Genomic DNA, 60,554 nt, shown 5'->3' on the forward strand with positions numbered 1-60,554 from the left:
AAAAGGGGAAATTGCAACTTACCCTTGAAGACCAATTCTTTTGTTGCTTCTTGGGCCAAATTGGTTGCCTCTTAGCTGCTGGAATTCCTCCCCTTGCTGCTGGATTGGAGTGGTGGTGGTAGAGCATGGTGGTGATGAAGAAAATAAGGTATAGGACTTAAGGATTTTTAGGAAAATGAGAGGGATGGAGGAGGATTTGTGTCTTGAGGCTTGAAGAACAAATTTTCCAACCCTCATAACAAACAATGGCAGCTGGTTATAAGGACCAAAAGGAGGGTGTAAAGGTGGGGGAAAAGGAGGCAAGCTTTCCCCCACAAAATATCCCCCGGATTGGGATATTTTCTGGGCGAAATGGCTACACAGCTGTAAAGTTTCCGGCACAAGGAAAATGGCCGGCTGGTTTTTGGGCTTGAAAGTGGCCGGCCGGCCACCCCCCCTAGCCGGCCAGCTAGGGGTCAAAAGGGTCAACTTGAAATAGTGGCCGGCCACCACATATTGGTGGCCTCCCAGGTCTCCTCTTCACAACCCTGTGGTTCGAATTTGGAAATTCTAAAACAGGAGAGAGAACAAGCCAATTTTAGGAGGGGTTCAAAAGGGTCAAGGAGCATTAGTGGCCGGCCATGAACTTTTAGGGTCCTCCCATGTGTGTACATCACAAATATGTGGTTTGGGTTTGAAGAAAATGGCTCCAAGGTGTTCAACATTGGCTCGGAATGAGGGGTTCAAAAGGGTCAAGGAGCATTAGTGGCCGGCCATGAACTTTTAGGGTCCTCCCATGTGTGTACATCACAAATATGTGGTTTGGGTTTGAAGAAAATGGCTCCAAGGTGTTCAACATTGGCCCGGAAGTGCGAAAAACGGGCGTAGGAGGGCGCCGGAGGAGTAAAAAACTGGTTGCTGCAACAATTGCTGGCCTCCCACCCTTCTACGGCCTTCCTAGTGATAAAACAGAGGTACCTGCCAAAAATGAACGAAAACCAATGCAAAACGAATGTTCGGGGGCCAAAACACGCAGTTCGGGGTCCCGGAAACTGGCTGTTAGGCACCGGGAGTGATGTTCGACCACGAAGTGGGTCTCTCCGACCCCAGTGTCCCTCAAAAGGGAGTAAATAAGATGCATGCCAAAATTTAGAGCAAACGGAGATGGTTAAGCGGTCCCGAACCGAGGCACACGGCCTGACGGCTCCGAAAACCGGGAACCGAGCTCCGAAATGGGCAAAATGGCCTATGGCCACAAAATGTAGCCCACGGTCACTGAGAGATGGTCTACAGGACCTCTCTCTTCCCTCAGGAAAAGAAACAGAGAAAACTGAGTCTGGTTCGCAAACCGAGGCAAGGCACAGAAGAGGGTTCGGAAGTCCGGAAGCAGGGCTCGCAGCCGCGACTCTGAGACTTCTGAACAAGCACAACATGCAATATCACCGAGTGCTCAACTGGTGATGTCTGAGTCTCAAGGTCGGTCAAAAATGGGGTGTCTACACCACCTTCACTAGCTTGTCCAGGTATGCCCCTAAGCTTGTTGCGACTGAGGAGCGTCGTTGTTTAGAGTTTGAGAGGAAATTGAGAACTGGGCTCATATTTAGAGTGGCCGAATCCATGATTAGAGATTATGGATGTCTTATGGAGGTGACAGCCCATCTTGAGACCATTATGCAGGCCGATGAAGAGAGAATGCGGGGCTCTAGGAAGAGTCAGGATAATCAGGGGGACAGTAAGAGGCAAAGGGGTTCTAATCCCCAGTTGTCCCAAGGAGCTCAATCGAGGTCCACTTTTCCAATACCTGGTTTGAGTTTTGGGAGAGGTGGTCAAGGAGATGTGACTTGTTTCAAATGTAGTTAATTGGGCCACATGTCTCCAACTTGCCTGCAGAGAGGGGCAGGGCAACGAACAGTTTCGTCTTTGGCTCGTTCTCAGGACTAAAGTCAAGGAAAAGGCCAATCGCTCACTTGTTTCAGTATGGGCAGGTGGGGCACATGCAGAGGTCTTGCCCACAGTTGGGTGGCACATCTAGTGCTTCTAGTTCGAGGCAAGCACAGAGTCACCAGCCTGCACAGTCAGTACAAGCCTCGATGACCAATCAAGGAGCCTCTTCGGCTCAATCAGTGCATCAGACATATGCTCCGAGGGGTGAGCAGGGTGAACAGAGACCTACTGGGCATGTGTATGCTGTTATAGCACCAGATCTTGTACCTACTTCTTCAGTAGTGAGAGGTACCTTCTTGTTTTGCAATTTAGTTGTTAATGTGTTAACTGATATGGTGCATCCCATTTTTTTTATTTCAACTGCATTTACATCAGTGTTGGGATTGGAGTTGGCATAGTTAGCATCTTCTATTTGTGTAGAGTCATCTATTGGTGGTGAAGTTATTCTGAAACAGGGGTGTTGGGGTTGTGACATAGAGGTTGGCGGTCGTCGACTTTCATTTGCATTTGTATTGATTGATATGTCTAACTTTGATGTTATATTGGGTATGGACTGATTATCGTCATGCTGGGCTGTTATAGATTGCTACCGTCAGAGGATTACTGTATGTACCTCGAATGGTGATTGCTTTTATTTCTTGGGGAACCGGGTGGATAGAGTCTTATCACTGGTATATGATCCACGAGGGCGGAGTGAACTTAGTTGCTTCTTACTAGCTTCTTGAGTAGTGAGTGTGATAAAGTCCGGGTTAAATTGCCGAGGGTGATTTGCAAATACCTTGATGTTTTTCCCGACAATCTTACTAGTTTACCACCTCACCGAGAGATCAAGTTCTCTATTGATTTAGTGTATGGCACGACATCGATTTCTATGGCATCGTATCAGTTTGCACCCGCTAAGTTGAGTGAGTTGAAGATTCAACTCCAGGAACTATTAGATAAGGGTTTTATCCACCCTAGTACTTCACCTTGGGGAGCACCGGCTCTCTTTGCTAAAACGAAAGATGGAGCGTTGCGACTTTGTATCGATTATAGGAAGCTAAATAGGGTAACTGTTAAGAACAAGTATACAATGCCTCGTATGGATGATCTGTTTGATCAGTTGAAGGGTTCTTGTTGCTTCTCTAAGATAGACCTGAGATCGAGTTATCACTAGCTGAGGGTAAGGGAGGAGGATATCCCGAAGACAGCATTTCGTACGCGGTATGGCCATTACGAGTTTCTAGTGATGCCTTTTGGGCTTACCAATGCTTCAGTTGTGTTTATGGATTTGATGAATCGGATCTTCCATGAGTTCTAGATCGTTTTGTAGTCGTCTTTGTACATGACATTTTGATTTACTCACCCTCTGAGGAGGAACACGAGGAACACTTGCGAGTGGTGCTTGAGTTGCTTAGAGCCCATAAACTGTACACTAAGTTTGGGAAGTGTGAGATCTAGCTGGAAGAGTTTAAGTTCTTAGGCCATGTAGTATTCAGGGAAGGGGTGGCTATAGATTCATCCAAGATAAAGGTAGAGCAAGATTGGGCACAACCTAAGAATACTTTTGAGATCCGTAGTTTCCTGGGGTTGGCCGGGTATTATCGAAGATTTGTGAAGGATTTCTCTAGATTAGCTTCACCGTTAACTAGATTGACGAGGAATAAAGTTAAGTTTGTGTGGAATGAGTCCTGTGAGAAGTCATTTCAAGAGCTTAAGGTTAGACTTACCACTGCTCTAGTTTTGATCATTCCAAAGAGGGGTTTGGGTTATTCAGTTTATTATGATGCCTTATGGGAAGGTTTGGGTTGTGTTTTGATGCAAGAGTGAAAGGTAGTAGCCTATGGCTCACGGCAGCTAAAAACACACGAGAGGAACTACCCTACTCATGATCTAGAGTTAGCGGCGGTGATATTCGCCTTGAAAATTTTGAGGCACTATCTATATGGTGAGAAATTTGAGGTGTTCTCCGATCACAAGAGTCTAAAGTATCTGTTTACACAGAAAGACTTGAATTTGAGGCAGATGAGGTAGATGGAGTTCATAAAAAATTATGATTTTGAGTTGCACTATCACCTGGGAAAGGCAAACGTTGTGGCCGATGCCTTGAGTAGAAAATATGTTAGCAGCGTGGCTTGTATTGCTATCTAGGAGTGGGAAATGTGCGTGTTCTTGGGGAGTTTGACTTGCATCTTAGCGAGTCCATTGAATCTGCGGCTTTGTTTACGGTAGTTGCCCAACCTACACTTGTGAACCGAATGATGGAGGCACAGAAGGGTGACCTTAAAGTAGAAACCCTTCGGGAGAAGATCTCTAGTAGGAAAGTAGAACGGGGCTTGAGCGTGTATCTTGACTCGAGTGTTAGATACCGTGACCATCTTGTCGTGCCGAAGTCTTGCCGAGAGGAAGTGATCCGAGAGTTTCTTCATTCGCTCCTTGCGGTGCATCCGGGAGGCACAAAGATGTATCATAACCTAAGTCGTCATTTTTGATAGAGAGGTATGAAGAAGGATGTGGCCATGTTTGTGTCGAAGTGCCTTACTTGTCAGCAAGTGAAGGTCGAGCATCAAAGTCCAGCGGGTTTGTTGCAACCTTTGCCTATAGTTGAGTGGAAATGAGAGCATGTCACGATGGATTTTGTTGTGGGTCTTCCGAGGACTCAACGGGGTAGTGATGCCATTTGGGTGATAGTTGACCGGCTGACTTAGTCGGTGCATTTTATTCCTATGCGCGTAAATGACTTGATAGATTACCTTGTCGACCTGTACATAAGAGACATAGTGAGGTTGCATGGGGTCCCTGCGACGATTGTTTCGGATAAAGATCCGTATTTCAAAACTCGGTTGTGGCAGAGCTTGCAGAGTGTCTTGGGCACTAGACTGACTTTTAGCACAGCGTATCACCCTCAAACTGACTGGCAGTCCGAGCAGGCTATTCAGATCTTTGAGGATATGCTTCGAGGGTGTGTTCCCTGACTTCAAGGGGTCGTGGGAGAGGCATTTTCCCTTAGTGGAGTTTGCCTATAACAATAGCTTCCAATCGAGTATTGGCATGGCACCATTTGAGACCTTGTATGGTCGACCATATAGGTCCCCTATATGTTGGGCCAAGGTGGGTAATGCACCTTTGTTGGGACCTGAGTTGGTTCGGGAAACGACGGAGAAAGTGGCACTTATCCGTAAGAGGTTGGTTACGGCTCAGAGTTGTCAGAAAAGTTACGTCGATCATAGGAGGAGACCTTTGTCTTTTGAGGTGAGAGGTCATGTCTTTTTGAAGATATTACCTAGGCGGGGTTTGATGAGATTTGGAAAGAGTGAGAAGTTGTCCCTCAGTTTATTGGGCCTTTTGAGATCCTGAGCGGATCAGAGAGGTTACTTACCATTTGGCGTTGTCGCCACAGCTTTCCAAGGTTCATGACGTGTTTCATATTAGTATGCTTTGAAAGTATGAGCCGGATCTATCGCACGTGTTGGATTGGACCGACTTAGAAGTAGATGAGGATGCCTCGTATGAGGAGAGACGGATGAGAGTCTTGGATACTCTGGACCAAGTCTTGTGAGGCAAGACGATTCCTTTGGTTAAGGTATTGTGGAAACATCACGGAGTTAAGGAAACAACTTGGGACCGTGAATCGAAAGTCCGAGAGAAATATCCGGACTTAGTTGTTGGTGTTTGAACATACACTGGGGTTTTGATTATGTCAATGAAATATAAAAGCATTGTATATGTTGTTTAAATTTTGGAAATGTGAGTTTATCATAAACATTGAATATGCTTTGGAAGTATGGAATATATATTGAAATTGGCTAAAACTACGAGGAAATGCATGTTGTGATGTATATTAAGACTTGTTCATCATGTGATGGGATTGAATGACCGATGGAGGGGTCATGGTGTTGAAAATTTACTTGTAATCATTATGAAGATTTGTTTAAAACATGGTGTTGGAATATGATTTGCAATTTCGGGGCGAAATTCTTTAAGGGGGTTTATAGCGGTCCCAGTTTTGACCCGACTCTTGTGGTATCCCGGACTCTGGTTTAATGCTTTCATATTGTTGTTTATCCCTTGCTTCCCTTGTGTCTCTTTGAAATTGGCTTTTGGGTTGTTGTGGTTGTGTTTGGGCAGATTGGTCGCTTGTTTTTCAAACCTTGTGTTACCCAGAATTTTGGTCCTCCGCTCGAGCGGCACTTCTTGCACTCAAGCGGGCTTTGCAAATTTTACTCTTCTGCTCGAGCGGCACTTCTCACGCTCGAGCAGGCTTTGTGAACTCTCAGTACTTTGCAGGTTTGCAAAACTACTGGGAGAGTGTTTTCTACGCTCGAGTGGTGTTTCCTACGCTTGAGCGGGTGGGCACTCGAGCGGCCTTTCTTGCGCTCGAGCGTTGGTCTATTGTCTGCAAAACTACTGGATGTGTGCTTTCTATGCTCGAGTGTGAGCGTCTTCTTCATTATGTCTTGGCGCTCGAGCGGCCTTTCTTACACTCGAACAAAATAACATTTTTGTATCTGACGCTCGAGCGTCAACTCTTCCGCTTGAGCAGACTGTGCGTATATCAGATCTTGAAAATGACTTTTTACATCACTTTTTCAAATCTTTTCTCCCTAAAACCTAAAGTTGAGACCCTCTCTCTCTCTCTAAAATACCCTTTCTCTCTACATTTTCACATACATTTAGTGATTTCCTCACCCTAATCCCTTTGATAAAAAGGTAGACAATCTCAACATCATCATTTTTTATATGAATAGAGTTGGATTTGGGCGTCTTTGAAGTTTTACTCTTGCTTGGCTCGTCTTCTCTCTTTGAAGTAGGGATTTTCTACACTTTCATATAGTTTTTAGCTTAGTTATTTGTCATTGTGTAACAATGGTGGGATTTGGGAATAGTTTGAGCAAATCTAGGGTTTGGGTGTGAAATAAAAAGAGAGATTTCTAAGTGAATGTGAAATAAATGGTTATGGGATTGAATATGAGGCTGTATTATGGCCAAATACTTGATTTGGGCCATTTGGGTTGATATTTGGAAAAATAAGAGTTTTGCCCTAAATAGATTAAATTGTTGTTTTGTATAAATAATTGAAAATGGATGGTTGCTAATGTGAATGGTGGAGTTGGACATGTGTTGTCTCTCACTCATAGAAATTTGAATACTATATCTGTCGAGAAAATTTTATATCTGTTTAGAAATATTTGTACTGGGCTATTGGTGGAGGATAGCTATGATTGTTGTAGGAATTGCATGAGGATTAGGTAAATTGAAACTAATCTATCATTGATTGTCATTGGATATGGCTATGGTTTATATGCGTTGTATATGTATGATTGTTTAGGAAGAGAAATGAGATGTACTCAATTGTTTGGGAGGAGATAGAGGATGGACTTCACTGAAAATTAAGTTGGCCGGAATGTCTAGGGTGAAAGTCCCGAAATCTTATGTATACATGGGTGCTGATCCCGCGGACGAAATTTTTGTAAAATAGCAGATTAAAATGATTGTGTGGTAATTGTGTTGATTTGAGAACCACTGAGTTATGGTCTCAGTTGGGTTGTTAAAAGGTAATGAAAGTGGCTCATGAATTGAGAAGAGTAAATTAATTTGAAATGAATTGAGGGAAAATGAATTGAAATGTGAACCTTTGGTGTTTTACGGTTATATGAAATCTGGTTATTTTGTCACCAGTATTGCATATGCAATTGTACTTATATCTTCATTAAATCTCATATGTTGTGTTAGATTATTCCTACTGGGCTTTGGCTCATCCTATTTGGGGAAATCCATTTGGATTTTTTTTCCTTAATTATTATTATTTTTTTTTTGGTAATCTTGACCAATTGGAATGCTTATTCTAGTTTTCTATAAGGTCATGGTTTGGTTCTATTGATAGCTTCAGCTACTTGACTTTTCTATTTATGGAATTCAGCCAAGTGAATCCAATACATATGCTGAGATAGATGCAGTATACGAATGTCTCGAGACAGAATATGGAACTAGCCAAGAAGACTTGATTCTCTATAGATAGTCAGTTAGAAATGGACCAACACTGTACTTAGCAGCTAAGTTGCCAAGCTTTTTTCACTTTCTTTTTATATCTTTTTCCTTTCCTCCTCTTTTCTCTCCACAAATTCTAGATACAAACACAACCGATACAGTTGCTCGACAATTGAAACCGATACAGTTTGATTAAATGGTTTCTTGAAATTTTTCGTATGTGCTGTTGTGGATGGTTATTTTAAAAAAAAAAATTTCTTACCTTAAATGGATTCAATTGTGACGTTCATTGGAGCCCATTACTCCCTTAAACCAAACTCTTCCCTTACAGTTTTTAAGTTCCTATGGTTAAGTTTTTCTTTTCCATTTGATATGAATTAGTAGAAAGTGAAAGCAGCAAAACAGATAGTTTCCTCCTCAAAGCACAGAGTTCTATGTATTGATTCCAAATTCTTAAATATTTTACTTGTAGAGGCATGAAAGAATTTTCAATTAAATGCAACGGATGTGGTTGAACGTATGAATTTGAATGGAATAATAATGACCCATTTCAATGCTTTTTCTTTTTCTTTTCCTTTTTTAACTATTAAACCTTTTGGTGGTGAAAGTAATAAGGTGTGGGGATATATTTTCTGAGTACCAACACGTGGCATGGTGACGTCGACGTGTCAGCCAAGGTGCCACGTGTCGTGGTAGCTGTGCCGAGGTTATCTTGGCGATGCCAAGGTTGCCTCCGAAGATATCGGAATCCGAGATAAGCGGATAAGGGTTAAGAGTCCTGGAGAAAAGAGAAGACTTTACTAAGATAAGGATAAAGCTCTAAGGGAGTTTATTTTTATCTCTTGAGGAATCCAAAGTGAGTACTAAATTGGAGTCCATAGAAGTCAGACTTCTAGTGGGACTTGGATTTAGTAAACTATAAAAGAGAGGCACCCTCGTGGGTCTAAGGTACGCAGTTTTATACTCAAGCTTGTGAGTTTAGCACTTGATTATCTTTGAGAGATATACTAACTTGATCGTCGGAGTGCCCCCGGGTGGAAGAGCCACCGCCGGAGCCTTTTTCTTTCTGTTACAGGTTACTAAAGTCATCTATTCTACCGGTGCTCTCCAGCTGATTACTAGGCGGGCAGTGTGGTCGGAAAATCACCCACACAATTTGGCACCGTCTGTGGGAATCTTAGAAGAATAGATGGCCAGTAACGGACAGGGGGAAAATATTGGAGGCAACACTCCTGCTGAGAGTGGCAGACCAATTGACCTTGACATTGAAGGAGACAACCACAGTACAAGAAATCATGACTAGGGCCACGGAGAAAGAGACGTCGGCCAGGAGGGCAACGCTTCGAAGAGGACAGACCAAAGTAAGTATTATAATGAAAATAACCTTCAGGTATGGAGGGATAGGTGCCTACGGAGAGATGAGGAAGTAAAAGACTTGGCAAACAAGTTGGCGGACCTACAGTCAGTGGTCAACTTCATGATGCAAAACAATGTTATGCAGCCACCATACCCGCTGCAAAATACGCCGATGCCAGCAATTAATGCCCAGAAGGGAGGAAGGAAAGCAATCCCCGAAGCCCCTCAGCACACCAGGAGTGGAAGGCACTCTCACCAACCTACAAGGGAAATCGGACGAGAGGAGCCAAGGCAAGAAGAGTCCCAAAGGACACATCACATGAAGGACCCAAGGCCCAAAGAACATCGGAATATTCAAGGTCAAGCACTCTGCTTTGACATAACCCATGGAGAAAGATCGAAACGGGCCCACCACGAGGCCGAAAGTAGTGTGCCAAAAAGATTGAAGTCCAGAGATAGCCGAGCTCCAGGGAGGAGTAAGGAAGACTTGAGGGATTACCTCAAAAGGAGGCAGCAGAATATTGAAGCCGAGGTGACTTCCGCAGTTAAGCCGAGAACACCGTTCTCGGTGGAACTCGACAAATTTAAAACACCAAAAAGATTCAGTATGCCGAGGTTCCAAATTTATGATGGTAAGTCAGATCCCAACTTTCATGTTGGATTATACCTGAACTCAATGGCGTTATACAGTGGCAACGAGCTGTTGCTCTGCAAAGTATTTCCCTCATCCTTTGGGGAAATTGCATCCGATTGGTTCCATAAACTACCAAAGGGAAGCGTAAAGACGTGGGAAGGCCTGGCCGAGATGTTTGTGGCCAGGTTTGTGACGAACAAACTACAGCCCTTAAGGGTCGACGCCCTGATGGCTTTAAGAATCACCAAGGAAGAAGGCCTTAAGGCCCACGCGAAGAGGTACTACGAGGTGTTCAATCGAATACCCGAATGCAACCAAGAAGTAGCGGTCGTATCTTTCAAGAACGGCCTGAAAGATGACTGCCCACTACGGAAGTCTTTGGCAAAAACACTGCCAAAAAGCATGGAAGAACTCATGGCAAGAATCGAGAAGTACGCCAGAGCCGAGGAAGATACATCGGGAAACAAAGAGATAAAGCAGGAGAAAGGAAACGGCTCGCCGAAGCGAGGCCGAGGTAACAACGGACCGACTAAACAAGAAACAGAATTGAAGGGTAAACAAGCAGTGACCACGGTGTTCCGAATCCCCATCCATGAAGTCTTGGATCAAATACGAAACCAACCCTATTTCAGAACTCCAGCAAGAGCACGAGGGGAATTCATGGGAAGAAACATGGGTAGACGTTGCGCTTACCACAATGAAGAAGGGCACCCAACCCAGGGTTGCAGAGCCCTAAAAGCACACTTAGAAGACTTGGTAAGGCAAGGCCATCTGAGGGACCTTGTTGATGAGGGCAGGACCAGAGAAGAACAGGCAAGATTGCCTCAAGCACCAGCAGCTCCACCACCTCCAGTACAGCAACCACAGGCAGGAGGACCAAGGGTGGTTAATGTGATCCACTCAAGAGTCAACGAGAACGAAGTCAGAGGAGAGACCCAGAGGGTAAGGCATTTACAACATGTCTACCAAATCGGGGAAAAAAGACATCGGCCAGAAGAGTGCCAAGGGCCGGTGATAGCCTTTACTGAAACCGACCTAGAGCTGGTCCAACATCCGCATAATGATGCCTTGGTAGTATCCCTCCAGGTTGGGGAATACCAAGTGAAACGCATCCTAATAGATCAAGGCAGCTCTTGTGACATCATGTACGTCAGATGTTACAAGGAGCTGGGCCTTCACCCAGACGACCTGGAACAATCCAGCAACCCTATGGTCGGCTTCAATGGAACGCCGACATGGCCACTGGGCGCAGCAAGCGTGGAAGTACAAGCTGGTACTAAGAAGATTAAAACAGAATTTATGGTGATTGACACACCCTCACCATATAACATCATCTTGGGAAGACCATGGTTGCATGCAATGGGGGTAGTTCCCTCTACACTGCATCAACTACTACGATTCCCAACAGAGCATGGGATTGAAGAAGTCAGAGGAGATCAATTGCAGGCAAAAAGTTGCTCCATGGCAGCAATAAAGTCTACCTGCTGCATTCGGGAGCCAAAAGAGGCAGAGATTGAAGATGAGGACATGGAGGTCCTAGATGATGTCGGCAAGGAGCCAGCCGAAAAGAGTGAAGAGACATTAAAGAAAATCCTTGTCCAGGAGGGCGACAAAGAACGCTTCTTTCTTCTCGGCTCAGGCTTAGCCGAAGAAGAGAAAAAAGAACTGGAAGATTTTTTGAGAGCCAACATTGAGGTGTTCGCTTGGACACCTTACGAGATGCCTGGCATTGACCCCGAGGTCACTTGCCACAGACTGAATGTCGACAGGTCGGCAAAACCTGTGATTCAACGAGCCAGAAGACCGACGTTGATGCACGTCGAAGTAGTAGAAGAAGAAGTAGATAAACTTCTGAAGGCCAGGGCCATCCGAGAAGTTCACTACCCAACTTGGCTATCCAACACAGTGGTGGTGAAGAAGAAGAACGGCAAATGGAGGGTTTGTGTAGAATTTACCAACCTCAACAAAGCTTGCCCCAAAGACAGCTTTCCTCTGCCCAAGATTGACCAGCTCGTAGACGCTACTTCAGGGCATGAAAGAATGAGTTTTCTAGACGCATACAGAGGGTACCACCAGATTGCCATGTACCCTCCAGACGAGGAGAAAACTGCGTTCATCACCCCTAAAGGCCTGTACTGTTACAAGGTAATGCCTTTTGGGTTGAAAAATGCAGGAGCAACTTACCAAAGGTTAGTAACAAAAATGTTCAAGCACCTGATTGGCAAAACGGTAAAAGTCTACATCGATGACATGGTCGTGAAGACCAAGGAATCTAAGGGTCATCTTGCCGACCTAAAAGAGGTCTTTAATATACTCAAAACAAACCGGCTCCGACTCAACGCATCAAAGTGCGCGTTTGGAGTTGGATCAGGTAAGTGTAGACACCCCATTTTTGACCGTCCTCAAGACTTGGACGTCACCGTTTGAACACTCGGTGATTATCCATGTTTGTGTTCGTTTGGAATTCCCGAAGGTCTCGGCTCGCGCGCCTTGCCTCAGGATCTCCGAACTTGACTGTTTAGTGTCTGGTTTTACACCAAACACTTGTGTTTTGCCTTGGAGAGGCAGGGAATGCCTTGTGAGGCATCCCCACACACCACCGGCAGTGGCTAGAGGCCACCGGCTGGTTTTTGCCTCCATCGGCACTGTAGTTTGCCGGTCGGCATATTTTATTGCTGGTCGGCACTTTTTAGTGCCGGTCGGCACTCTTTTTTGCCAAAATGGCATTTTTGGCTGGCCGACTACTGTGCATCTGCTTTTGCAGATATTCTAAGACAGCTGTCTTGCTTTTGGCTCCCCTCCATACACGTGTATGGAGGGATCTCTCTCTTGGAAGCTTGTCTTGTAAGCTTTACAAGACAATAAGCCTCTATAAGAGAGAGCCTTGTCTCTTGGCCTTGAGGTTAGACACTTGAGATATTTTGAGAGCTTAGACAGCCATTGTTAAGCTCTGGTTTTAGGGTTAGGGTTAGATACACATCCTACCTCTCTTTCCCTCTCTTTTGTGCTCTAGGTGTTTTGTGTCTTACTATTGCACATAAACACCTAGTGTTTCACCTTTGTCTAGCTACTGAGGTTCTAAGGGACTAATTTTGAAGTTTTGGTGTTGGATTCAAGCCAAGGGAGGCCATTGGAGCACCATTGTTGAAGGGGTCATCAAGGGTAAGAAACTAACACCTTTATTCCCCATTTTTGCATTGATTTTCTACCTATCTTAGAGCTGTTTTCGTGCTTATTGTATAACACAAAAAAGTTCTGTTTTTAGGCCCTCTTGATTGTTTATTAAGAGTGTTTTGTGGTTTGAGGGTGTTTGACCCCTCTTAGGCCTTGAAAGGCCTCATTTTGTGCTATTTTGTGCTAGTTTCGGGACTTTGGTGTTTGGGCCTCTTCACCACCGAAATCTTGAGGGATTTCAGTGGTGGAGATGGTGCCTTGAAGTCTCCAAAAAGAGAGGGCCACCCCCTCTCCTTGTTGTCCTTGAAAAGGGCATGTTTTGGTCTCTAAAGGGAGCCTATGTTTGAGTGTGTGTTGAGCATGTATAGACTGTTTTTCATGCTTATTTTTCCATAATATAACATGATCTTAAATTGGTTTTGGTACTCCATGCATGCTTAGCATAGTTGCCATGTAATGCCTTGTGATCCCTTAACATGTCTTAGGTCGTGTGCCTTTGTTTCTAGCATGTTTTAGGCTTACATTTGTGAAGATTTTGTGCTTATCTTGACATGTTTTAGGTCTGTCCATAAGTGTTTGGGTTGATTTTGGCATGCATCATATAGCCTCTTTGCATTTTGGCTTGTTGGCCTTAAGTATGTGCATATATAGCATGACATCTTTGCATTGATTTGGTGATTTGGGGCCATCCACCATGTTATTTCAGTCCTATTTGCATGCCTATATGTTTACCTTGGATGCATCTTTAATGCCTCATAAGCTTGTGTAGCAATGCTCCTTGTTTTGGCACTTATGCATGCCTTTGTTTTTGAGTCATTTGGATGCCATCTAAGTGATTCTTAGGCCTTGTATTAATGTCCTAAAACTCTGTTTTTGGTCAATAAGTTCATGCCATGTTTGGTCTTGCTAAGTGTAGTTCAATACTCCATTGGTTTGCTTTGAGCACTTAGGCCATTAGTTGCATGTTTGGCTTGATTTATTGCTTGGTTTGGCACCATGTTTTAGCATGATTTTAGAGCTCATGTTGCATGCTAATTGTCCATGAAATCTTTTTTCGAGTGTGCTTGAATGTTGCTTGCTTAATGCTTGAGGTTTGGACCATAACATGTGTATGTGTGCATGTGTGTTTAGCCTCCTTTTTTAGGCATTTTGGCTACTGTTTTGGGCCTTATTAGAGCTGCCCAAGTCTTGTATAAGTCCATCTTTACATCCATTTGCATGGTCCCATGTTTGCTTGTATGCTTGCATAAGCTTGTTGCCATGTCATGTTGCATCCTTAGCTTGCATGCTTAGGTTGCATTGCATCTTGCATGCATGCACTTGTTCCTTGACTTGATGATAGGAATTTGGCCTTAATTTGTTTGATTGGTTTACATTTCATTTGACATGAAAGTTGCATACTTGATTCCTTGGGCCATCATGCATGGAAATGCGTGATTGGTGGTCCGAGAATCGAGGCACATGCCCCTTTGAGTCACTACCATGATAAGGGACATGGTTGGTGCATATATGCCTTGAAATGTGCTGCCATGCTTTGCCTTGCCCTCTGTTGCTGTCATTTGCAGATTCTGCAGGAACACTCTGCCGACCGGCAGTGTAAAGTGCCGACCGGCAATCATTTCTCTGCCGACAGCTCCACTTTGTGCCGGTGGCCACATCCCACTGCCGGTGGCAATTCCGTGCAGCCGGTGATGTCTCCCAGCATCCAAGGAAGCAGTCCTGAGGTTTTGGCAACCTCCAGAGGAGTGAAAGAAGGAAAACAGAGGCAGCTCACGCATGGCGGCGCATTTCCCGAGGTGATTTACTGTTTTCTTAGTTTAATTAAATCTGCTTAGTTGATTAGGCAATTTGTAATATTTAATTAGCTTGCGTAGTTAATTAATTTGTAATATTTATTTGATCCCTCCGAGTGAGGGTAAATCTGTAATAAGTGTGTGTGGGTGGTGTGTATGTCTTCCAATCCCCACTTCGTTCTTCCCTTTTATTTACCTGCTTATGATGGTAGATTAGGGCATTTTTAAAATTAGCATACCTTATGCTATGCATGCGTGCATCCATACATTTGTATTACATACATTAGGCTCGGTACATCACGCTAACTGCATCTGTACTTCAATTCACAAATTGAATATGTGGTAGTTGATCACATTTCACATGCCATGTGATGCATTAGCCATTTTTAACATGAACTAGGACATGCATGTTTGCTGACTAGTTTACTGTTTTGGCACGGAGTACGACGTAAGTATTTATGCTTTAGCATCCCGCATGTGTGTGAGTGTTGCCATGACAGTATGCTTGCCATGCGGCTAAGTGCTTATGTGTTAAAATGTTTTAATGCCTGTGGGTGGAGGTTGGATTGTTTGAGTTGGAAAAACTCGTTGAAATCCGTATTTTAGCCTACTTGCGAGTAGCAAATTCCAAAGCGCTTTCCAAAACAAACGGATATGCAATGCTTATTTCCAAATTAGGCAATCTAGTCTATACTTGTTTGCTGGGCGCATAACATAGTAATTCTAGGCTAATAAATGGAATAAGAACACGTAACGTTTTCAAAATCGGATATCATGGTTAGTAGAGGCCGGTCTTCGGACCGGGCGAAAGGGGGTGCTCATAGCTGACCTTCCCCGATCGTACCCAAGCTCCCAAGCCGAGACAACTCCGGTGATGACGGACATGTGGCCTTCGGCACCAAGTCAGGGTTTCCTAAATTTTCCCATTTCAAAATATTTAAGTGGCGACTCTGTATCTAGCAAAGCAGTCCATGTTTGGAACTACTTTTTCAAAAAAATCTGTTTCTCAAAACGATTTACCAGATTTGGACTCTTTGGTTTAGATTAAGAACCGCGACAACAAAATCGCGAGTCCGAACTGTAGTAGCATAAGGCCCCCCTCCGCGGGCGCGTCTACAGTAAGTTTTTAGGGTATCTGGTAACGAGAAAGGGCATTGAGGCCAGCCCAGACCAAATCAAGGCCATCCTAGAGCTGCAGAGCCCGACGTCGGCAAAACAGATTCAGATGCTTACTGGAAGGGCCGCAGCCCTAAACAAATTCATCAACAGAAGCTCAGATAAATGCAGACCCTTCTTCAACTTGGTGAAAAAAGCCACAGACTTTCTGTGGACAGAAGAATGCGAAGCCGCTCTAACCGACCTAAAGAAGTACTTGACCACAACTCCGGTTCTTTCCAATCCAGAACCAAGGGAAGAACTGTTTTTGTACTTGGCAGTTTCAGAACACGGAGTAAGTGCAGTACTAATCCGAGAAGAAAAAGGGGAGCAAAAGACGGTCTACTATGTAAGCAAAACCTTGGCCAGTGCAGAAACAAGGTATCTACCACTGGAGAAATTAATGCTAGCCTTAGTAATGGCTTCAAAGAAGCTGAACCATTACTTTCAGGCGCACAAGATTGTGGTCCTAACAGAGCGTCCACTGAAGTCCTTGTTGCAACAAGGAGACTTAACAGGAAGGATAGCAAGATGGGCAGTAGCCCTGGGTCAGTATGACCTGGAGTTCAGGCCAAGAATGGCAATTAAAGGCCAAGTTTTAGCCGACTTCGTGGCTGAATTCACGCCTGAAACCATCGAACATCGGGCTCCATTGAGCCAGGATGAGCATTGTCCCAGCAAGCAAGGAGAATCCCAGCCAAACGCAAAAGATCAAAGGAAGGAAAAGCTTAGACCCTGCAGCATCTACATCGGCGACTCATTCAGACTATTCGTCGATGGGAGTTCGAACCAACAAGGAGCAGGGGCAGGAGTATTGCTGATATCTCCAGATGGAGAAATAATAGAACAGTCCATCCGTTTGGGGTTCAAGGCCTCAAACAATGAAGCGGAATACGAAGCATTAATTGCAGGGCTAAAACTGGCAGCAGTAGCAGAAGCAGATGAGGTAATAGTTTTTTGTGATTCACAACTTATTGTTAACCAGTCAACAGGTGAATTTGCAGCCAGGGACGAAAGGATGTCGGCATATGCAAAAGAGGTCATTAGATTGGCAGCCCTATTTCAGAACTGCCGACTACTCCAAGTTAGCCGACATGACAACACCCACGCCGACGCATTGGCTAACCTGGCAAGTTCAATACAGACGGGAAAAACAAGGACAATTATGATCGACTATATGTCGGGCCCGCGCATAGAACCAGAGAGCACAGAGCAGCAAGCAATGTGTGTGGACATGGGGCCAAGCTGGATGGATGCAATTGTTGCATTCCTAAAAGAAGGAAAGCTGCCAGAAGATCGTAAGGAGGCACACAAAGTCAGAATGAAATCTGCAAGATTCAATCTGATGGAAGATGGACATCTCTACAGAAGGTCCTTCACTGGACCACTTTTAAGGTGCGTACACCCTTTGCAGGTTGAAGATTTCCTATATGAAATTCATGAAGGAATCTATGGAAGCCATGCCGGGGGCAGATCATTAGCCCACAGGGCCATTACCCAGGGGTATTGGTGGCCCTACATGCAAAAGGATGCTGAAGCATATGTAAAGAAGTGTGAACAATGCCAAAAGTTCGCACCTTTGATACATCAGCCAGCTGCTGACCTAAACCCAGTGTCCAGCCCTTGGCCGTTTGCCCAATGGGGCATGGATCTGGTTGGAAAACTTCCTCAGACAACTGGGCAGAGAAAATACTTGCTGGTGGCAACAGATTACTTTACAAAATGGATAGAGGCAGAACCTCTTGCCAAAATCCGAGATGTGGACGTCAAGAACTTTATATGGAGAAACATCATCACCAGATTTGGGATTCCAAGAGCAATAGTTGCCGACAACGGAACACAGTTTGACAACAAACTCATCAAGAACTTTTGCGCGAAATTCAAGATCAAGAATTACTTTTCAACATCAAGTTTTCCCCAAAGTAATGGGCAAGCAGAAGCATCCAACAAAGTAATTTTGGATGGAATAAAGAAGAGGCTGCAGGCAGCAAAAGGAAAGTGGGTAGACGAATTGCCCAACGTGCTTTGAGCATATCAGACTACGCCGAGAAGATCAATAGGGGAATCCCCCTTTGCCATGGCTTATGGCACAGAAGCTATCATTCCATTGGAGATCGGCATCCCAAGGATCAGGACCCAGGGAGTAGAGAATGGCACCAACGACATACTCTTAGCCCGAGATTTGGATCTTTTGGAAGAACGAAGAGAGAAAGCTGCAATTCAGCTCGCAGTATACCAGCGCTTACCAGAGCTTACAACAAGAAGGTCAATCCAAGAGATTTTCAAGTTGGCGACCTAGTCCTGAGAAAAGTCGTCGGCAGCAAGAAGGATCCCAGAGAAGGCAAGCTTGGCCCAAACTGGGAAGGACCCTACAGAATTACTTCGGTATTAGGCAATGGAGCTTATCGGCTAGAAGATAACGAGGGCAAAGCACTGCCAAGACCTTGGAACACTTGTAATTTGAAATTCTTCTATCATTAGATGTGCAGTATTTTTAGCCGATGTCATCAATAAATCTTTTCCCTTTTCTTAAAACACATATATTTGATGAAGTTACATATTGGTGTTTTTGGAGACATGAATAATGAGAACCCAAGTAGAACTCAGGTTCACATAGGGGGCAGAGAGAAGACAGAGACACTTAATTCACTTGTTGAAATTTGTAACAATTTACAAGTTGAAGTTAAGATGAGATTATTCCTTAATTCACTTGTTGAAATTTGTAGCAATTTACAAGTTGGAGTTAAGCTAATTCCTTATCTTCACTTGTTGAAATTTGTAGCAATTTACAAGTTGGAGTTAAGCCGAGATTACTATTTCTCTTCACTTGTTGAAATTTGTAGCAATTTACAAGTTGGAGTTAAGCTGATTCCTTATCTTCACTTGTTGAAATTCGTAGCAATTTACAAGTCGAAGTTAAGCCGAGATTATTCCTTAATTCATTTGTTGAAATTTGTAGCAATTTACAAGTTGGAATTAAGCTGATTCCTTATCTTCACTTATTGAAATTTGTAGCAATTTACAAGTTGGAGTTAAGCTGATTCCTTATCTTCACTTGTTGAAATTTGTAGCAATTTACAAGTTGGAGTTAAGCTGATTCCTTATCTTCACTTGTTGAAATTTGTAGCAATTTACAAGTTGAAGTTAAGCCGAGATTACTGTTTCTCTTCACTTGTTGAAATTTGTAGTAATTTACAAGTCGAAGTGAAGCTGAGGTTATAGTCTGCAACTTATAGCAATCTACAGGTTGATCCAACCAAAGAAGATACTTAACACTTGTTGAAATTTGTAGCAATTTACAAGATAATGTTAAGCCGGCATGTGATCATTTGATGAAATTTACAGCAATTTTCAGGTTGAAGTAAAAGCTAAGTATATTGTTTAAACTCTTGTTATTTGTAGCAATTTACAAGTTGATCATTGTTATAACTTAAGAAAAATTTACAGTATATGTTAACACTTGTTGAAATTTGTAACAATTTACAAGTAGGTTAGACCGAGATCACTGTTTAAATACTTATTGAAACTTGAGAAGAAGCTTGCAAAGTTAACATTAAATAGTATATGTTAAACAGTTGTTGGAATTTATGAAGAGTTTGCAGGTCTATATCTTGCCGAAGTAAAACGTTATTATACCCGAGGTATGTAACCCCGAGAAGATTGCACAAAGGAGGCAAAATGGAAAGGCATGCAAAATATTCCAAGTATAGAATCATACAAACGCAATCAATAGAAATTAAAGATTAAAGTAGTTGCAGTTGTATACAAGGAAGGCACTACGGCCTACCAGAAATAAAGTTGTATCCAACAGAAGTAGAAGATACATCAGCTAACTAAAAGAGCTTACATTATTTCAAAACCAGAAGTACAGAAAAGCTTATATTATCCAAAGAAACAAAAAGAGTACGAAAGACATCCAAGTTATGATTCTTTAGTTTCAGGAATGATTTAGGTCTGGACCTCGGCAGATTCCTAGGGAACTACTTCGGCAGCCTTCTCTGCAGCCAGCTCGGCATCAATCTCCACAAGCGTTTTGTCAAGACTTCTTTCAGCTAAGAGAAGGTCGGATGATAATTGCCCTGTAACAGCTTCCCTAGACGCCTCCCCAACCTCATCACCCTCTTCATCCAAGGTTAAGTCCATGACTTGCTCAGTTGGAGGAAGGGACTTGGCCTCAATAGCATCCTTGGATTTCCTCACCAAGGCCTTATCTTCATTGTTATCTTCATCCTCAACCTCAGATTCTGACTCATCTTCAGCTTGACTTGAAGATGGAGCAGGAGGAGGGAATGGGAGAGGAATAGCTTCAGCCTTGAGCAGAGGGGAATCTTCAAGAACATTGAGCTTTTTGGCCAGGGACATCCAACCAAGGGAAAAGCCCCTATTGCATGCCTACCTAACTTGCAGTTTGTAATCCTCAGCAACACCGGCCATTCCTTGGGCGTAAGCTTTTTCATCGGCTTCAGTAATTTCGGCGTTTTTAGTGGCCAGGGCCTCCTCGAGCTCTTTTTCGGCTTGAGCCTTTTTTACCTCGGCATCTCTCTTCTCGGCCTCGGCAACTTTTTTGATGGCTTCAGCAGACTCCGCTTTTTCTTCGGCCATCTGTTGGGCCTTAGTGGCAGCCTCGGCCTGATCTTCCAGCTTCTTCATCTTTATCACAACAGCTTTGTTCTCCTTTTTGAGAGCAGAAACCTCCTTCTTCATGTCGGCCAACTTCTCCCTTGTTTCGAAAGCTTGCATGGAGAAGGAGTGGGCATGTTGGATGGCCTGAAAGGACACAAGGCACAAATTGTTACAAACCTTTACAAATTAAGAGAGAAAACAAATTTCAACACAAAGGCACTTACTTGGACAGAGTGTTGCAGCATAAAGGCGTAATTCTCATATTCACTCATCTTGGCGTTTCGCTCAAGATCGCCTGGGAGGAGTAGAGCAGTACTTAGGGCCACGCCGACGTTTATGTCATCGACACTGTCGCTGGCTAGGACTGGCTTATCTTCCAGAGTAATTTCTGGTCTCCAAGGGACTTTTGGTACTTTGGAAACCGAGGTCGTCGCAGACGATGACCTCGGCTTCTTTGATTGGGTGGATTCCGATGGCTGGGCCTCAGCAGACCTTTTTGTAGAAGTAGAAGCAGTTCTTTTACTCTCAGCCAAGTGTGAGATGGGCAGAGCGTCCTCAGCCTCAACCTCAGTAGGTTTGGCCTTGGGCTGCGCCTTTTTAATTCTCATCGGCTTTGGTAGGGGCATGGTTTGCGGCGATTGAGCGTCAACATCCGTAGGAAGGTCGGCAAGGAGATCTTGGGCAATAGGCTTTGGGCGACCCATCTTGGCAGTTTTTACGAGTTTTCGCCGACGTTTTCTTTCTAGTATTGAGATTAGGTATGGACCAGAAGTTGATGGTTGGTCGGCTGGATCAGAGATTGACCCTTGGTCAGCCCGAGATGTTGATGCTGTTTGTAGAATGGTAGCAGAGGGAGGAGATAGGCTCTTCTTTTTTCTTTTTGGGACGTCGGGCAGTGTGAATTTGTATGTCGGAATAAAATTCAGTAACAGGGGAGCCTTGCGCTTGTGGATTGGAAGAGCTAGGAGCTTCTTTAAATCTTTTCCTGGGAAGAAGGATTGGCGGAAGTTTTTTTGTGGCTGATGAAGATCTGCAGGAAAGACAAATGGACATTAAAAATAGACAAAGTTTTGAAGACTTGGAAAAGAAACAACTAAGTATTGAGGCTGGGCTCTTACCCTTGCCCTCTTTAACTGTTTGAGGAAGAGGGTAGAGATAAACATCTTCGTCTGGGCCAAATTCCCAACTTCCCGAAGCAATGACATAGTCATCCCCGGCTCCCTTGTTGGAGTCTGGGAGGTCGGCTACAATTTTAAATTCAGTAGACCTCGGCTTGAGGTAGTAGACGTAACCTCTTTCCTTCAGGTTAAAGGGGCACATGGTATAGCAGTATTGTACATCGGCAAAGGTGATCCTAACATTCTCCTGCCTAGCTAGGGCTATGATACCATTAATCACGCGATAGGAGTTGATGGTAAGTTTCATGGGGTTCAACTTGTAAAAGTGAAGAATTTCGCGAAAAAGAATGTTAAGTGGGAGCCGGAGTCCGCACTCAGTAAAAGCTACTATAGGGAAGGGCATTGAATCGTCTGTGGGCACGATAGTGTCATCATCGTCAGCTAGCCTCAGATGGACATCGGCAGGAATAGAAAACTCCCGCCTAAAGTACTCAAGTCTAGTCGGGGTATCGACCTTATGTCTCCACATGCCCATAACGTCGGCCTAAAATCAGAGGGCTAGATTTCAGAAAGAAGGTGTTGTCAAGGGGTTATTGGGACCTCGGCAAAACCCTAGGTAAGGACTGATAAGGCTTGTTTCAGTTTTTTCCTAAAAATTGAAGGCTCTACAGACAAAACCCAAACCTAAATCTATGAAGGCAAAGATTGAAAGCAAGATTTAAAAGTAGAGATCTGGAATGGAAAAACAGAAAACAAAAAACAAAGAACGACATTTCAGAATCAAAGAACAGAGGTACGGTTCTTAAAAGAAAAGAAAATACAGAAGTAAAAGGTCAAGAACAGTGACAAGAAAAGTGTTAAAAACAGTGCAAGTGTTCAAGATATGGGTGAAATCATGAATAGACACATCCAAATAAATAGTTCAGTAAATCAAAGGTTTGAAACAGAGCAGTAATGGCAGTACGTAAACGAAAGCACATAGAAGAAATTGGGAATAAGAGGAGAAAAGGCTTACCAAAACAAAAGATGCCGGAATAAGAGTCGCCGAGGTAAGGCAGCGGTTGCAGACACGACGGAATGACAAAAGCTTCGGTGGAATGGAGGAATGAAGACGGTTGCAGAGCTTTGAGCAAGATCAATGGCGGTTTTGAGAAAGTTTAGAGAGAGAGAAAGCCAGAAAGCCGAATACAAAAGTAAAGAAGTGAAGATGAAAAGAAAAGTTTCGTAAAAAACTCGAAACGACGACAAAAACACGGCATTTATTATGCCTGGAGGAACGCGTGCGTCAGACGGCGCAGACGGACGAAAGACGGCTTACAAGCGCGTCGCGGACACGGGCCAATAAGATGTAACGCGTGAATAAAACGGTTGAAAAGTGATATATGACAGTTCATACGCATAAAGGGATTCATTTGAAGTTCTTATTCCCCGATGAAGACATGTGGGCCTAATGTGAATGATCTCGGCCAAGGAGCTCTTACGCCGAGGTAATAGAAGAAAATACTGATATAGGTTCCATCACCTCAGAATGCCGAGGTAATAGAACCTAGGGGGCAGTTGTGGGGATATATTTTCTGAGTACCAACACGTGGCATGGTGACGCCGACGTGTCAGCCGAGGTGCCACATGTCGTGGTAGCTGTGCCGAGGTTATCTTGGCGATGCCGAGGTTGCCTCCGAAGATATCGGAATCCGAGATAAGCGGATAAGGGTTAAGAGTCCTGGAGAAAAGAGAAGACTTTACTAAGATAAGGATAAAGCTCTAAGGGAGTTCATCTTTATCTCTTGAGGAATCCAAAGTGAGTACTAAATTGGAGTCCATAGAAGTCAGACTTCTAGTGGGACTTGGATTTAGTAAACTATAAAAGAGAAGCACCCCCGTGGGTCTAAGGTACGCAGTTTTATACTCAAGCTTGTGAGTTTAGCACTTGATTATCTTTGAGAGATATACTGACTTGATCGTCGGAGTGCCCCCGGGTGGAAGAGCCACCGCCGGAGCCTTTTTCTTTCTGTTACAGGTTACTAAAGCCATCTATTCTGTTGGTGCTCTCCAGCTGATTACTAGGCGGGCAGTGTGGTCGGAAAATCACCCACACAGAAGGCATTAAACAATTACTAAAAACTTATGAAATTTCAATTTTGTAGGATGCTTCTGGATTTTTTGGTCATTTGGCTTTGGAGACAAGTTAGATTGGTTTAGATCCCATAATTGACAACAGAGTGTTCTATTTTCTGGAGGATATTATCTTTTGTTTCTCCATCTCATGTTCTGATTCTGCTCATATACGGATAAAGCATTGACAACAAGAGTCAAGCTTATATGAATACTAAAAATTAATTCTCAATGTGCAGATTGTTGATGTGCTCCATTTTTATGTACAAGATGGTGACATGGTAAGGATTTGTGTTCTTTTCTTTCTTTCTCTCTCTCACATTGTCTCTCTCTCTCAATTGTTTGATAATTTCAATTCATTGTCTCAAGATGTGATTTCACCATAATCCTTGTCATTGCATGGAGTATCATTAGGCATGCTTTAATATGATGTTGGATATAAATTATGCTCTTTTGTGCTAAAGATAATAGCTGAGAGTATGTTTAGTGGCTAGTATAGCTTCTTTCAAGAGAATACATATCTTCAGTGAATGTTTATTTTGGAAGTCCTTTGAAATCAAGCAATACTTTCACCATGCAAATGTACGTTTGGAGGTAACATTTAAAAAGGGCCAAATAGCTTCCAATTGATAATGTTGTCCATTAGTATTATTATCATTTTACCTAGATCATTTTTCATATAAAATTTAATTGAAAAGTACAATAATTGTGAAGAAATTGAAAACAAGGGGTACTGGGATGGTGGGTGGTGCTCCAGGACACAATCTTCTTAAAATTTGTCAATGTAAACAGTAGATGATAATCAAATATATAATGTGATTTACTAGTTATCTCAGTATTGTAACTCCCGATTTCAAGTGCCTAATTGCTTATTGTCATTTTGGTGGTTGTTAATTCTTTTTTGACAGAATGACTTCAACTTTGAGAAGAGGGATTGGATGACTGTACATCCGAAAGAATTGCCAACAGGGTCACAATTGGTGAGAATAATATTTGTTTTATTTAATATACTAGATTTTGAAATCCTAGGGCTATGAACAATTACTTGATAGAACAACTAATATTCCGTGGGACAGTGGGAGTATATAGAGCACATTGGCTTTGTACTTGTTCAGTTTGCATGCCCCTCTGAGTTTTGGAGGGTTATTTGTGGTTGCCCATGTTTTGCATCAACCAGCTCTTGATCCACTGACTGAAGTCAGCAAATTCTTCATTTTCATGATGTAGTTTTCTTTTCGTGCTCCTTTCGAATACGATTAGCCCTATAGTTCGAACTCTCGTGATTCTGAATCTGATTCCACAAGTGCAATGTGAAATAGAAAAACACAAATGAGTCCAAAATGGTGTAGTCTCCTTCTCATGTTTTAGAGGGACCTCTTGTTTGACATATCACTTCTCGGATTAGAGGACTTTTAACATCATATTTGGATAAATGGACTAATGTATGGCAAGGCCTAAAACAATTGGTTTAAAACTTGAATCAACACATTGAAAGAAAATGGCTAGAAAAGCTTGAACTTGGCCGGATGTTATGCCAAGTTCCTTGTGTCAAGGGTCATCAAGCATCAATTCATAGTGTTTTTAGTGTCCTTGAAGCGTCTCAACTTCATTTTTTTGAGTTCATTCCATGACAAAAAGGGAAGGGTGGTCTTACTCTTTGCATTTTATTAACTTTTGTCCAAAATTGCATTTGAGACCATCAAGCAATCAACTTGCTCATTGATGGCTTTTGGAATCAATTTCAACATTCTCTTGAGGTTTTCCTATGACAGAGAAGGAATGAAGGACAAATAGAGCTTGAAAATGCTCTATCTGCACTGATTTCACATCAGAGCACAAAAACAGAGTTTGCACCAAATGAATGCATGGCCGGCCCTCTGTAGGCCCGGCCGGCCATCAGTAATGCACGGTCAGCCCTTGGAGTGTGGCCAGCAGTGCAGTTTTACAGAAACAGAGGCAGTGGCTGAAGGTGAAACAGAGGCAATCTAGGGTAGACAGAGCAGCTTTCAAGTGATGTGCATGCAACCTCCATCCATCTCCTTTGGTGCTTGCATTGAATGTGTTTGATCACTTAATTAGTTTATTAGCATAGCAAATTGTGTTGTAATATTTAATTAGTCTAATTAGTTGGTGTTGTAATATTTAATTAGCTTAGCCTAGTTAAATTTTTAATTAATTGGCTTAGATAGTTAGTTAATTATTCATTTCTAGTGTTGTAATAATTAGTTAATTAGTTTAGCTTTTTATTCAAGTGTTGTAATACTTAGTCTAATTAGCTTAGTTAGATTAGCTTAAATAGCTTAGCTTAGCTAGTTAAGTTATTCATTCGGACCTTCCTTCGCGAGGGCGTAATATTGTAATAAGTGTGCGTGCGTGTGTATGTCTTCCAACCCCACGTCTTTCCCCCTTTTATTTACCCGTTTTTGATGGTTAGATTAGTGACATATTTCAATTAGCACATCGCGTGTTTGCATCCATTCATTTGTCTTGCATGCACCGAGGCTCGGCGCATCATTCAAACTGCATTATTATTTCTATATCTTATTTGAATACGTGTTTCAATCGCATGTTGTTCAAATCGATTAATATGCCATATTAGTAGCCGAGCCTATTAAATTGCACATTGCATGTGTTGCATTAGGCATCTTGTATAGTTAGGATCATGCATCTTTCTAACTAGTTTCTATTTTGGCTTGGAGTACTCGGTGAGTTTTATGCTTTAGCATACTTGCATGAGTGTGAATGTTGTCATGATTAGCATGCTTGCCATGAGGCTATGTGCTTAAATGCTAAACTGCATGAATGCCTGTGGATGAAGGTTTGTTGTTTGAATTGGAACGATTCAATGAATGTGTGTTTTAATCCCACTTTGTTATGGAAAAATTTTATTTTAAACCCATTATATTTGGTGGCAAATCCGCATTTTTAAGCCCACTTAAGGTGGCAAAATCAAACCATTTTCGCACACAAACATGAGTTGAATTGCTCCAAGTCATGCAAACTAGTCTATAATTGCTTGTGTGCGTCACATAATAAAGCTAGTTTAATAATCGGAATAAGAGCACATAATGTTTATAAAATATCATATCATGATTAGTAGAGGCCGATCTTTGATCGGGCGAGCAGGGGTGCTAAATCCATGACCTTCCCCTCTCGTACCTAAGTTCCCAAGCCGAGGCAACTTTGATGATGACAGACACATGGCCTTCAGCACGAGTCAAGGTTTCCTAAATTTTCCCCAAAACAAATATTTAGGTGGCGACTCTGTATCTGGCAAACCAGTCTAATTTTGGCATTATTTGATTGAAAATCAATTTTTCAAAATGATTTGCTGGATTTGGACTCTTTAGGTGTTTATCTGTTTCACATTGCACTTGTGAGACTAGATTCAAAATCGCGGGAGTCCGAAACTATGAGGCCTTTCTTTCAAACCTTCCGAAAGGGGGCGCGAAAAATGCGAGTCCACAGTTTCTGACGACTCTGCTGGGGACTTAGTGAACTTGACTCGAACTCATGATATGTTGTTTTATTTACACTTATGTGTTTCTTTGCATTTGCATTTGCGTCGGTGCACCTAAGTTACAGTGTTTGCCAGTTGCTATTCTTGAGCGGTTTGCCAGAGGCTTGCTTAGAAAAGCTTGCCAAAAGGCTGACCAGTTGCGGGGCTTTACCATGATGGGAACACAACCCTTGGATTTGAACTACCGCTGTACCATTTGATCCTCTTTTCACTTCTCGGTGTTAGGTGCGAGAGGTATAATAGGTAGTCTTGCTGAGGTACCTTTTGCATATTGGAAGCCATAGAGACTGTTCCAAACTAGGACAGGTTGCTTACCCGAATGCAAGAATTGTATGAAACCGCTTGTTTGCGTAATGAACCCCTAGCTCCTGACGAAATTAGGACATGGTAACCCTACCCCATCATAGAGGTGTTTTGGCTCTCACTTTCTTGATACGTGCTTTTAGAGTGAAACTCTGCATAAATGTATGTATCAGTTGCAAGTTGTAGACACCCCATTTTTGACCATTCTCAAGACTTGGATGTCCTTGCAGGTACATCCAGTGACAAGTGTGTTTGCTCGTCGAGTACTCGAAATCCGCGGTGGAACGCCACAGGTTTGAGCTTTTCAAACCCTGCATCCATTCTTTCTCATTTTTGGACCATGTCTTGGTCCTTTCATCTTGTTGTTTGTGGTGCACTGCCGGCCATGATTGGGCTCTACCGGCCATCGATGAGGCATGTCGGCCATTAATGAGGCACTACTGGCCACCACTAATGGCCGGCCGGCCACCAATGCATCAGTAGATATTTTTTGCAGATATTTTGACAGTTGTTTGCACAGATGAGCCCATTTGCTTGCACGTGGATGGTTGGATCTCTTCAAGGGGCTCTTGTATCTTCTATATATAGAGCTCATCTATATGCATGCAAAGGGTTACAAAAATTGGCTGAGCTATATTTCTCTCTCTCACTAGAATCTTTTCTCTCTATATTTTGTGCTTGAAAGTGTGTTTTCTCTACACATTTGCACTAGCAGCCTTGGCCAAACACCTTCACCTTAGAGTTGAGGTTCTTGGAGGCCTTGTTTGAGCTCCTTGGAGTGGTTTTAGCTCAGAAGTCTGGCTTTTTTCTTGTTGTTTTAGTGCTGTGCTTCAAGGGTAAGAATTTCACCCTTTTAAGCTTTGTTTTAGTTCATTGCTTGGCCACCTTTGTATGCTACCTTGAAGTTGGTTTTAGCCTCTAAAAAGTTTTGTTTTTTAAGGTCTTTAAATGTTGGTTTGAGCTTTGTTTGGTTAGGGGGGTGGCTCCCCCTTTTGCTTCTTGGCTTGTAAAGCCTTTTGAGCCACCTCTCTAAGCTTTTGAAACACCCTTTGTTTGGTCTTTCTACCACTGAAACTCAGAGGTTTTTTAGTGGTAGAAAGTTAGTTTTGAGGACCAAAATAAGAGGGGGTGGTCCCCCCTCCTCATATCTTGTTTGCATGTGTTGATGGCCTAGTAGTTAAGCATGTTTTTCTACCATCTCGTGGCTTGTTCTCAGCATGTTTTTGGCCTTATTTTTACATGTTATAACTCTGTTTTTGGCTGGTTGGAGCACCTCTTGTTTGCTTCTCACACTTGTAGTGTAATCATGCTTACTAGCCTAACATGCTTAATGTCACGACCCAAACCCGCCCCTATGGGTTAAGGACATGACCGGCCAGTAATCCTGTGATTACCTACGACCTCAGACCGATACAGACGTAACTTGTCAGAGTAAAGGGGCCAAACGGAAGCAAAAATTTAAAACTTTGTCCATAGAGCCGTGCTTATATGCACATCAAACAAACCATGCTCAGATACGTTAATAACCCACGTCAAAAATACAGTTTCACAAAATTCATTACAGACAGGATCATCTAAACTGAGTCAACTCATATCACAACTACATACCGATATACACAAGATCCTTGCCAACAAGACAAAATGGAAATACATAACAGAATGGCAAGGTTGAGTCTCGTGCGTGAGACACAAGGCTGACTCTTCAAACTCATGTTATTCCTGGCAGACTTCACTGGGGCTGGGTTTGAACTTCTCTTGGCTCACCTACAAAGACATGAATGAGCGTGAGCGATAGCCCAGTGAATAATATCAAATATGACAGTTACATCACAATATGTACAACAACATGCTCCAAACGGCCTTGGGCCCAATTCATACTTCTAATTAGCAAATATATAAGACTATACGAAATGCAAATCAAGTAACTGTAGTTCCAACATTCTGGCCTTTGGCCCATTTGGGTTTCCATTCATGGCAAAACGGCCTTCGGCCCATTCACTTATGTCGAAACGGCCTTTGGCCCATTCATTTTTGTCAAAATGGCCTTCGGCCCATTCATTTATGTCAAAACGGCCTTCGGCCTACTCATTCATGTCAAAACGGCCTTCGGCCTACTCATTCATGTCAAAACGGCCTTCGGCCCACTCACATGTGTCAAAACGACCTTTGGTCCATTCATTTACATCAGGACGACCTTTGGTCCATTCATTTATATCAAAACGACCTTTGGTCCATTCATTCACATCAAAACGACCTTTGGTCCATTCATTCACATCAAAACGACCTTTGGTCCATTCATTCACATCAAAACGACCTTTGGTCCATTCATTCATTTCAAAACGACCTTTGGTCCATTCATTCACATCAAAACGACCTTTGGTCCATTCATGCAATCATATCAGACTTACGTCCACAATCCCAATTAGCAATTCATAAAGCTTAAAAGGGAGTAAACAATTGGACATTCGCAAGCATTCAAATATTGATATTACTCACAGTGATCGGCTTGTGGATTCGCCCTGGAGCTTGACCCTACACATTCCATGCACACAAAAGGGTCATTAACAATTCAATCCGTCCCTTAATTCACATATTCCTCTTTAGGTTTTATTCTTATCTCATTAACTCATTTATAATGTTTAACATACGCCTAAGAGTGATTACAAGTGAAAGAGAACGGAAAACGAAACACAGAACGCATGAACAAAATTCCAGAAATTAGGGTCCCCGCTCGAGCGTCAATTTACCCGCTCGAACGGACCCTCAAGGCCTGCAAAAGTACTGGTTGCATGAAAAATACGCTCGAGCGTTAAATAGGGCGCTCGAGCGGAAGGCCTGTCAAAATAGCTCCCACGCTCGAGCGTCGACTTCCACGCTCGAGTGGGAACCATGTCTGCAGAAAATGCTGGGAGCTCGATTTCTTCGCTCGAGCGTCGCTTAACCCGCTCGAGCGAACATCAAAAATCTGGGTTTTTCCAGATTGAGTTCTTGAGCTTCATCTCGACATTCAAAGGCTCTAAATGCATGATTTCGGCCCAAACTTCACATAATCATATACTAACATGGTACAAACATAGAATTACAACACATTGAAGCTCAATTTCATAATTTATTTACATGCATGGCTCATTTTCCACCAACTCATTACCAATGTAACCCTTTCATGCATTCAAAGCTCATATCTTCTCAATTTGTACATGCATGTGATGGATTAGCCACATTCTCAACTTAGATAACACAAATGGTGATCAAGACATGAGTTTCCTTTAATATTTCACATGGGTTATACACATTTGTGCTCAAACATGCAAATTTCAAAGTATTTCTTACATGCATGCACATATTAAGCTTCAATTCAACAAACACAACTCAACTTCATTACAATCTTGTTCTTGATCACCAAGATAGCTTGGACATGCACAAAATTACAATTATAATCCAAGAATCACTCACCTAGGAGCTTGATCCTCACAATCTATGATCAAATCTTGAATTAGACTTCCAATCTCCATGTTTCAAGACCAAAGTTGCATAATCCCTCTTTCTCCCTCCCTATAGTCGGCTCTCCCTCTCAAATTGAGTTCAAGAATCAGCCAAAATAAGCTAAGGGCTAATAAGGCGTAGTGCTCAAATATATTAAGTCCCACTAAGTCAATATAATAATATAAAATAATGGGGTACTTAATTTATCATTTCAATCAGTTTAAATTGACCAGAATCAATTTTCAATTAAATTTCACCGTAGGCTCTAAAAATTATGCCAACTACAATGGCGTAATCGATTTCGGGTTCTGTGGCCGATAAGGCCCTCAATTAAATTTCCAAAGCTGATTATTCAAACAGATATTCCTACGGTGAACAGATAGAACTTCAAACCACATATTTTCACATAGTGGAACACAAAATCATATCAAAATACATAATCACATCATGTTAAGGACCAATTAACATATTACGGAACAGGGGTATTACAGTCTTCCCCCCTTTAGGAAGTTTGGTCCTCCAAACTTAATTTACCTGTAGCCGAAAATAATTCGGAATACTTTCTTATTCAACGGTTCCATTTCTTTTTGATAGCCACTTACTTAGCCCCAAAGTCAAACAAAACTCAGTTCTTACTCAGTCAGAGACTTACCTTTTCTTCCATACAAGGCATGTATGGTGCCATACCGAAACTAGAGTGTAAGCCGTCGTCGTGAGTAAGGTCTGCCAACGATGAATAGATCTTTCCAATTCCTCGAAAATCTAAGGTACACATTTGGAGCATTTCTCCCAGAGTCTAACAAGTTCTTTCTGATCATACATCAATTTGCGGATGGAAAAACAGCGCCGAATCATAATTCAGTTTCGTATCAAATTCGTAATTTGTCCAGATCATATACAGAAATCATAAGTCATGATTAAGTTTACGTGACACATCCATTAGCATTAACAGAACGGAACAGAACAGAACATATACACGTGAGGTTACGAATAACCAGTTTCATAAGGGAACCTTCGGGTCCGGATAACATAACAGAACAGAAGCTGAGCCCCCATTGCCTCTTGAAGGCTTTTCAGAATTCAAACACATTTTAGAATTTCTGCCTAAACAATAGATACTGGGACCCCATGCAACCGAGCGATCTTATCGATGTAAACAGTGGCTAGTCTACAAGCACCATACAAAATTTTATAGGGAGAAATGGGCAACTTCAATAATTTTACCTACAATAGCCCAAATGGGACTTACACCTTGGGTACTCAAGATAGCCCCACAACGAAACTCGTAGCCACATATTCACATTTCCATTCCAAAATGGGGAGAGGTTGAAGTAGTCCCGCCACTATCTAAAATTCAACTTCGACCTGTTGGCACCGAAAAATATTTAGACATATTCACCAACTGACCTCTTCAAGGTAGGTCACCAACATATTTATTTCAATGTCAGCTAACTTTATCACAGAAGTTCGGTCTATTCCGTGTCACAAAAGTTCAATTCATTCTTCAATAATTCCCCAATTCACGATCTGATTCGGTATTTAGTCCAATGGCTCATCACAATTATCCAAGGTCAATTAAAAGTCTTCAGGAATATAAGGTGGATCCAGATACTGATTCCCGAAACAACAAAGGTAACATCGAAGTAATTACCCACACAATACACATAGTCCAGACATCCCCGTAATACTGATTGTAAAGTACAATAACATCAAAGCAGGCAATTTCTGACATAATACACGTGTTCTCAATTCATTTAACAGTTTACAGTTCACAATTCAGTTCAATATTCAATTCCCTGTTCTATCGAGTCTTTCCACATTATCTGATAGTCATCAAAAGCATAAAGCAATTCATATATAAACCTCCATAATGGAAAAGGTAGTATCAAAGGAGTCAATCGCATGTTAAGCACAATTTACACATCCTTAGGGCCCCAATTAGAGAATATAATGGCGCTGGGCAGGCGTTCACAAGGTGTACTGAATTCGCACACTTATGGATAATCAGGATTTTTCAAAGCTTCTTGGATGTCTGTAACATCTGTATAATACCAAAGGATGACATTCCGGACAAAACAAAGGAATAATCGTCTCGGAATCAAGCACATCTGTTCACAACCGTCGGTGGCCGACTTGAGATCGATTAGTCAAACCCACCCGTACGAAACCGTCGGTGGCAAAAGGTATCTCAATCAAAGGTGCTACATAGGCTTAAAGTCCCCTAGCACGAAAGGACGCCCCAAGAATGTCATCAAAACAAACATAATACCACTCATCGTAACCTGATCTTCCAAAATCCGATAACACTGAAGCAACCACTCTCCCATACACAACATATTCTGATCAGTCAGGGACAACTGTTCAGTACTGCTTATAGTCAAATCAATCTGCCATCATCAGTCCCCATAGCATCAAACCAACCAGGATGGGACAATACACAAGCATCGTTCCTTAAGACACCCAATCACGGGATTTGTACAATTCAATTCATCTATAACACATATGTCCTCACTAGTTGAAGGTTGGTTCTCAATGGTGTTCATAGGTAGATCAATCTATTGATAGCCCACAAAAGGTCTTTCAAATAAGTCAAGCACTCCAAACGGATTCAAGTTTTGGGTCCATCAGTTTTCCTGCCAATAATAATCTGGTCATTTATTCATAAACAATTCTTAACCCCCTTTTACAAAATCAACTTTGATAGAGGTTCTTATCAATCAACCCAAGCAAAGGTCTTGTCAGATTAAATCAAACAAAGGTCCCGTCAAATTATATCCAATGAGGGTTCTATCGGGTCAATTCAGACAAAGGTTCTATTGGATCAAGTCAGATAGAAGTTTTCTCAAATAGGGTACATTTGATTCTGTAAAGCTCACTTCGTTTGTTTAGGCACATGGCTGATAGTTTCACAACTGCCCTAAATTTATCAGTTCTCAAGGTCGTATCAGAATCATTCATCACAACTGTTCATATCAAAGTGTTTCGAATCATGTACAATACGGTATTGTCCACATAAGTTCAGGTACAGTTACATAAGCATGCAAGTGTTCATATCAAGAGGTACGTATCATAATCAGTATAACAGTTCCCAAATAAGTCTTATATGCAAGAACATGGTGCACAGTAATACATTATACAAAGTTCCTCGGGTACACATAGTATGGGATTGTTACGCAAAGGTTCCAAATTAGTCACATCACCCAGTCAACTTTCTACCAATCAAAATATATGGTCTCACAATTATAGAGTTCATCATTTAGGGCGCTCAACTTGGTCACACGATTATAGAATCATAATTCCAGTGGTTTAGTCATTGAAGACGGTAACATAATAAATCACCCTGAGCATAGGTGTAGATATATATATGTGCATGTGCAGAGTCAATCAATATCTCAAAACGTATTTCACAAATTTCCCAAACGGGGCATATACCTCCAAAGAATACAGTCTCGATCATATGGGTCTAACCAATCTAGATACACATGCAGCAGATATGAAATATATGCCGATCTGAATCAAATAATATCCCAAGCGAAGATGTACAAACGTACTAATCCAGAATCAATCAACACATAAGCATTCATTTGTAAACAGTATAGATACCTGGGATAATGGTTACAACATTCTGAGTGCTTTCTGGGATGAGTGTGATTACTCCATCCTGAGTAGCAATTCCTACCACTGGTACGGATTTAGCCAAGGCAGAGGATTCATTCACATTTCGTTCAATCCGGGGATAGGTCCTTGCCGTATGGTCCATTTTACCATATCTATAACGAGCCCCAGAAGTCAGATAACAAACTCTTCGGTGTTTCTCACACTGGTGGTGGCAAAGGTTCTTGCCGTAGCGGCAACTAACACTGTTGTCTCAAGATCTCTGCCAATTCTTGTACTATTTTTTCCGGACTATCAAGTCGGGCTGTGGAAGAACCTTCCAACCCGTATGCCCTTAATTTGCCCGTACTCTACACAAATTCTTATCAAGCTTTACCAAATACTGGGATGCCCAATACGAAATTAAACACAAAATCACATGAGTACATTCGCACATAGGCACGTTGTTATATTCTTCTTTCACATATCGTACGCAATTAATCACTTACGTAACAGATAATTGCATATTTATCAAATATCGCATGCTGAACATTTACTAAGTAATTATACACTCAAATCATGTTCATATTCCACACAGACACCCATTGGCAGAATCGGATGCACATTAACAACCTTTCGTGATTCATATATTCATGTATGTGCATTATATCAAAACAAACTTGTTGTACACATTAGTGTAACAATTCATATCTCATATTCCAATCATGTGTGGTACTTCCTTTAGCATAACATAACATATTGGTCAAGCATAACAAGTTCCATAATGGAACCTCCGGTACTGAGTAACAGATCTCATACATAGGCCACGGTATTGTTTCCCCCGGGCGAGGGCCTCACGACCATAAGCCACAGTATTATGTCCCCTGGGCGAGGGCCTCCGCTAAGGATACCACAATTATGTTCAAAGAGAATTTGAGCAACCACGTATACCAAACATAGCATCTCAGAGAACTTGTCATTTCATATCATCGGGAAATAATTGAGGCTAAACACAACCTTATAGAGTTCTTATTCACTATCTGATTAAACTTGCATTATACTCTATACAAAAGATTCACAAGTATGCATATACAAAGGAGTACATATATTTAGATAATTGCAATGCGAGTAGTTCACAAACTTATATCACATAATTACTCAAATCGAAACACTTAAGCATATTCTTGATGCTTTCAAGGTTCATATCAAAATAGTTAAGCATTATTATCAATGCTTCCAATTTCATGTTAATGCATCCTAGATTTCATCTAGACGCTTATTGCTCTTTTTGGACAAGTGTGTGAGTTATTAACTCGTGCTCTGATAACCACTCTGTCACGACCCAAACCCGCCCCTATGGGTTAAGGACATGACCGGCCAGTAATCCTGTGATTACTACGGCCTCAGACCGATACAGACGTAACTTGTCAGAGTAAAGGGGCCAAATGGAAGCAAAAATTTAAAACTTTGTCCATAGAGCCGTGCTTATATGCACATCAAACAAACCATGCTCAGATACGTTAACCCACGTCAAAAATACAGTTTCACAAAATTCATTACAGACAGGATCATCTAAACTGAGTCAACCCATATCACAACTACATACCGATATACACAAGATCCTTGCCAACAAGACAAAATGGAAATACATAACAGAATGGCAAGGTTAAGTCTCGTGCGTGAGACACAAGGCAGACTCTCCAAACTCATGTTATTCCTGGCAGACTTCACTGGGGCTGGGTTTGAACTTCTCTTGGCTCACCTACAAAGATATGAATGAGCGTGAGTGATAGCCCAGTGAATATTATCAAATATGACAGTTACATCATAATATGTAGAACAACATGCTCCAAACGGCCTTGGGCCCAATTCATACTTCTAATTAGCAAATATATAAGACTATACGAAATGCAAATCAAGTAACTGTAGTTCCAACATTCTGGCCTTTGGCCCATTTGGGTTTCCATTCATGGCAAAACGGCCTTCGGCCCATTCACTTATGTCGAAACGGCCTTTGGCCCATTCATTTTTGTCAAAATGGCCTTCGGCCCATTCATTTATGTCAAAACGGCCTTTGGCCCACTCGTTCATGTCAAAACGGCCTTCGGCCTACTCATTCATGTCAAAACGGCCTTCGGCCCACTCACATGTGTCAAAACGACCTTTGGTCCATTCATTTACATCAGGACGACCTTTGGTCCATTCATTTATATCAGGACGACCTTTGGTCCATTCATTTACATCAAAACAACCTTTGGTCCATTCATTCACATCAAAACGACCTTTGGTCCATTCATTCATTTCAAAACGACCTTTGGTCCATTCATTCACATCAAAACGACCTTTGGTCCATTCATGCAATCATATCAGACTTACGTCCACAATCCCAATTAGCAATTCATAAAGCTTAAAAGGGAGTAAACAATTGGACATTCTCAAGCATTCAAATATTGATATTACTCACAGTGATCGGCTTGTGGATTCGCCCTGGAGCTTGACCCTACACATTCCATGCACACAAAAGGGTCATTAACAATTCAATCCGTCCCTTAATTCACATATTCCTCTTTAGGTTTTATTCTTATCTCATTAACTCATTTATAATGTTTAACATACGCCTAAGAGTGATTACAAGTGAAAGAGAACGGAAAACGAAACACAGAACGCATGAACAAAATTCCAGAAATTAGGGTCCCCGCTCGAGCGTCAATTTACCCGCTCGAGCGGACCCTCAAGGCCTGCAAAAGTACTGGTTGCATGAAAAATACGCTCGAGCGTTAAATAGGGCGCTCGAGCGGAAGGCCTGTCAAAATAGCTCCCACGCTCGAGCGGGAACCATGTCTGCAGAAAATGCTGGGAGCTCGATTTCTTCGCTCGAGCGTCGCTTAACCCGCTCGAGCGGACATCAAAAATCTGGGTTTTTCCAGATTGAGTTCTTGAGCTTCATCTCGACATTCAAAGGCTCTAAATGCGTGATTTCGGCCCAAACTTCACATAATCATATACTAACATGGTACAAACATAGAATTACAACACATTGAAGCTCAATTTCATAATTTATTTACATGCATGGCTCATTTTCCACCAACTCATTACCAATGTAACCCTTTCATGCATTCAAAGCTCATATCTTCTCAATTTGTACATGCATGTGATGGATTAGCCACATTCTCAACTTAGATAACACAAATGGTGATCAAGACATGAGTTTCCTTTAATATTTCACATGGGTTATACACATTTGTGCTCAAACATGCAAATTTCAAAGTATTTCTTACATGCATGCACATATTAAGCTTCAATTCAACAAACACAACTCAACTTCATTACAATCTTGTTCTTGATCACCAAGATAGCTTGGACATGCACAAAATTACAATTATAATCCAAGAATCACTCACCTAGGAGCTTGATCCTCACAATCTATGATCAAATCTTGAATTAGACTTCCAATCTCCAAGTTTCAAGACCAAAGTTGCATAATCCCTCTTTCTCCCTCCCTATAGTCGACTCTCCCTCTCAAATTGAGTTCAAGAATCAGCCAAAATAAGCTAAGGGCTAATAAGGCGTAGTGCTCAAATATATTAAGTCCCACTAAGTCAATATAATAATATAAAATAATGGGGTACTTAATTTATCATTTCAATCAGTTTAAATTGACCAGAATCAATTTTCAATTAAATTTCACCGTAGGCTCTAAAAATTATGCCAACTACAATGGCGTAATCGATTTCGGGTTCTGTGGCCGATAAGGCCCTCAATTAAATTTCCAAAGCTGATTATTCAAACAGATATTCCTACGGTGAACAGATAGAACTTCAAACCACATATTTTCACATAGTGGAACACAAAATCATATCAAAATACATAATCACATCATGTTAAGGACCAATTAACATATTACGGAACAGGGGTATTACACTTAATGAGTTAGCCTATCATTTTAGCTTGTGTTAGCTCCATCTCAGCATGCTTTTGCTCGTGTTTTGTCATGCTTTAACTCTATTTTTAGTGGTCTTGGTCATATGGCTCATGTTTTGCATAGCTATAATGCAAGTGCCTTCACTAGCTTTGTGTTTAAAGGCTTCTAACATGTTTTACATGAGATGATTGCATGATATAGAATCCTTTAGTATGTGATTTCAGTGCATATACCTCTGTCATACTCTCGTATACTTCACTTCTTCATTGCTTTTAAGGGTTGTGTATTATGCTTTGCTTATGGGTTAACATGTGTGCATGTTCTCCTAGTCTTTTAAGCTTCTATCTCAGCTTGTTTTGGCCTCAGTTTTGGCATGTTTGAGGTCTGTCTAGGGCTGGTTTGGCCATTTGAGCTTGATGTTGCATGGTTCTAGTGTAATGCTCTTCACTAGTTTTAATGCTTAAGTCTCTTAACATGTTGTACATGAGTTGTTTGCATGTTAGAGTCTTGTGTTTCATGCCATTTCAGCACTGAAATTCTTCCACCTCCCTCACTTCTTCATTTTCCTATCTGTTTTGAGGGTTGGTTAGTCTTAAAATTGTATTTAAGCTTGGGATTGAGGCTTGTGCTTAAATGACTTTAACCCTCTTTTGAGGGTTCCTCCTAGTCAAAGGCATGGTTTCTCTCATGTCTTAAGTCATCTTTTGGTTTATCTCTCTCATTAGAGGACTTTCACATTTGGACAAATCAATTAAAGAATGGTTTGGTAACTTAAAATGTGTAAACAAGAATTGAATCAAGTAAAACATGCCAAGATAAGCATTGTTGTTTGTATTGCATTGTGTTCAATCGGACGTTATATTGAACACAAGGTAGATTGGTCCATTTCATACTCAAAGTGATAAAAATGAGCCAATCTCCTATGTCTCCATTGCCCTTGATCATACATGATAGGGTGGTGGTATTGAGTCTTGTGTTTGTGCATTTATTGAATGTGTACAAGTTGGATCTTTGGCCATCATGCATTCAAAATGCTTGATTGGTGGTCTTGGATTCAATAATGCAACTCCTTTGATGTTTTGAGATGATAAGGAGGGGCATAGTACAAATATACCCTTGGGAGACCCTCTATTTTCCTCTGGTTTGAGCTCTGTTGCAGAATGGTGATGCAGCACACCAGTGTGCCGTAATGGCACACTGATGGCCAGCACTGCGTCATTCTTGGCCGGCAGTGCACATCTTTGGCTGGCAGATGGCTAGCAGCAAGCTCCCATGGCCGATAGGCCACTGGTGCATTCCTCAGCTTTGGCTTGGTAAAGTGGAGCAGAAAGTTCTTGGAGACACCCTACAAACAGAGCCTCTCAATAGTAAACCGGAAGGCTTTTCGGGGCAAGAAACCAAATGCATGCATGTCTACTTTCCAAAGCAGAGCTGAGGCATCATTATTTAAAGCTTTACTTGTTAGTTAGCATTGAATATGTAATTTATTTAATTTGTTAATTAGTTAAAGTGTTGTAATAATTAGTAATTAGTTTGCTAGTTATTCAATTTGGTTTGTAATAATTAGTCTAATTAGTTTAATTAGATTAGTTAGCTTAGCTTAGCTTAAATTAGCTTAGCTTATTTATTCGGACCCTCTTTCGAGAGGGCGCAATGTTGTAATAAGCGTGCGTGTGTGTGCGCATGTCTTCCAACCCCACTTCTTTCTCCCTTTTACTTAACCGCTTTCGATGGTTAGTTTTAGGGCATTTTTCAATTAGCATACCTTATGCTTTGCATGTTTGTATTCAATCATTTGTCTTGCATGCACCAGGCTCGGCGCATCATTCAAACTGCATTTTATTTCAATACCTATTTGAATACGTGTATCAATTGTTGCATTCATATGCCAGCATAGATAGGCGAGCCTATTTAGTTGCATATTGCATGTGTTGCATTAGGCATCTTGTATAGTTAGGATCATGCATATTTCTAACTAGCTTTTTGTTTTAGCTCAGAGTACACTGTAAGTGTTACACTTTAGCATACCCGCATGAGTGTGAGTGTTGCCATGATAGTATGCTTGTCATGAGGCTATTTGCTTAAGTGATTAACTGCATGAATGCCTGTGGGTAAAGGCATGATTGCCTGAATTGGGACATTTCAATAAATGTAAGTTTTAAGCCCACTTTGCGAAATGGCAAAATCATGTTTTAAGCCCACTTGAGGGTGGCAAATCTGCGCTTTAGCCTACTTGCGAATAGCACTTTCAAACCATTTTTGAAAACAAACATGTGTTGTTTTGTTCCAATTCTCGTGATTGAGTCTATACTTGTATGCTGTGCGCATCACATAGTAAAGTTAGCTAATAATCAGAATAAGAACACATGTGTTTATAAAACAACATATCGTGGTAGTAGAGGCCGATCCTTTGATCGGGCGAGCGGGGGTGCTCATTTTAGGACCTTCCCCTCTCGTACCCAAGTTCCCGAGCCGAGGCAACTTTGGTGATGACGGACACCTGGCCTTTGGCACGAGTCAGGGTTTCTTAAATTTCTCAAAAATAAAATATTTATGTGGCGACTTTGTAATCTGGCAAAGCAGTCCATGTTTGGCGTTTTTTATTCAAAATCGATTTTTCCAAAATGATTTGCCGAATTTAGACTCTTTGGTGTTTATCAGTCTCACATTGCACTTTGTGAGATTAGATTTAGAATCGTGACAAGAGTCCGAACTGTAGTAAGACCAATTCACGCCTCTCCGAGAGGGGGGCGTGCGAAGAAAGTCGGGTTTACAGAAGTCTGGGTATCAGTTTGAGGGTATTAATTTTTGGGAGGCAGAAATTCAGTGTTGAGTATAGTTCTCCAGCTTACGTTTGCAACTACGTGTTGTTTGAATCTAGGCCGAGGTGTTGTGCGGTTTCTAATTTTGTTTCTTTTTGCTTTATTTTCTTTTTGCAAGGTGATTTACACCACTGCTTCAGATGAGTCTGTTACCCCCCAAGTACTCTGGACCCGAGTTAGAAGGATTTATAGATCTGGGGATCTAGTTAGGGGACAGCCAGTGTTTGTTTCACTCCCGCCTATTACTAAACGGAGGAAGATTCGACAGAACTCGCCAATTCAGCAGTCACCGTTTACCTCGCTTGTACCCAGTCAAGCCCAATCATCTACTTCTACTCCGTACAAAGAGTACTCGCCAGTTCTGGTAGTTCAAAGTCCTCCAACCAACATGGAAGATATGCTTCGACAACTCCAGCAAACTATTAAGGCTATGCAGCTAGATGCAGCCTGCCAAGCAGAAATTACAGCCCAACAGACTGAGTTGATCGCTAGGCTGCAACAACAGCAGCCACAACAGGCAACGGCCTCTGTATCCCATCCACCTCCTGCAAACCTTCCAGTACCCGAAGCTACTGCTCCCACAGCTAATGTTCAGGAAAATGTGGGCATCCCAGTGGATTCGGTTCCACCTCAGACCTCCAATGCACTGGCATACCAAACGGAGTCCCCCTTTGAGTTTGAGGTCGACCCTACTGTGCTGAAAGTGAGCAAGCTAGAAAAGCACTTTAAATAAGCACAGGGCATGAATTCGATCCCTGACATAGAGGATGGCTATACTGATTCGGCAGTGACATTGCCAAATAGATTTAAGATGCCGCATATAGACCGGTTTGATGGTTCCGACGATCCTATGGTCCATCTACGGCTGTTCTTTGATATCCTACGACCCATGGGTCTCACCAGACTACAGAAGCTGTCACTCTTTGACCGGACCCTGTCGGGCATAGAGGCCATTTGGTATGCCAAACTTGAAGACTCTGTGACGAGAAATGGAGAGGAAATGGCCGAGGCCTTCATAGCACAATACTCCTATAACACTCAGATCGAGGTCACAACTCGTGATCTCGAAGCAACTCCCAAGAGGCAAATGAGAGCTTCTCGGATTTTGTGACTCGGTGGAGGGCCAAGGCCTTCATGATGACCATCCGACCGGTGGAAAAGGACCAGATCAAAATGGGGGTCCGTAACCTGCAACCAAGACTGTTACAGAAAATGATAGTCTTGTCTCTGTCTACTTTTGCTGACCTCCACGAAATAGGGGTGTAAATAAAGGATGCAATGAAGCAGGGTCTGATAGACCACGAGAATGAGCAGCCCAAGAGGGCTTTCACACCCAGTTCCAATGCAACTACGAGTAGTAGTGCAGCTGCAAGGCCTTCCGATGTGGGTATGGTCACCACCACACCCAAGACTGCCAACCCCTTTGCCGGTACATCCACTATAACCTCATAAACTTCGAGCCATCAACCCCAAAGCCAAAGGGTCTTCACCCCACTATACATGTCCTTATCCAAAGCCTTAGGGGTCCTGATCAAAAAAGGGCACCTTAAGCCACTAGAGCCTCACCCCCTACCCGATCCTCTTCCTCCGAAACACAACTCAGCCAAATACTGCGCCTTTCACCAACAGCATGGTCACGACACTGATCTATGCTTTAGATTACGTCATAAGATTCAAGATCTCATTGACAATAAGGTAATAGCACCTCCTGAAAAACCCAATGTCATTACAAATCCTCTCCCATAACATAACCAACCCCCTTCACCCCGGCAAATAAACCTCATCCATATACTGGTCGTTCCTTACGACCCCAGTATATACATCACCCCCTCCCACCTACCTAAGCCGGCATTGTTCATCCCCGAGAGTACAGACTTGTGCATGATGAACGCGTCTACATCCCAACCCAAACCTGTGGTGGTGACCGTGGTAGATGAAGACATGGTAGCTTTGGTGGAGAATGGGAATATCAATTCTGTCATGACCCGAACCCGCCCTTATGGATTAAGGTCATAACTGGCCAGTAATCAAGGGATTACCTACGACCTCAAACCAAATAAAACACGTTTCATCATAGTTAAGGAGCCAAAATGGAAGCAGACTAAAAAAAATTGTCCATAGAGCTGTGCTTACATGGCATATCAAAACATCACAAAAATATATTCATTAATAACTTACACCAAAAGAAAATATCTTAAGGTTCCATACACACAGAATCATTCAAGTCTTAGTCAGCCAAACTCAAAGCATATAAGTACAAAGGTGATTCAACATTGTCGCCAACATAGCAAAATTATAACAAAAGAACAAAAGGGTAAAACAAGTCTCATGCGTGAGACGTTTGGGCTGACTCCTCAAAACTTTGACTGTTCCTCACATACTTCACTGAGACTGGGTTTGGACATCTCTTGGCTCACCTACAGACACATGAATGAGAGTGAGCGAAAGCCTAGTGAATAATATCAAATAAAGAGAGTACATGAATGAAATTCGAAACAGATATATCAAACGGTCTTAGACCCATTCATGTTTCCAATTTGTGCGTTACACGGCTTTGAGCCTGAACATAGCAAACGGCCTTTGGCCCACTTGTTTTTAACCAACGGCCCCAGGCCCAATTCATTCATATCGAACGGCCTCTGGCCCAATCATTCATGTCCAACAGCCTTTGGCCCAATCATTCATGTCAAACTGCCTTTGGCCCAACCATTCAACATGACGAATATTGTTCACCTTTCAAATTAACAAACTTATGAAACTCGAATAAGAGTAAACAATTGGACAAATGACATACTTCAAATATCTTTACTAAGATATTACTCACAGTGTTCGGCTGGTGGATTTTCCCTTGAGCTCGACCCTACACATTACATAACACATATGGGTCACAAACGATTCAATCTGTTTTTAATTCACATATTCTTCTTAGGCCTATTTCTTATCTTCTACATCCATTTATACTGCTTAATGCATACCTAAGAGTGTTTAAGAGTGAAAAGGGAACAGAAAATGAAACACAAAACATTCTTTCAAAGTTTCAGAAATAGGGCTCCCTGCTCGAGCGGACCCCTTTGGTCTGCAAAGTATTGGTTGCCTCATTTTTACGCTCGAGCGTGACTTCGGACACTCGAGCTAGAATTCAAACTACATAGTTGGCGCTCGAGCGTGACTCTCCCCGCTCGAGCGGACATCAATGTCTGTAAAAGTTCTGGGAACTAATATTTCACGCTTGAGCGGACATGCCAAATTCTGGAATTTCCAGAATTGTTCTTGAAGCTCAAACTTGACATTCAAAGGCCCAAACTCATGTTCTTGGTTCAAAAACGTGGAAACGCATTATATATCATGAGGACATAAGCAATATGAGGCCAATTGTTCAAAATCATGATTTAATTCTCAAATCATCTCAACAAAACACATAGCTTCATGATTAAACTTCAATATACATATAACATTAACTGACTCTCTTACTCTGCAGTCAAGTCAGATACAATGATGATTGGTAAAGTTTCCTAGGGCTCTAAAGATGCATACTTGAGTGTGGCCGGGAGTGGCTTCAACTCAAGTGTAGGTGGTGTGACCAAAGATGGTATGGCAAGCTCTCTCGACAGAGGAGGAAATGACTCAAACCGGCTTTCCACGGAGGAAAATCTGGTGTAGAAGAAGCATTAAACAAGACATTCACCTCCTCAACTGACCCATCAATATCAAAATTTCCAATCCCAAAATGAGCTAGACAAGCCTCTAAAGGGTCCTCTACAAGAATGGAGGGCAAAACTTCCTCCACAACCTCATCCACAACATCCACAAATAAGCACTCCTCTCTCTCATGAGGTTGTTAGGATGCTTGGAAAACATTAAGTTTCACTTGCATGTTACCAAATGAAACTTCCATCACCCGGGTCCTTAAGCTTAGGAGGTGTGTCATTCAACAAGATGGAGCTTACTTGCTCCATGAGTAGGACCTTTTGGGACACGTGTGTCCTAGATTTACGCTTTTGCGTACAAAGGTCCTTCAGAAATTTGGCATATGAGGGTACTTGCTTAATTGCCTCCAACAGGGGGAGGTTGATTTTTACCTGTTTAAAGACCTTCATCATTGCTTCCATATATGCCGACTTCTTATTAAAAGGAGACGATGTATCAAGGCATTGGGGAAAGGGTGCCTTAGGCACATATGGTGCCTTGGGCTCAAGTGAAGTGCTAGGGACTAAGTCATCCCTCTTAAGCGTTTCCCCATCACCCTTGCTCTCATTGGGTGTACCACTGTGGTCATCCTTCTTAGCTCTAGTTGCATCAGGCGCAACTAACTGAGGCTCAAACTCCTTCCCACTTCTTAAAGTAATCACCGCTTGCACCTGCTCATGGTGCTTTCCATTCCCACCTGAACTCTCTACCCCATATTGCCCCATAGGGTTGGCCACAGTTTGACTTGGTAATTTTCCCTCCTCTCTTTGATTCATGTTTTTAGCCATTTGACCCAATTGGGCCTCTAGCTTGGTAATAGAGTGAGTGTGAGAGTGAACTACCAGTGCTAACCCCTTAAGTTCTGAGAGAACTTTCAACACCTGAGTCTCAAAGGCAGAGTTGCCCTGAGGAACAGGCGGGGGTTGTGGTTGCTGGTACGGTTGTGGGGATCGATAAGGTTGCGCTGGTCGGTAGGATGATTGGTTGGCAAAATTATTGAAATTCTACCTTGGTGGTGGAGGATTGTAAGAAGTGCCTTGTGAATGGGGTCTCCATGAAAAATTAGGGTGATTTCTCCATCCCGGATTGTATATGTTGGAGTACGGATCATTACTCGAGTCGGAGAATCCTTGAGCCGCATTCACATGCTCTTGGACTAACTCCGGAAATTGTAATGCCGAAGGGCACTCACTCAAGTCATAAGCAGGGCTCGCACATATAACACATGCCTCATGAAATTGAGGCTGATCTTGCTGGGTAGGGGCATGTCTCGCGGCTAATAATTGGTCCATTTTGTGGGACAGTGCCTCTACTTGTTGGGCTAACTCTAGATTTTGCCCGACCTTATAAATGCCCCCTCTTTTTGGGGCTCCAACTACTGGTTGCCAGACTTGTCGGGCTGCGGAGGCATGGTAAAGGGAATTGTCACTTAGGTTCTCAAATAATTGCCATGCCTCGGCATCCCACCACAGGATGAGTCCACCATTTGGCGGTGCGGCTCAGTTAAACCATAATAAAATGTTTAAACAAGTTGCCAATCAAGCACTTGGTGGTGGGGACACTGTTGGAGAAGGTCTTGAAGTCTTTCCCAAGTCTCATGGAATTGCTCGCCATCCATTTGAGCAAAGTTTGTGATGGCTCGCCTTAGGTTGGTTTTACTTATGGGAAAGTACTTCTCCAAGAACCGTTGTTGTAATTGGTCCCAAGTTGTGATTGAATTAGTAGATAAGGAATTCAGCCAGTGTTTGGCTTTATCCTCTAATGAGAATGGAAACAATCACAACATTAAGGCCTCATTTGTGAAATTCTGGATCCTCATTGTCGAGCAAATTTCCAGAAAATTCATTCAAATGTTTGTAAGGATCATCATGAGTTAGTCCATGGAATGATGGAAGCATTTGTATGGTGCTGGACTTAATCTCATAATGAGCAGCAGTGGTGTTGGGTAATTGGATGCATGACGGTGATGTATATGTAGTGGTGTGAAATAATCCGTAAGGATCCGGTTAGGCACATTCGAGACATCTGGATCTGCCATCTCTAATGGCTCAATGTATGAATATGAATATGAATACTCAAGCCTAGGAACACAGGCAGAGGCCCTAAGTCTCCGAAGAGTCCTTTCTAGTTCAAGGTCCAAACTCCACAATTCACGGCGACAAGAACAACGCCTGTGCATACACTACCCACACACATAAAAAAAGTACCGACTATGTGCACTAAGTTATGAAAGCAAAATACCAAACGGAGAAATACTCACAGCGGTTTAACGAAAACGCTTTACTCGTCCTGCGGGTGCTTGACGTGTAGACGTTGTATCCAACCTCTAATTGAGCTTCGTCTTGCTTTTTAGCACCTTGGTGCTTTGCTTGCGAGTGTTTGCTTCTGTTTACGCACTTTAGTGCTGCAGTTTTTTATTTTTTTTTATTTTAAAGCTCGGTTGCGCTCCGCTTGCACTTCTGTGATAGCTCCAATTTCAAACGTTCTGCACACTTAGCAACACGAAAGCATAAAATCCTAAACTAAAAATTAAAATAAGAATGTAACTTTAAATTAACTAATTTCGCCAGAAATCCCCGGCAACGACGCCAAAATTTGATAGGTCATTGAACACACCAAATTTAAATACTAAACTATACCAAATTCTTTTAGAATAATGGCAAGTCCAGGTATCGATCCACAGGGACAATTGTGAAATTAAACTAATTTAATTGTTAAATTCCTAAATTAATTTTGATGAAAAGATTGATTGTTCATAACCTAAATTAATAACAAATAAATTAAACAAAGTAATTAAATTATCAATAATAAATAAAATTGGATTTACTAATTTGGGGAAAAAACGAGGGCAATGATTCCACCACTAGTTATGTAAATAGGGGTTCAAATTGAAAACATTTATGCTATGGTTCGAACGGAATAATGCTTTGCAACTACAAGTTCAAAGCATTTAACAAGAAAATCATCACGTTCAATGTACGAGCACGAACCATCTCAAGTAATACGAATCGTTCACTCTAAACTAAGGTAGTGACACGACTCGTCTCTCGTAGTATGATTCATCTCATACCTTGAATGTGAAAAAATAGAAAACTCTTGTATGGAAAACATTCAACAATCACAAAAAGTCGAATATTTGAAGAAATAATGGAATATATATATATATATATATGAGACTTCTAAAACACCATACAAATGTTCAAACCTTTACATAATTGAAAATCAAAAAGAAAAACCTAATTACATGGCTAGGGTTTCATCAAAACCCTAGAAAAAGAGACTAGCCACTCATGGAGGAGTGGAAGGAGGTAGATGGAGAAGAAGCCACCATGGGAGACATGCTTGAAGCTTCAAGTTCCTCTTCTTTTCAAACCCTAGCCTCCCTTTCTTGACAAAATAACTTCAGAATCCTAATCCAGCCTTTTTCTTGCCTATTTATACTTCTGGTGTCTTTCCAAATAGATTTAAAACATCTGGCACGTTTTTCCAAAAAAAGTCAACGCACATGCGGGAAAGTCAATGCACGTGCGGACAAAGTCAACACACAGGCGAAAAAGTCAATTCTCTCCAAATTCTGTCTTTTTGCCCATTTTATGCTCCGACTATATATAACCTGATTGACATTCAACACACATAAATTATACCATTTGACAGTCAAGTGAAGTTAAGAGATCCTAATTAACGGCCTCAATGATGTACAATTCGGCCTTAATTACATGTCCTCCGACAATTTTCCTTTCTCATCAGCCTTTCCGGCCACTGCAGCTACCTCTGTCTCCTTCCCCTCTGGTTTTATCCCAGTTTCTTCTTCTTTGTCTAGCTCACCACTCAACCAGCCGGTGTTATCAGTTGACCCGTTCCGGTAAAACCACCAAATCTGTACATCTCCCTGATCATGCTCATCAAAGAACTGCAGGTTGTCTATATCTTCTTCAAGGTCTGCCAAATCATCCAACCCTTGGTTCGGGCCATCCTCCCTGACCACATTAATGCCTACTGAGGTTGGTAGCACTACTTCAGGCCTAGTTTGAGTAGTTGGCACGATATAGCAACTCGGGTCATACACCCGCTCAAATAAATCGCTAGGACATTCTGACAACAGATTAATACCTCCCTTTAAGGCCAAACCTTCCTTTACCACGAGTATTGTCACCACATTATGAGGCTTAGGTTGTCACTTAAATGTGTCCATCATGCACAAATCTATACCCTCAGGAATGAACAACATTGGTTTTGGTAGGTGGGAGTGGGTAATATATACTCTAGGGTCAAAAGAGGTGGCCAATGTATGGATCCGGTTAAGATTTCTAAGCGTGGGAACTTGATTATGGGCTGGAAACGGGTTGGTAGTTACATTTGGTTTCTGAGGTAGAGTGATCACCTTGTTGTCAATGAGATCCTGAATCTCATAACGTAATTGGAAGCACTGGTCGGTGTCATGGCCATGCTATCGGTGAAACGCACAGTATTTTGTGGGGTTGTGTTTGGGTAGAAGAGGGTCGGGAAGTGGACAAGGTGCTAAGGGTTTAAGGTACCCTTTTTTAACCAACACTTGCATGGCTTTGGACAAGGTCATGTATAACTGGTTAAAAGTCCTCTGAGGTCCAGTCGGGTTAGATGACATTTGTGATCCTGTATTGGCAAAAGGGTCAACAATTTTTGTCGTGGTGACAACACTTACATCCGATGGCCTAGCAGCTGTGCTCCCATTGGAAGCATTGGAACTACGAACAAATGGCCTTTTTGCCGGCTCTTTCTCATCTGTAATAAGCCCCTACTTCATGGCATCTTCGATTTGCACTCCCATTTCATAAAGTTTTATAAATGTAAACAACGGAAGCACAATCATTTTCGACAACAACTTGCCATGCAGATTCCAGACGACCACTCTGATCTGGTCGTTCTCGGAAGGCCTCATGGTCGTCATTGAGGCTTTAGCTCTCCATCTTGTCACAAACTCAGAAAAACCCTCCTTCGGCTCTTTGCGGGTCGCCTCGAGATCATGAGTTGTGACCTCAATCTATGTATTGTAAGATTACTGAGCAATGAAGGCCTCGGTCATCTCCTCCCAATTCTATTTGACGGAATCTTCCAACTTGGCATACCAAATGGCCACTATACCCAACATTGTGCGACCAAAAAGAGACAGCTTTTGTAGTCTAGTTAAGCCCATCGGCCGCAAGATATCTGAAAACAATCACAAGTGAACCATCAGATCTTCAAAATTATCAAAACGATCAATGTGTGGCATCTTAAACTGATCCGGCAATGTAACCGCAGAATCAGTGTATCTATCATCTATGTCCGGAATGGAGTTAACCGCTTTACGCTCTTTTGAATAATTTTTCCAGTTTATTGACCTTGAGTGCAGTTGGGTCAACCTCAAACTCGAACGAAGCCTCGGTCTGATAAACTGGGGCTCTAGAAGCTTGGGCTGGGATTGGTTCTGTTTGGATTGGAAAAATCGGATTACCCTGGTTTTGTGGATCTTGAGCATTGGCAACATTAACAGTGGCATTGGGCACAAGAATAGCCCTGGTGGGTGCGTAAGATGCAGAGGTCGTAGCCGATTGTGGTTGTTGTTGTTGTAACCTTGTTATGACCTCGGCCTGACGGACCGCATCATGCTGTAGTGCTTCCACTGTTTGCTGCAACTAGAGTATCAGTTCCTTCATATTGATCGGGAGATACTATGTCATCAAAATAGGCGACCTTTCTCGCGCTAAACTAGAAGTAGCTGACTACTCTTGGACCGGACTGAATACAGGCGAGCTAAGAGGTGATTGCTGTAAGAGTTGGATTAGTGAACTCTGTCTGATTCTCCTCCATCTTGTAACCGGTGAGAGTGAGGTAAACACGGGTTGTCCTCGAACAACATCCCCGACTTTACAAAGTCTTCCGACTCGGGTCTAGAATACTTGGGGGATATCCAAACTTTCTGAAGCTATGGTTTTAAACTACCTAGCAAAAGAAATAGAGCAAAAGAGCAGTAATCAGAAACCGCACAGCACCTCAGCTAAGATGTCATCAACACAAACACGATCAAAGCTGTAAGATTGCATTCCCCACTAAATTCTGCCCCAAAATAGATACCAACCTTGCAATTGATATGCACATTCCTGTACAATTTCACTGTAAAGCACATACTAGTTAAAAGAGAGCTAAAACACCCCTATGAAGGAGTAGGGTTACCCTGTCCTAGTTTTGTCATGAACTAGGGTTTCACTATTTCAATCATGCGGTTTCACACAATCCTGCATTCGGATGAGCGTCTTATCCTAGTTTGGAATAGTCTCTATGGCTTACTACATGTAGCTAGGCCAAATAGTCAAAAAAAAGGTACCTCAGCAAAACTACTTAGTATACCTCTCACACTTAACACCAAAAAGTGAAAGGATGATCAAATGGTACATCGGTAGTCCAGATCCAAGGGTTGTGTTCCCAACATGGCAGAGCCACGACCGGTCAGCCTTTTGGCAAGCTTTGGGGCAAGCCTCCGGCAAACCGTTCAGGAATAGGAGATGGCAAACATAGTGACTTTAGCACACCAATCCAAATGCAAAGAACAAATAAGTGTAGATAAAATTTCATATCATGAAGTTCAAGTCAAGTTCTCTAAATTCCCCAGCAGAGTCGCCAGAAACAGTAGCTTGCTTTGCGTGCTCCTTTCGGATACGATTAGCCCTACAGTTCGAACTCCCGCGGTTCTGAATCTGATTTCACAAGTGCAATGTGAAATAAATAAACACAAATAAGTCCAAATTTGGCAATCCATTTGGAAAATTGATTTTGAATTAAAATGCCAAAAATTGATTATTTTGCCAAATATAGAGTCGCCATCTAAATATTTTTTGATAAATTTAGGAAACCCGAAACTCATGACAAAGGCCACTTATCTGTCATCACCAAAGTGTCTAGGCTCAGGAACTTAGGTACGAGAGGGAAAGGTCATGAATTGAGCACCCCGCTCACCCAATTAAAGATCGGCCTCTACTAATCATGATGGGATTCTTATTTATATTATATGCTCTTATTCCATTTATTAAGCAAACCTTACTATGTGTTGCACACAAGTATAGACTAATTTCCAAAAGTTGGAACACTTTGATTTCATGTTTGTTTGAAAATTGTTTCGAATATGTACCACTTGAAAAAGTGATCTCATATGTACATAACTTAAATTATTCCAATTCAAGCAATTAGGCTTCATCCACAAGCATTCAAGAGTTATATCATTTAAGCACTTAGCCTCATGGTAATCATGCTTGACATGACAACAATCACACACATGCGATATGCTAAAGCAATAAAAAGCTCACCTAGTACTCCAAGGCAAGCCAAAAAGAGATAAAATAGTTAGGAAAAATTCATGATCCTAATAATGCAAAATGACTAATGCAAAACATGCAAAATACAATTAATAGGCTCGGCTACTAACATGGCATGTGAATCAACTTGATAGAATGTGATTAGCACATTTTCAACAAAGTAATAAATAACAATGTGGGTTAGAATGATACGTCGAGCCTAATGCATGCAAGACAATGAATGCAAATCATGGGAAATGCTAAGTAAACATGATGCTCTAAACTATCCATTTTAAGCAAATAAATAAAAGGAAGAAAAATGTGGGGTTGGAAGACATATACATTATTACACATTGGCCCTTGCACAGGAGGATCCAAATAAATAGCCTAGCTAAGCTAATTAACTAGCTATTACAAACCAAATGAAACAAATTAACTACACTAGCTAATTATTACAAATTGAATTTAACTAAATAATTACACTAACTAATTAGTTAAAAATGGAAATTCACTAATTATTACACGTGGGATCAACTAATTGAATTAATAAATTAACAACTAATTAAACTCGAGCGGGGTAGTGAACCCTGCATGACAACACGAACATCCTCTTGGAAACACTTCTGTTTTGCTGCTAGAACTATTCTGCCTGCAGAAAAAGCTCTTGTTTTGCCTCAGCTTCTGCTCTGCCTTGCAAGAAAACAACATTGCTTGCTGACACAAAAGTGGCCAACCGGCCAGAAGTAGTGAACGACCGGCTAGTAATGGTGGACGGCCGGCCACTAATGTAAATATGGCCCTGCTGCAACAAAAAATGAACATAGCAGAAACAGAGTGTTTCTAGGGGATATCCATCCTCTCTGCCTCTCCTTATCATGAAATTTCTCTAAAGAGGGGTAGAATTGATTCACAAATCATCAACAATGCAAAGTTATTGCATGATAATCTATGGCTCGATTAGACAAAAGTTCAGTGAGGGATAACAAGTGACCAACAAAACCTCCTCCCTATTATGAGATTGATCAAGGGAATAGGTTGGCATTGACTCTCAAACCATTATCATCACTAGTAAGTATGAAATGGTCTAAGATTCAATGGGTTCAACTAACGTTCGGTTGAACCCCGAACCATATTATTATCTTATTCCATTTTAGCCCCAATTTTGATTACTCTATTTTAATTACCTTTCTATTCATTAGTCAATTAGGTCTAATAATGAAGATTGAGTCCACTAATGGAGAGAAGTATCAAACAAAGGGTTGTTTTGGGCATGAGAGAGATGTCATGCCATTGGTAATAGCCTCCGAGAAGATTAAACTATTAAGCACAATGATCTCTATCTCAAGCTTTAAACAACCAATTGGTTTAAACAACTCTCTAGGCAATGAAAAACTAAGAAATGAGAGAGATTCAAAGGTGATTAAAGATGATAACAAATATGGAAAGCACTAAATAAATTCTATCAACTCAAATAGGTTAGTGGCTAAGGCCTAAAACACCAAACCTATGAGGACTATTACACTACAAGCTTATCAGACAAAGCATCAATGACATGAACAACTTAAAATAGTCATACAATAGGCTAAAACAGCCGTTGAATTGAAGTCAAAAGAGCTAAAGGAGTAAACTACAATAATGAAGAATTTAAGGTAGTAAACAAGCCAGGGGAGGGGTGGCTAACCCCTCCATTTTTGGGACCTCAAAACATGATTTTTAGCCTATGAAAAACTTTAAAATCCAGTGGTAAAAAATTTTAAAAAAGTTGATGAAACGATAGGAAACACAAGGGCAAAAGCCTAGGAAGCAAGCTTCAAAGAAGGGTGGTTCACCCCTCTACCTTTAATGGCTTTAAACCACAAGTTTCAACCCAAAAATATAGGTGAATAACAGCCAAAAAACAGCAATAAATACAATAGATACATAAGGGAAACAAAGCTAGGAATTATACCTCTTGAAGAAGTATCCTTTTTGAGTTATAAACTACCATTTCACACCCTCAAGAGCTAAGATGCAAGCTTAAACACCTCAGCAAAGAACCCTCCAAGTTTGGTTTAGAGATTGTAGGTAAAGAGTATGTAAGGCGCAAGAGAGAGAGAGAGAGAGAGAGAGAGAGAAATGTAGAGAGAGAAATATTTCCAAAACCTTGCTCCACAAAATTTTCTAACCCCATATCATAAGAGAGAGTCATCTATGTATAGAAACATATGAAAGACCCTTGGAAACATCCAAACAAATATAGCTAGAATGATACATACATCTGTGGAGACTGTTGGCCAAAAATATCTAGTTTTTGCATAAGTGGCCGGCCGGCCACTAATAGAGGCCGGTTGTATACCATTAATGGCCGGCAGGTCCCAGATGGTCAGGCTTGAAAAGCTGTTGTTTTGATCCTAAAAAAAATAGTGCAAAGTTTGTAGGTTTCTGAGGCTCAAAGCTAAGGCTTCCAGCTGAGGAATTCGAGCATTTGACAAACGTATACAAATTCATCATCGGGCGATCACTCGGTGGCACCTAAGTTGTAAGGGTAGTCAAAAATAGGGTGTCTACACATGATAGATAGATAGATTTGGTCAATAATTTGGAGTGAATAGCATATGAGTAATAGTTTAACAACCCCCTGTTCAATTATGTGATGACCGGTATGAAATTTGCCTTGTTCTCTTGAGTTATGTTGGATTTATCTTTGTTAAAGTGTCGAGTTTTGAAGTGTGGTCCCATCAACAGTTGGGTTCATTGTTGTTGAAAACTGTTTCTCAAAATTTTCGGTTGTATTTGTTTCAATTTCGAGTTTTCACTCGTTTCGGAGGGTACGAGGTCAACTCCGGAGTGTCGAGAGAGAAGTTGAGGATTTTCCGAGCTGGAGGGCCAGGGCTGCACGTGCGGGAGAGAGGCCGCACATACGGGAGGTCATGTCACACGTGCGGGAAACAGGGGATGGTTGTGTGCAAGACTGCATTATATGCAAGTACGGAAGAGGAGGTGCGAGAGAGACCGCATGTGCCTAAGTGCGGCCAAGTGCGTGATCTGTTTCGTTTTTCATGCTTTCAGCTATGTTTAGATCTCTTGCACCTTTTCATTTCATTTTCTGAATGTGTCTCTCTCTCTATACAATCTTTTTCTCTTTTTCTCCTATCTCTCTCTACCCAAACCCTCAAAACTTTACATTTTCTTTTGATCCCAAGAATCCATTGAGATTTTAGTACTAGTTCCTCATACCAAAATGATGAGCATATCGAGGGCTTCGTCTTGACAGGTGGAGATCGAATTTCAACGAAGTTGATTTTTGGGCTTTCTCTTCTTCTTTCTTTAAGGTAGGGATTTCTTTGATCTTTTTCAATACCTCGTCTATAGATAGACATGTGGTAAGTTTTTATTGCATGAAAACCATGTTCGTTATGGATTTTTTCAAAAATCATAAAAGGGGATCTAAGATTGGGTTTTGAGGTTGAGATTTGGGAAATTGATTGTTGTTAGGTTAATTTAGAAAGTGGTCTAACATGTTCATGTTTAGAGAGAGGTAAAACCCAAATTTTCGAAATGATGCTTAATGGGTAAAAAGGGTTGAAATTGTGAAATTGTGAAATAATCATGTTATGCATTAAAGGATTTAGATATTGAATTGTTGATTAATTAGAGATTAATCGGGTCTCATGAATTTTAGCATTTACCTTGTGTTGGGTTGTTCATAGTTGAGAATAACTAATTGGTCAATTGTAAATTGTAAAAAGGGGGTTAATCATGAAATTAACATTTTGGGGTTGTACTCTTGTTGAGTTGAAATCGAGTGGGTGACGACTTTGATATCCATGGTTTTAATTTAATTTTGTGAAATGAAAAGAATGGATTGGGACAAATGATGGAGAATGTTAATTTGGAAAATAAGATAATTGATTTTGAAATAGAAGAATGAAATGATAACACTATGTGAATTTCATAAATCAATTTGAGATTGGATCACAAGTCTTATATCTTACTACTATTGTAATTGGATCTAAAGTCTCATGAGAGTTAGATTATTATTAATGTGTGAGTTGAATACATACATTTAGAGGTTTTGTCCTTGGTCATCGGTGGAGAATGACATTGTTGTGTTGAATGGTCTATGTGTGTGCATTACACTTGTTGGTTGTACTTTATCATGTTGTAATGGTTGGTAACGTGTACTGTGCTGAAAATGAGAGATACCATTACCTTCCAGCTAGCGCTTGGAGAATTGGCTGCGCTTAGAATGAGGGGTACCAGTACCTTCCAGCTAGCGCCTGGAGAACTTGGCAGAGGGTACCATTACTTTCCTACCCGTGTCTGGTAAATTGGCATTTCATTGTGGAAAGGTGTATCCTTGACTTACCGTGCTTAAGACAGGTAGAGCATAACTTGTTTATTATTATTGTCTCAGTGTACTTGGGTATGTCATAGGTTATGATGGTTGTGTTTCTTGAGGGTCGAGTTGCCTCATTTGTTGAGTAGAAAGTTATTGGTTGCTTGTTGTTTTCCTTTTGTACTAGAGATATACATGCATAGACATGAATGTGTTGAAAATGGACGTAAGTGCTATATTAAGATTGTGAAGGATGTGAAAGACATTGGATACTTGTGAAAATGTTTTGAAAAGGCAAATCGAGTGTAAGTCCGGAAAGTGAGAGAAAATAATACGGGTTTGATGGAATTGCGTTAAAGAAATTGTCATTGTCACATAAATTTGGAAAAAGGGTAACACGAAGAAAGAAAAGTGAAATGCTTAAGTCATAGAATGAAATGAATGATTTTTCAGAAAAGGTCTTTTATACGTATATTTCTGTATAAACCATCACATTATTTATACAGTATGAGAATAAGCATTCATGATCATAGCTATCTGTAAGTTGCTATTGTTTAGGATCATGTTGAGATTCCTACTAGACTTTATGTTCATCCCACGTTGCTAATCCTTTTTCAGGTGGACGTCGAGAAGTGTTTCAAGGTCATGGATCTTCTTTACCTATTGGCCACGGGGCCTTTTATTTGTGGGTGGAATGCCATTGATGTAAAAGGGTTAAATCATTTCTTTTACTTTTAAAGATGTAAGCCTACGGGCAATTTATTAATCATGCTCATATTGCATTTAATTTGCATTCGGATGAGAGAATCTTTATTTATTCTTACTCGCTGATGTAAAGAGTTTCCACATGTTATCTCTAAACTTGAATTAACTTAATGAATCTAGTAATAGGTTCGGAGTAATAAAAAGTGGGGCATTACAAATTCTATATTAGATCCGGCAGCCTTTGTATTATATTATCATTGGAAGGGTTACCAACTTTGCAATAAATTCTAATGAAATGTTGGCCATACAGTCAACATGAAACCTCAGTAATAAGTTGTTTTGCTAGGTAAGTGAGTTGGAAAAATCTGAATTAAAGGGGGGTTAAGGGCGTAGGTATCTTCTTCAGAATAATCTGATTTTGGCTCTAATAGAGGGATTTGGCAACTAATATTCTGTAAGCTAGAATTCTCAAGTATTCTTATGAGTTGTGATCTATTATTATAATCCTTTGATGCACTTGACAAAGATTGATTAATAGAAATTACAATTCATCCACTATTTATGATTAATATTATATCTGAAAGGATAATGTAGCCGCTGCTTTTCACGTGAGAAGAGAGAAGAGTTAAAGTTATGGAGGGTGTGAGAAGAGAGAAGAGTTAAAGTTATGGAGTTTGAGAGATAAAAGGTCTATTATTGAACAGGAGAAAAGAGAATATAGAGATGAAAAGGTACAAAATAGGAGGGAGAAAAAAGAAGTGGAAAAAAAAAAGGGAGAGAAGTATATATTTAGTTTCAAAAAGGCCAAATATGGACTTAATAAGAAAGAAAGTCCATCTATGAATTTCCAAATAATTTGTGAATTGGAATTGGTTGAAACCATCATTGTGGGATGGGATTCTTCATGCTAATCTCTAAAGTATATGTATGAGTATGGTTACTAATGGCTGCATTGTAGGAACCATGCAAACGACAGTTGGAGTTGCATTTGGTATGTGTCTGAACTTTTTTTTCTGCAATAAATACATACTAGATTTATTTCTTACTCTCAATTACCTTAGTGCCTTTTGAATTTTATTTATTTATTTATTTATTTATTTATTTGGTTTCTTCATGATTGCTACTAGTGCTCTTTCTATCATTATCACGTTTGTTCCATAACATTGCCGTCATTAGTTTGTTAGAGTTAATTACTTATAATTATTTTTGAGTAATTTGTTAATGTATATTGTTCATGTTGATAATGTCTAATAATGTTTTTATTATATCCAAACAACTTGTCTAATTCTCATAGATGTCTTATTTTTGTTTTAAGTGCAAGCATTCGGAGTATCACCTTAGCAGCCATGGTAGAAAGTGAACTTAATGTCATGAAATAGTAGTGTGTCATGATCTACTCATGTCTGTAACTATTTTTAATTTTTTGTTATGTCATAAATTTCTGTTGGTCAAATTTGTTTTTTGCTAAAAATATTTATGGCTTAATTGGTTCCAATTTATTTTGAATGTTAAAAGGTGATCAAATGTTTGAGTTATTATGAATTGTGTAATTTGAATTTTGCTTTTGTTGGGTTTTTTTTATTATTTATTTTTTGGAGGAAGGAATTCATATTTTGATTAGATTTTGTTGTTTTATTGTAAATTTATTTGGAAAAAATTCTGGTTAGGTTCAGATATTTTTTTATTTTGAAAAAAAGGCTTTTAGCAACGTTTTAATAAAAACATCACTATAAGTTAGTATGACATCATTTGTGGGCAGGGCAATTTTTATGCTGGCGTTTAAAAAAACACCCCAAATGATATTGTATAGTGTTTATAAAACGCCGCTAAGTTATAGTGACAGCCATGTCCTCGACATAATTTTAAAACGCAAGTACATGTTTCGTCGATGTTTTTGAAAGCTTTAGCGACGTTTTTGAAACGCCGGTGAAAGCCAATTTTCCTGGAGTGTATATTGCCAAACACAAGTAGTACATACTGATAGTCATATATGAATATTATTTTGAGATATTTAATTATGATTTTTTATTTTTAAATGATAACTCAAAAAATATAAAATAATATAATTATAATGTGCATATAATACACACCTTTTGAAAGTTGTGTAATATAATCATTCTCTAATCATTTTCACTTAAAAAAATAATCGAACTAATTGTGAGGATCATCGTGACATGACCTTGAGCTAATAAATTATGTGAAAGAGAATGAATGGTTGAAGTGTGGCCATGGCCAACAGCATAATTGAGATATTTAGGTCAAGTTTGGGATGTTCTAAAAAAGTCAAAAAGTCAAAAAGTTATTCAAAAAGTTAAAAAGTTAACACTATTCATCAAAAGTCAACAATTACGGCTACACAACTCCCAATTCAAATTTTTCCCTACAAATCAATTTTTACAATTTTTTATTACACATTTTCCAATAAAAAGTCAAAAAGTTAACCCAAACATCCATATTTTCAACCTCAATTTTTTAATTCAAAAAGTGCACTTATTTAGTCTTCCCAAACTTGGCCTTAGACTTGGTAATTGAGTCCTAGGCCTTGTTTGGGATAAATAAATAAAAAAAATTTAAATTTTAAAAATTTATACTATTTAAAGGTAGCTTGTGGGAAAAGTCATTAAGGCAAAATTATTATTTTGTCATTTAAATTTAACTACTCAAAAAGTTAAAAAAATTAAAAATCAAAAAGTCAAAAGAATAAAATTGTCATTTTAATTTTACTATAATATTTTATTACACATCTTTTAATAAAAAGTCAAAAAAATATCCTAAATAAACATTTTCTTTTTTATATACTTTTTTAACTAAAAAATTAAAAAATATATTTATATAGCACATCTCAAACAATTATACAGTACAGAATAAATCGTAAAACCGTTAGGATAAACTTTTTAGAGATATTTATTCTAATTGAATTAGCAGAGGGTAATTATGAATGAGAACAAGTCCTGGTGTCCACGATGAAAGGGATTCTAATTGAACCAGGAAAGGATAATCTCGAATGAGCATAAGTTCTAAAGTCCATGATAAAAGGC

The 60,554-nt window shown here is 41.0% G+C and overlaps 1 long non-coding RNA gene across 2 annotated transcripts; it reads left to right on the top strand.

Annotated features, from left to right (window-relative positions):
• The first annotated feature begins 7,688 nt into the window (after positions 1-7,688).
• LOC145790881 (uncharacterized) lies at positions 7,689-57,856 on the top strand. Of its 2 annotated transcripts, XR_014330197.1 has the most exons (4): positions 7,689-8,505; positions 23,844-24,136; positions 24,764-24,835; positions 57,430-57,856. It is a non-coding gene; the product is annotated as an uncharacterized LOC145790881 (long non-coding RNA). The 2 variants fall into 2 exon arrangements; XR_014330196.1 differs by lacking the exon at positions 57,430-57,856 and having other exon boundaries at positions 24,764-26,228.
• The last annotated feature ends 2,698 nt before the right edge of the window (positions 57,857-60,554 follow it).

This window comes from Camellia sinensis, chromosome 5 (genome assembly GCF_055761805.1).
Source record: "Camellia sinensis isolate YWXY chromosome 5, ASM5576180v1, whole genome shotgun sequence".
Lineage (NCBI taxonomy): Eukaryota > Viridiplantae > Streptophyta > Magnoliopsida > Ericales > Theaceae > Camellia > Camellia sinensis.